Source organism: Salvelinus fontinalis, chromosome 36 (assembly GCF_029448725.1).
Source record: "Salvelinus fontinalis isolate EN_2023a chromosome 36, ASM2944872v1, whole genome shotgun sequence".
In the NCBI taxonomy this organism is placed as follows: domain Eukaryota; kingdom Metazoa; phylum Chordata; class Actinopteri; order Salmoniformes; family Salmonidae; genus Salvelinus; species Salvelinus fontinalis.
In genome coordinates, this window is record NC_074700.1 from 1233263 (window position 1) to 1305351 (window position 72089).

Consider the following 72089-nt stretch of genomic DNA (forward strand, 5'->3'; position numbering starts at 1 on the left):
ATGTCTTGCACCATACGGGACTGTTCGGTTGTTCGTTTCGTTTCGATGTAGTCTGTTCCTGTCCGTGAGTTTTACGTTTTAGTTAAGTAAGTTCATGTTCAGGTTTTTCCGTCTACGTCGTTTTCTAGTTTTGTAATTTTGAAGGTGTTTTGTTTTTCGTGTTGCCATCGTCGTTTATAATAAAGATATGGCTTATTTCCCGAATGCTGCGTATTGGTCTGATGATCCTTCTCTCCTCTCCTCGTCCGAGGAAGAGGAGAACGACAGACCTTACACCAGGTTGAAATAAAAAAACTGTGAAGATTGTGTGTTCCTCTTAACCTGTTGGGGATGGGGGCGCTGTTTAGACTATTTATGCTAATGTGGCTAATTTTTTAAACGGCTTCCCACAAAATCCTTGATCGTACAATATGCATATTATTATTATTATTGGATAGAAAACAGTCTATAGTTTCTATAGGAGTTGAAATTTTGTCTCTAAGTGGAACAGAGCCCATTCTACAGCAATTTCCCTGACATGGAGTCAGATTTGAGAAACGTTGGCCACTTTTCTGAAGTCATTTAAACGGGCACTGTCGTTGCTATGACTATACGGACACTTCTTACGTCTTCCCCTGGATGCCTTTACGTGATGACGATTCCAACGGGCTCGATTGCTCGTTCACAGGCCCTACAAATGAAAAAAACCTTTAGCTAGCAAGTCTTTTCTTGCTGCGTAACGCGCGTGGAAGACACCGACCCTCTCCTGTTCCAAGCGTTAGTTTAGCCTGTTATATTTCTCCGGTCATCTTTTCACTCGTTATAGGAGTTACAAACATCACAAAGTAGTTAATTTAAAGCGTTTTATAGCAATTTATATCCGTTTAGTGCGATTTTGGGACATTTATTTTTGCAACGATGTGAAAAGTTGGTCACGCTTTTCAGTTCATCCCGAACGTAGTTGACATTTCCACATGGCAAGAGGACAGCTTTCCACCAAAAGACGATTTCTCCCAAGAAAGGATCCTTTGCCCAAGATACTGATGGAAGAACAGCTCAAGGTAGGACATTTTTATTATGATAAATCGTGTTTCTGTCGAAACATTTTAGTGGCTTAGGATGCCATGTTTTTTGACGTAGCTTCGCTTGGCGCAAACTGTATTGAAAAGTAAGGATAAATTAAAAAATGTAATAACGCAATTGTATTAAGAATTAAATTGTCTATCAATCCCTGTCCACCCTATATTTTTTAGTCACGTTTATGAGTATTTATGTATAAGAGTAGATCACTGTCTAAGTGGCGCAAGGACGTTTTCTTTACCAGCTTGTCTACATTTCACATTGTCTAACCATGATTTTGGTGGCTAAATATAAACATTTTCGATCAAACTGTATATGCATGTTGTAATGTGATGTTACAGGAGTGTCATCGGAAGAATTCTGAGAAGGTTAGTGAAAAAATTAATATCTTTTGGCGATGTTGACTTTTATCGCTCACTTTGGCTAGAATCAATGCTGGGCTGCTAATTGCTATGTGCTAAGCTAATATAACGATTTATTGTGTTTTCGCTGTAAGACACTTAGAAAATCTGAAATATTGTCTGTATTCACAGGATCTGTGTCTTTCGATTCGTGTATGCTGTGTATTTTTACGAAATGTTTGATGATTAGTAGTTAGGTAAACACGTTGCTCATTGTAATTATTCTAGTCCATTTGTGATGGTGGGTGCAATTGTAAACTATGCCATATACCTGAAATATGCACTTTTTTCTAACAAAACCTATCCCATACCATAAATATGTTATCAGACTGTCATCTAATGAGTTTTTTTGTTGGTTAGGGGCTATAAATATCTTAGTTTAGCCGAATTGGTGATGGCTACTGGTGTTGGTGGACAAATAAAAGATGGTGGAATATGCTAATGTGTTTTTTAGGTAATAGATGTACATCTTTACATATTGTGTCTTCCCTGTAAAACATTTTAAAAATCGGAAATGTTGACTGGATTCATAAGATCTGTGTCTTTCATTAGCTGTATTGGACTTTAATGTGTGAAAGTTAAATATTTTAAAAAAATATTTTTTTTGAATTTCGCGGCACTGGTTTTTCAGTGGGGGGGGGGGGGGAGTGCCGCTAGCGCCACGCTGATCCTAGACAGGTTAATTTGAATTCATTGGAAGCAAAACCATAACTGGGAAAAAATGCACAAAACAATGTTCACAAATCAGGGAGTATAACCTCTCTCACTCTCTCTCTCTCTCTCTCTCAGGAATATGATCTAAGGAGGCAATTTGCTACATTGAAATCAGAATTCATTTTTCGGATGGCTCTCGCTCACTCGCTCGCTTGCGATTTTGTGGTGCTAATTACGCTTATTGCTTTTTAATTTGTTCCATCCCCTACAACTTCATTTCAAACAATGCTCGACCATCAGAACAATGAATTGGTACTTAGTTTTTCTGATTGCAGCTTGTCTTCATCCGGGCCAAAACAATAACCTCCTCGTCACAGAAGGTCCTCAGTGAGGTCCCATGCGGGCTGCAAGTTGGGGAACCCTGCCATAGGAGGAGACTTTGATGAGCCCATTTTAGTTGCAGGTAGAACCCTTTTGGTTCCATGTAGAATATTTTTCAACAGAGGGTTCTACATGGAACCCAAAAGGGTTCTAACTGGAACCAAAAAGGGTTATGCTATGGGGACAGCCGAAGAACCCTTTTGTAACCCTTTTTTCTAAGAGTGTACTGTATTTTGCGAAACATGCAGCACTGCAATATTCTCCTAAACTAAAGATGAGCATGCTGAGGAATGAGAATTGATTTATGAATGGACGCGAGAGCCATATCAAGACACGTATGGGTTCATTTGATTGGAGATTGTTTCTTCTCAGCAGGTTATCATCTAATCTCCAATATGCACACAGCTTTTATTCTACACTTTATAAATACATGATTTAAGTCGATGCATCACATATAGTAGCGAGAGAGACAGCATGTTGAATGAAATGGAAATACGTATTTCATACTGCCTAAATACCATCGCCGAAGGCCACAGTGCAACCCCACAGCAACAAGAATCATGTTTGAAGCTCTTTTAGTCGGCTTTTCATATTTTCTTCCAGTTGCTAACCCCACACAAACGGAAGAGGCTCCCCTCTCTCAATAGCCTATTTAATGTGTAGGTGGTAGGAGTAGGAGGACAATTCACAGCCAGGCACTGTGTGCTAGTGTGTAAGAGAGTGGGGCTGCGTTCGCTAGCCTTAGTGAGCGAATGAGATAGGCAGGTTTATAGCATTGCTGTCTTCTGTGTACGTTATCCCTATTGTTGAAAAAGTCCGGGATCACTCCAGCAATATATCCTCCCAGTGATTTGGAGGTTGTTAAATGAGTGGGGGACATGGACAAACCACTTTGGATGTAGTGTAGCATTGAACTAAGTCACACAGGTCTTCAGCGTGCTCTTTAGCACCCATAATAAGATCATAAATGTTTCTCTATTTCACATTATTATTCTATCTGGATCATAATGGGATCCATAATCTTATGAATACATACATTAATTATGGATTCATGCAAATATGAGAGGTTGTAAATGTAATATACAGAAATTGTGTGTGAGTCAATGTTCGTACTCCCACAGAAATTGACAAAATCACCATAAAAATCTGTCATTTTAAGCTAGATATTTCTCAATCTACAACCTCCGCCGATGTTGCTCTTCCACATCTGTGGTGAAAGGTGAAAGTGATGGAGCGATGTTTGTCAGACCATGAGACATCCCGAAAATCGGTCTTCATGTAGTAAACAAAAAAGTGTTATTCTTCAGTAGTCAAAGCTGCCTTGATGACAGCTTTGCACACTCTTGGCATTCTCTCAACCAGCTTCATGATATACTCACCTGGAATGCATTTCAATTAACAGGTTTATCTTTTTAAAAGTTATTTTGTGGAATATATTTCCTTGATGCGTTTGAGCCAATCAGTTGTGTTGTGACAAGGTAGGGGTGGTATACAGAAGATAGCCCTATTTTGTAAAAGACCAAGTCCATATTATGGCAAGAATAGCTCAAATAAGCAAAGATAAATGACAGTCCATCATTACTTTTAGACATGAAGGTCAGTCAATCCGGAACATTTCAAGAACTTTGAAAGTTTCTTCAAGTGCAGTCGCAAAAATCACCAAGCGCTACGATGAAACTGGCTCTCATGAGTAACGCTACGGGAAAGGAAGACCCAGAGTTACCTCTGCTGCAGAGGATAAGTTCATTAGAGTTAACTGCACCTCAGATTGCAGCCCAAATAAATTCTTCACAGAGTTCAAGTAACAGACACATCTCAACATCAACTGTTCATAGGAGACTTCGTGAATCTGGCCTTCATGGTCGAATTGCTGCAAAGAAACCACTACTAAAAGACACCAACAAGAAGAAAAGACTTGATTGGGCCAAGAAACACGAGTAATGGATGAGTCCAAAGGTCATAACAAGAACATTTCCCAGGACATAGACTTATCTGATATTGGCAGAAAGCTGAAATGATTGTTAACCTGTCTAGGCTGAGGGTGCCGCTAGCTGCACTCCCCCCCACCCCCACTGAAAAGGCAGAGCCGCGAAATTCAAAAAAAATATTTTTTTTAAATATTTAACTTTCACACATTAAAGTCCAATACAGCTAATGAAAGACACAGATCTTGTGAATCCAGCCAACATGTCCGATTTTTTAAATGTTTTACAGGGAAGACACAATATGTAAAGATGTACATCTATTACCTAAAAACACATTAGCATAATCCACCATCTTTTATTTGTCCACCAACACCAGTAGCTATCACCAATTCGGCTAAACTAAGATATTTATAGCCCCTAACCAATAAAAAAACTCATCAGATGACAGTCTGATAACATATTTATGGTATGGGATAGGTTTTGTTAGAAAAATGTGCATATTTCAGGTAGATGTCATAGGTTACAATTGCACCCACCGTCACAAATGGACTAGAATAACTACATAGAGCAACGTGTTTACCTACTTACTAATCATCAAACATTTCGTAAAAATACACAGCATACACTAATCGAAAGACACAGATCCTGTGAATACAGACAATATTTCAGATTTTCTAAGTGTCTTACAGCGAAAACACAATAAATCGTTATATTAGCATAGCACAGGTGCAAACATTACCCCAGCATTAATTCTAGCCAAAGTGAGCGATAACGTCAACATCGCCAAAATATATTATTTTTTTCACTAACCTTCTCAGAATTCTTCAGATGACACCCCTGTAACATCACATTACAACATGCATATACAGTTTGTTCGAAAATGTGCATATTTAGCCACCAAAATCATGGTTAGACAATGGGGAAAGTAGCCCAGCTGGTGAGAAAATGTCCGTGCGCCATATTAGACAGTGATCTACTCTTATACATAAATACTCATAAACGTGACTAAAAAATATAGGGTGGACATCGATTGATAGACAATTTAATTCTTAATACAATCGCGGAATTACATTTTTTTAATTATCCTTACTTTTCAATACAGTTTGCGCCAAGCGAAGCTACGTCAAAAAACATGGCGTCCTAAGCCACTAACATTTTTCGACAGAAACACGATTTATCATAATAAAAATGTCCTACTTTGAGCTGTTCTTCCATCAGTATCTTGGGCAAAGGATCCTTTCTTGGGTCTAATCGTCTTTTGGTGGAAAGCTGTCCTCTTGCCATGTGGAAATGCCAACTGCGTTCAGCACGAACTGGAAGCGTGCCCGGCGATTCACAGCGTTTCAGAAATAAATGTCCCAAAATCGCACTAAACGGATATAAATTGCTATAAAACCCTTTAAATCAACTACCATATGATGTTTTTAACTCCTATAACGAGTCTTAACATGACCGGAGAAAGATTACTCCCAAAACTAATGCTTGGAACAGGTGCGGGTCGGTGTCCTCCACGCGCATAACGCAGCTCCAAAAGACTTACTAGCTACAGGGTTTTTTAATTTATAGTGCCTGTGAACGCGCAATCGACCCCATTCAAATCGTCATCACGTAAAGGCATCCAGGGGAAGACGTAAGCAGTGTCCGTATACTCATAGCAATAACAGTGGCCTTTTAACTGACTCCAGATCAGGGGCCAACATTTCTGAAATCTGACTCCATGTCAGGGAAATTGCTGTAGAATGGGTTCTGTTCCACTTAGAGACAAAATTTCAACTCCTATAGAAACCATAGACTGTTTTCTATCCAATAATAATAATAATATCCATATTGTACGATCAAGGATTTTGTGGGAAGCCGTTTCAAAAATTACACGATTAGCATAAATAGTGACAACAGCGCCCCCAGCCTCAACAGGTTAATCTAACTGCACTGTCCAATTTGCAGAAGCTATTACAGTGAAATAATACCATGCTATTGTTTGAGGAGAGTGCACAGTAATGAACTTTAAAAGTGATTTATAAACCAATTAGGCACATTTGGGCAGTCTGATACAACATTTTGAACAGAAATACAATTGTTCATTGGATCAGTCTAAAACTTTACACACACACTGCTGCCATCTAGTGACCAAAACCTAAATTGCGCCTGGGCTGGACTAATACATGATGGCCTTTCTCTTACATGTCAAAGATGATGATACAAAAAAGACAAACGCATGGATTTTTCTTTGTATTATCTTTTACCAGCTCTAATGTGTTATATTCTCCTACATTCACTTCACATTTCCACAAACTTCAGTGTTTCCTTTGAAATGGTAATCTGTAGAAACTATGAGAGTACAAAGGTTCAGGACATTTGTGAAACACTGTATCACAGTTTTAAAATACTTTATATGGCTAATAGAAATCAAAACTGGGTGTTGTTCAGAGATAGATGTTAGGGGTTGAGGGGAGTTGAAGGGTGTGATTAAAAATAACAAATAAAAAAGATAATTCATGTAAATGTGTACTGTGTCTGTAAATTGTACTGTATATACAGTAGTATGTACAGTATAAGCTGGAAGTAGAAACCTTAGTATTGTTGTCCATTAGTTTGCTCCATTAAGGGGAAGGATGATAGGGTTAGGGGAAAACAATGAAGAAGAAAAGGAAATAGAAAATATCTATTGGGGGATTGTAAATTATGCAGACAATTGTAACGGTCGTCGTAATCCTCCTCCTCGGACGAGGAGGAGAGGCGAGAAGGATCAGACCAATATGCGGAGTGGTTTGTGTCCATGATATTTATTAACAAAATAAACGGAACACTTAACGAAACAAAATGACAAAAGAGAAACGAACCGACAAACAGTCCCGTGTGGCACGAATACAGACACGAGATACAACCACCCACAAACACACACGTGAACCCCGGCTGCCTAAGTATGATTCTCAGTCAGGGACAACGATTTACAGCTGCCTCTGATTGAGAATCATACCCGGCCGAACACAAACAACCCGACATAGAAAAATAACACATGGACAACCCACCCCAACTCACGCCCCGACCAACTAAATGAATACAAGAAAAAGGAAAAACAGGTCAGGAACTTGACAACAATTACATTGATGGAAGCCACAATCTATCTGCAATATTAAAGCTGAAATATGCCGTTAATTATTTAGGTCACAAGGGTCACCACATTTGTGAAGGGGGAGTACATGGGTTGCCTTTCAAACCTTGGGGATGGTACCAGATAAAATTGTCAGGTATAAAATATGGGTTAACGATTCAGAAATAACGGGGGCAGAGCTCTGCAGCAAAAATGGATCAAGCACATCATCTCCAGTGGACATGTTGCTATGTGAACACTGACCGCACATTACCATAGCAACATTGAAACAGAGGTTAATTTAGTTGTATGCACAATACATATCACCCCATACACCATGTGACTCCCTTGGTTGTTAGGTTGATTATATTCATTATGATGACTACTGAAGCATTCAAATGACTTCTCACACATTTAAAACCTCTTAATGTTAAGTCCCCTATGAACTTTTGTTATAATTGAATGGTTTTATCAAGGCGTATAAAGGTTATTCACTTATAAATCAACTTCTGTTAGGCCAAATTGCTTCTCGATTGTTCTGTCTGACAGCTGCGCTTTCCTTGTTTCAATTTAGTTTTCCTCAGATGACTCTGGGGTATCGGGTTACATATCCTCAGCCATTGGAGGCTCGGGAGTCCCGCCTTAACGCTCATTCACTGACATTTACTATAAATTAGATTGAATACACGCATTTACTTCCACAATTTATCCCGATATGTCTTTCTGGCCTAACATTATGATGTCACTGATGGAACGTTTTTCCTGTCTTCCTTCATCAGTCTGACACCTCAACTGCCTTAGAAAAGGATGACAATGAGCTGTGGAGAGCCAGGGATATAAAACTGCTAAATGAGATGCTTAGTGGTTAATTTAAACAGTATACAGTATATGCTGGTGAGAAACCACCCAAAACTTCTCTAAGTCCTCTTAAGGGTCGAATGGGTAGGTGTCCGGGTCAATCTTCAGTTAACATGGCGATGTCATTTGGATTGTGCTACATTGATTCAATCCACAATGAAAAGGTGGAGCATGATTAGTCACTTATTTGTTGCATGTGTGGACATGACTTGCTTTTATGTGCATTTTGTGTTAGGTATGTGAGCTTCAGGTTTTTATAAATGTTCAGTGACACAAAAGTAACCTTCCTACCTTACACAGATGTAATGGTTTTCTGAATAATAAAGGAATGTTTTTTTCAGATCATAAAACCCTGAAAAAAACGCAATACCAATACTAGCTGGCTAGCTAACAGTAGTAGCTAGCCAGTTAGCACTGTTGACTTATTATGGGCTTGTGATCTACGATATGTAGACAGGTAAACATCCCACAATTAACACAGCATGTATTTATTCACATATCAAGATAAAATATTGGCGTCAGATAACATATGAGATGTGAATAGACAATATTTCATTTCAAAGTCTGAGTGTATTTTCTCTCGCTTCAGCTCAAATAAAAGCCACCTTTGTTTTGGAAATTTAGTTTTTTATGTGGTTGCGTCAAATTTCATTGCATACTTTCCGTTGAAGCTTGCATCGATGTTTGCATCAAAAATATGTACAGTGCCTTGCAAAAGTATTCATCCCCCTTGGCATTTTTCCTATTTTGTTGCATTACAAACTGTAATTTAAATAGATAACGGAAAAGTGGTGCGTGCATATGTATCCCTCTTTGCTATGAAGTCCCTAAATAAGATCTGGTGCAACCAATTACCTTCAGAAGTCACATAATTAGTTAAATAAAGTCCACCTGTGTGCAATCTAAGTGTCACATGATCTCAGTATATATACACCTGTTCTGAAAGGCCACAGAGTCTGCAACACCACTAAGCAAGGGGCACCACCAAGCAAGCGGCACCATGAAGACCAAGGAGCTCTCCAAACAGGTCAGGGACAAAGTTGTGGAGAAGTAAAGATCAGGCTGGGTTATAAAGAAATATCCAAAACTTTGAACATCCCACAGACCACCATTAAATCCATTATTAAAAATTGAAAGAATATGGCAGCACAAAAAAACCTGCCAAGAGAGGGCCGCCCACCAAAACTCTAGGACCAGGTAAGGAATGCATTAATCAGAGAGGCAACAAAGAAACCAAAGATAACCCTGAAAGAGCTGCAAAGCTCCACAGCGGAGATTGGAGTATCTGTCCATAGAACCACTTTAAGCCGTACACTCCACAGAGCTGGGCTTTATTGAAGAGTGGCCAGAAAAAAAGCCATTGCTGAAAGAAGAAAATAAGCAAACATGTTTGGTGTTCGCCAAAAGGCATATGGGAGACGCCCCAAATATATGGAAGAAGGTAAAATGGTCAGATGAGACAAAAATGTTGCTTTTTGGCCATCAAGGAAAAAGCTATGTCTCTCATCCCCACAGTGAAGCATGGTGGTGGCAGGTTCACGCCGTGGGGATATTTTTAAAACGCACAGACCTCAATCTAATTGAGAATATGTGGTATGACTTAAAGTTTGCTGTACACCAGCATAACCCATCCTACTTGAAGGTGTTGGAGCAGTGTTGCATTGAAGAATGGGCAAAAATCCCATTGGCTAGATGTGCCAAGCTCATAGAGACATACCTCAAGAGACTTCCAGCTGTAATTGCTGAAAAGTTGTCTCTACAAAGTTTTTCTTTTGGGGGGGTTAATAATTATGCACGCTCAAGTTTAATGTTTTTTCTGTCTTATTTATTGTTTGTTTCACAACAAAAAATATTTTGCATCTTCAAAGTGGTAGGCATGTTGTGTAAATCAAATGATACAAACTCCCCCAAAATTTTAATTCCGGTTTGTAAGAAAACAATAATGGAAAAATGCCAAGGGGGTTGAATACTTTTGCAAGGCACTGTAGATCAGGCTCCTTTCCAAATTTTATTTGAATAGACAATATTCACTGATCGTTTTTCTTCTCCTTTTTTGACATTTTTGTTCTAATAGAGTTGGTGACTGTGTTTTTTAGGCCTATAAAATAAGCACTGAATATGCAAAGTGAGCAAGAGATTTGAAACCATAGGTCACTTCAAGTAAAAAACTTTAGGGTTCAGCCACCCTTCAAAGTTGTTCAATGTTGTGTAATTCCAGATTGTAAGGGAAGTCCCCCCCCAATTGTACAAAATAACATGGCAAGTTATTGGCACCGAGCGCAGCATATACACGATGGACAAGTACACTAGTTCTGGCCCGCTTTCATCCAAAGCTGATGGCAAATGCCATGCTGCAAATGAGCTGTGTAACACTCCAAAATTCCTATAGTGGGCGAGTGTGTCCCATCTAAATTTTTCATAGGCTTTATGTAACGCAAGTCAAAACCCAAGAGTCAAATTTTGAGATTTTGAAAGTTTTGGCAAAAACTTATCACCCCCTTAAAAAAGTGCTTTCTGGACCGTTTTTTGAAATTCTTTCGAGTTTTTTGTCAATTACACATGTGTAAGAACTATATGAAAATACTTTTGTCAAATTTTATTAACATAATTTTTTTAGATTTTTTTTTTTGAACTTAAGGTATATGTTTTGTACATTTGGAATGTGATTTCATAGGAAGTCAAAAGTCAAAAGTCAAAAATGTCAAAAATTTGGAAAAAACGTATCACCCCCTTTAAAAAAGTGCTTTCTGGACCGTTTTTCGAAATTCTTTCGAGTTTTATGGCAATTACACATGTGTAAGAACTGTATGAAAATACATTAGTCACATTTTATTATCATAATTTTTTGTAAATGTTTATTTGAACTTAAGCAATATGGTTTGTGCATTTGGAATATGATTTCATAGGAAGTCAAAAGTCAAAAGTCAAAAATGTCAAAAATTTGGAAAAAACGTATCACCCCCTTTAAAAAAGTGCTTTCTGGACCGTTTTTCGAAATTCTTTCGATTTTTAGGTCAATTACACACGTATAAGAACTGTATGAAAATACATTAGTCACATTTTATTATCATAATTTTTTTGTAAATGTTTATTTGAACATAAGGAATATGTTTTGTGCATTTGGAATATGATTTCATAGGAAGTCAAAAGTCGAAAGTCAAAAATGTGAATAAATTAGAAAAAACTTATCAAACCCTTTAAAAAAGTGCTTTTTTGGATTTCATAGTCAAAAATAACATTTTGTTTTTAAAAGGCCAAAATGAAGCATTTAAAACGGTTTTGAAAAATGACACCTGGTACCCAAAACATGAAACATAGAATATTTTTTGACTTTTTTTGGAAACCTCCTTAAATCACTCAGGCCGGACCCCCATTGACTCGAGAAGAAAAAAAAAAAAAAAAAATTCCAGAAGAAAAAACAGAATATTTTCTGACTTTTTTTGAAAACCTCCATAAATCACTCAGGCCAGCACCCATTGATTTTTGCCCGTAAATAGTGCTCCCAGAGCGGGTATGGAATTCTGGATGCCCCCTAAAAGCAATTTCAACCATGGCACCTGGTAACCCAAAAAATGAAACAGAATATTTTTTGACTTTTTTTGGAAACCTCCTTAAATCACTCAGGCCGGACCCCCATTGACACGAGAAGAAAAAACAAAACAAAAATTTCCAGAAGATAAAACATAGAATATTTTCTGACTTTTTTTGAAAACCTCCATAAATCACTCAGGCCAGCACCCATTGATTTTTGCCCGTAAATAGTGCTCCCAGAGCGGGTATGGAATTCTGGATGCCCCCTAAAAGCAATTTCAACCATGGCACCTGGTAACCCAAAAAATGAAACAGAATATTTTTTGACTTTTTTTGGAAACCTCCTTAAATCACTCAGGCCGGACCCCCATTGACACGAGAAGAAAAAACAAAACAAAAATTTCCAGAAGAAAAAACATAGAATATTTTCTGACTTTTTTTGAAAACCTCCATAAATCACTCAGGCCAGCACACATTGATTTTTGCCCGTAAATAGTGCTCCCAGAGCGGGTATGGAATTCTGGATGTCCCCTAAAAGCAATTTCAACCATGGCACCTGGTAACCCAAAAAATGAAACAGAATATTTTTGGACTTTTTTTGGAAACCTCCTTAAATCACTCAGGCCGGACCCCCATTGACACGAGAAGAAAAAACAAAACAAAAATTTCCAGAAGAAAAAACATAGAATATTTTCTGACTTTTTTTGAAAACCTCCATAAATCACTCAGGCCAGCACACATTGATTTTTGCCCGTAAATAGTGCTCCCAGAGCGGGTATGGAAGTCTGGATGCCCCCTAAAAGCATTTAAGGCTCTGTGTGTCTTTAAGCACCATATCCTTGCTGTGTGTGTGTGAGCTTTTCTTTGACATCTGTTTAGAGAAATGACTGATTTACAGTTCATGAAGGTTGCCTAATCACACACTTAAAGTTTTGGAAAGATCTGACTTTTTTAAGCCTTTGAAACAGCACCTGTGACCCCATTTTAAGGCACTTCCGGTTGGCACAGGAAGCTTAGAATCAACACAGGTAGACCTCATAGTGGCTTGATGGATTGACATTGAAGACAGGTTCATAAGACATTCATAACCCACATAGGGTTTATTTAAAGAATGCACGTTACATTTGCATATGATTCAACAGTGAAAAACATCACATCATATTGCAAACATAACACAGTGTTATATTTGCAATATGATGTATTGAATCATATTGCAAACATAACAGTGTGTTACATTTGCAATATGATGTGTTGAATCATATTGCAAACATAACACACACTGTTACATTTGCAATATGATGTGTTGATTCATATTGCAAATGTAACGCGCATTCTTTAAATACTTTAGAAATACAAAATTGAACATCCTGATGACCTCAGGATGGCCGGCCAGTGTTAGTGGTTCCTCTCCATCGCTCGTTGCGTGAAAATTTCATCATGTCGATTTTGCTGATGGTACCCCCGCGTTGAAACATATTGCAATTGTACAAAAGTCAACTAGCAAGTCGGTGTCCATCAGTCAATTGGATATTTTCAGACACCAAACTGATACCATCTGACACCAAACTCACTTTTTCCAACTCCTTTAGAAGCCAACTATAACATATTTCAGAGCAGGCCCAAAATTCACAGCGCCTTCCATTTAAACCATAATAAACCAAATAATACGTAGTTATGTTCTAGCTGCGGGTCCAATTTTCACATTATGTTTAGCCCTATGTGAGGCGACCTCGAATCCCAAGTTTCGGCTCGATAGTTCATTCGGTGCCCGAGCAAAACCCTAATTGGTGCTGAAAATCCACTGTTTTCATTGCCTTGCTACGGGGTCCTTGAATGAGCAATCAAACAGGCTCGTTGGAGTTTGTATCTATGGGCCGAGCCGGTTTCAATGCACCTAGTCTTGAGACTCTGGGACTTTTCTAAATGTCGTCCATTTCGTTGAGCTGAAATGAATTGAAAACATAGCAAATACACGAGGCTGTTTATCGGTCCGAGAACCTTCTAGAGCCACATAAATCACCGTGCACAATCGACCTGAGGTCTAGAACAGGTTTGTAAATTTTCAGAACTCTAGGTCTGACGGTTCTTTAAAAGTTCAAACAAAAGTAACTACTACATGCACTGTCTGCCTCTTAGCCCCTCAGTGTGTCCCTCCATCATTTCTGTTGATTTTGTATTTTTTTTTTTTTTGAAATCTGATGGGATGAATGACTGATTTACAGTTCAGGAGGGTTGTCTATTCACATATATGAAGTTTTGGAAAGATTTGACCTTTTTAACCCTTCAAAACAGCCCATTTGACACCAATTATGGCACTTCCGGTTGGCACAGGAAGTTGAAAATAAACACATATACTCACTGGAGTATGCTGTTTGAGAATCCTGAATTTTAAGTCTATATGTTAAAATTTGACTGATTTACATAGGGCTGAATGCACTATTTCTCTCAAACTGCAGGTTGGCTATTGCAAACACTTTTAGGGTGTTTTAACCACTTCCGGTTGCTCCAGGAAGCTTAGAATCGACACAGGTAGACCTCATGGTGGTCTGATGGACTGACATCAAAGACAGGTTCATAAGACAATCATAACCCACATAGGCTTTAGGTTGAATTTAGAGGTGCAGTCAATGTATTCCAATGGGGAGACATTTCATTGTAAACTATTTCATGTAAACACCTTCTTTTAACTGTGAAGGGTTAATGCCACAAGGTCAAGGTTAGGCTTGCACAGATCGGGAGGACCTTAGGATTGTTCCTGAGGTGAAATTGTGCATCTAACATTAACGGTTCTCTCTCTGTCTCCCAAAAGCAAATGAAATTGACATTGAGGTCAAAAGGTCATTTGTGTCCGTTCTCTTGTAACGGTCGCTGCGCTCAGACCGAGCGAGCTACGGTCAAGCGGGGCGTCTCGTTGAACTCGGCACGGCCTGGAGATAATAGTAATGCCATTGCAGGCTTTATGTGTCGTTAAGCACCGTACTTTTTCACTCCATCATTGCTTGTGTGTGTGTTTGTGTGTGAGAGAGAGCTTTCCTTTGACATCTGCTTAGAGAAATGACTGATTTACTGTTCATGAGGGTTGTCTAATTACACAAATGAAGTTTTGAAAAGTTCTGACCTTTTTAACCCTTCGAAACAGAACCATGACTCCATTTTAAGGCACTTCCGGTTGGCACAGGAAGCTATAGTTAAACACATATCTTGACTGGGGTATGCTGTTACAGAATCCTGAATTTGAAGTCTATACGTTAAGAATTGACTGATCTACATAGGGTTGAATGCAGTGATTTTTCAAAATTGCAAGTCATGTATATCAGGACATCTTTTAGGCTGATTTAACCACTTCCGGTTGCTCCAGGAAGCTTAGAATCGACACAGGTAGACCTCATGGTGGTCTGATGGACTGACATCAAAGACAGGTTCATAAGACATTCATAACCAACATAGGCTTCAGGTTGAATTTAGAGGAGCACTCAATGTATTCCTATGGGGCGAAATGTCATTGTAAACGGTTTGATGTAAACGCCTTCTTTTAACTGTGAAGGGTTAATGCCACAAGGTCAAGGTTAGGCTTGCACAGATCGGGAGGACCTTAGGATTGTTCCTGAGGTGAAATTGTGCTTCTAACCTTAACGGTTCTCTCTCTGTGTCCCAAAAGCAAATGAAATTGACATTAAGGTCAAAAGGTCATTTGTGTCCGTTCTCTTGTAACGGTCGCTGCGCTCAGACCGAGCGAGCTACGGTCAAGCGGGGCGTCTCGTTGAACTCGGCACGGCCTGGAGATAATAGTAATGCCATTGCAGGCTTTGTGTGTCGTTAAGCACCGTACTTTTTCACTCCATCACTGCTTTGTGTGTGTTTTTGTGTGTGAGAGAGCTTTCCTTTGACATCTGCTTAGAGAAATTACTGATTTACAGTTCATGTGGGTTGTCTAATCACACAATTGAAGTTTTGAAAAGTTCTGACCTTTTTAACCCTTCGAAACAGAACCATGACTCCATTTTAAGGCACTTCCGGTTGGCACAGGAAGCTATAGTTAAACACATATCTTGACTGGGGTATGCTGTTAAAGAATCCTGAGTTTTAAGTCTATACGTTAAGAATTGACTGATCTACATAGGGTTGAATGCAGTGATTTTTCAAAATTGCAAGTCATGTATATCAGGATATCTTTTAGGCTGATTTAACCACTTCCGGTTGCTCCAGGAAGCTTAGAATCAACACAGGTAGACCTCATAGTGGCCTGATGGACTGACATCAAAGACAGGTTCATAAGACATTCATAACCCACTTAGGCTTCAGGTTGAATTTAGAGGTGCAGTCAATGTATTCCAATGGGGAGACATTTCATTGTAAACTATTTCATGTAAACACCTTCTTTTAACTGTGAAGGGTTAATGCCACAAGGTCAAGGTTAGGCTTGCACAGATCGGGAGGACCTTAGGATTGTTCCTGAGGTGAAATTGTGTTTCTAACCTTAACGGTTCTCTCTCTGTCTCCCAAAAGCAAATGAAATTGACATTGAGGTCAAAAGGTCATTCGTGTCCGTTCTCTTGTAACGGTCGCTGCGCTCAGACCGAGCGAGCTACGGTCAAGCGGGGCGTCTCGTTGAACTCGGCACGGCCTGGAGATAATAGTAATGCCATTGCAGGCTTTGTGTGTCGTTAAGCACCGTACTTTTTCACTCCATCATTGCTTGTGTGTGTGTTTGTGTGTGAGAGAGAGCTTTCCTTTGACATCTGCTGGGAGAAATGACTGATTTACAGTTCATGAGGGTTGTCTAATCACACAAATGAAGTTTTGAAAAGTTCTGACCTTTTTAACCCTTCGAAACAGCACCCATGACACCATTTTAAGGCACTTCCGGTTGGCACAGGAAGCTATAGGTAAACACATATCTTGATTGGGTTATGCTGTTACAGAATCCTGAGTTTTAAGTCTATACGTTAAGATTTGACTCATCTACATAGGGTTGAATGCAGTGTTTTTCAAAATTGCAAGTCATGTATATCAGGATATCTTTTAGGCTGATTTAACCACTTCCGGTTGCTCCAGGAAGCTTAGAATCGACACAGGTAGACCTCATAGTGGCCTGATGGACTGACATCAAAGACAGGTTCATAAGACATTCATAGCCCACTTAGGCTTCAGGTTGAATTTAGAGGTGCAGTCAATGTGTTGCTATGGGATGACAACGACATGCTAGTTGACTTGCTAGGCGACTTTTGTACAATTTCAATATGTTTCAACGCGGGGGTACCATCACCAAAATCGACATGATGAAATTTCACCTAACGAGCGATGGAGAGGAACCACTGTCACTGCCCGGCCATCCTGAGGTCATCAGGACGTTGACTTTTGTATGTCCAAGGTATTTAAAGAATGCACGTTACATTTGCAATATGATTCAACATCACATCATATTGCAAATGTAACAGGCATTTGCAATATGAAAAACATCACATCATATTGCAAATGTAACGTGCATTCTCTTAAATACTTTAGAAATGCAAAAGTCAACGTTCTGATGACCTCAGGATGGCCGGGCAGTGATAGTGGTTCCTCTCCATCGCTCGTTTTGTGAAATTTCATCATGTCGCTTTTTCCTCATGGTACCTCCCCGTTGAAACATATTGCAATTGTACAAAAGTCAACGAGCAAGTCAGTGTCCATCAGTCAAATAGATATTTTCAGACACCAAACTGATACCATCTGACTCCAAACTCACTTTTTCCAACTCCTTTCGATGCCAACTATAACATATTTCAGAGCAGGCCCAAAATTCACAGCGCTTTCTCTTTAAACCATAATAAAACAAATAATACATAGTTATGTTCTAGCTGCGGGTCCAATGTTCACATTATGTTTAGCCCTATGTGAGGCGACCTCGAATCCCAAGTTTCGGCTCGATAGGTCATTCGGTGTCCGAGCAAAACGCTAATTGGTGCTGAAAATCCACTGTTTTCATTGCCTTGCTACGGGGTCCTTGAATGAGCAATCAAACAGGCTCGTTGGGGTCTGTCTCTATGGGCCGAGCCGGTTTCAACGCACCTAGTCTTGAGACTCTGGGACTTTTCTAAAGGTCGTCCGTTTCGTTGAGGTCAAATGAATTGAAAACATGGCAAATACACGAGGCTTTTTATCGATCCGAGAACCTTCTAGAGTCATATAATTCACTGTGCACAATCGACCTGAGGTCTAGAACAGGTTTGTAAATTTTTAGAACTCTAGGTCTGACGGTTCTTTAAAAGTTGGAACAAAAGTAACTACTGCAGGCACTGTCTGCCTCTTAGCCCCTCAGAGTGTCCCTCCATCATTTCTGTGTGGGTGTGAATTTTTTTTTTTTTGAGATCTGATGGGATGAATGACTGATTTACAGTTCAGGAAGGTTGTCTATTCACATATATGAAGTTTTGGAAAGATTTGACATTTTTAACCCTTTGAAACAGCCCATTTGACACCAATTATGGCACTTCCGGTTGGCACAGGAAGCTGAAAAAACCCACATATCATCACTGGAGTATGTTGTTACAGAATCCTGAGTTTTAAGTCTGTATGTTAAAAATTGACTGATTTACATAGGGTTGAATGCACTATTTCTCTCATACTGCATGTTGGGTATGGCAAACACTTTTAGGGTGATTTAACCACTTCCGGTTGCTCCAGGAAGCTTAGAATCGACACAGGTAGACCTCATGGTGGCCTGATGGACTGACATCAAAGACAGGTCCATAAGACAATCATAACCCACATAGGCTTTAGGTTGAATTTAGAGGTGCAGTCAATGTATTCCAATGGGGAGACATTTCATTGATGTAAACACCTTCTTTTAACTGTGAAGGGTTAATGCCACAAGGTCAGGGTTAGGCTTGCACAGATCGGGAGGACCTTAAGAACACTCCTGAGGTGAAATTGTGTTTCTAGCCTTAACGGTTCTCTCTCTGTGTCCCAAAAGCAAATGAAATTGACATTGAGGTCAAAAGGTCATTCGTGTCCGTTCTCTTGTAACGGTCGCTGCGCTCAGACCGAGCGAGCTACGGTCAAGCGGGGCATCTCGTTGAACTCGGCACGGCCTAGAGATAATAGTCATGCCATTTTGGGCTTTGTGTGTCTTTAAGCACCGTACTTTTTCACTCCATCCTTCCTTTTTGTGTGTGTGTTTTTGAGTGAGAGAGCTTTTCTTTGACATCTGTTTGGAAAAATGACTGATTACAGTACATGAGGGTTGTCTAATCACACAAGTGAAGTTTTGAAAAGATCTGACCTTTATTACCCTTCAAACCTGACCCTATGGCACCATTTAAGGTACTTCCAGTTGACATAGGAAGCTGAACGTGAACACATACCCTCCTTGGGGTAGGCTCTTATATAATATTGAGTTTTAAGTCCTTATGTTAAGAGCGGACTTATTTAAAGAGGGTTAAAGGAGTGTGTGTTATTTCATAAAATCATATAAAATCACAGGATTCTCGCAGAGCTTCGAGACCCACTTTAAAAATGTACGTCTGAACACAGTGCAACTGGATCTGTGATTTTTTTGAAAAAAAAAATCCTCTTTGTGAACATCACCAAACGGTCAATGTACGATTTCTCTTAAATTACAATAGATAAATGGCTGGTTCTTTTTTTCCTGACACCGTATGCTTATGTACTTTGACATGAAGCGGTCAAATTAGCACCCCACTTGCGTTTTAACCCTTTAATCTCAGAAAAATAGCCATAACTCAAAAAGCGCCGAGGTCTCGACGCCATCTTGTTCGGGGCCAACTGCCCATTACTCCAAACCTACGCTCGCCGAGTTTCGTCTTCGAAATATTTTCAGTTTAGGAGAAAAGGCCGCGCTCGTTTGCCTAGTGCTCGTGCGCCTGCAATATGATTTATTTTCCCTCTTGTGGGAATTTTCGAGAATGCAGAAAAAAGTCAAAAATTTGTCATTTTTATAAAACGGAAACCGAAATTCCGAAACGTTTTTTTGAGTGACTTCCTGAAAGAGCTCTCCGCCGCCCACGGCCCGACGCCGTCCGCGATTTTCTGCGACGCAATAAGACGTCAGGTAAGGGACCGTACATTTGCAATGGGACTTTCTTCACTAACCATACGGCTCCCGTCTCAGAGTTCCCTTAAGGTATGTAAGGCAACAAAATAGGAAAAATGCCAAGGTGGTGAATACTTTCGCAAGCCACTGTAAAATCAGAGTACGCATTCGAGAAGTGCCCTCTGTGCTCCGTTTCTATACTTTGATTTAGACTCATACTGTTCTTTAGACCTCCTGTGCTCCAATTTCCGTGCTCGGAGCACCTGTAGTATGAATTTTGAGAAACAACCAATGTGCACACACAAAAGCCACATCCTGCTTGTTCATTGAATAAATGGGTTCAGGAACAAGTGAGCAAAAAGTGACGAACGATGCCATCGAAGCCATAGCATACGCTAGAAGGTAACTACAAGAACACACTTGAAAGAAGGACACCTCCACAACTTTTCTACGGAGAAGACATTTGTGCTGAACAGTCAATAGACAGTGTCTTTGAAGGGAAGGGAAAGTACAATGAAAGGAAAGGGAACAAAGCTCCTTTCTACTATAGCTGGTAGCGAGGTCTAAACAATGACAGCATGTCCTTGAGTTATAAATATATAATACACCTCAGGTGGCACCGGGAGACTGCATTTTTTGATTGGCTTTCATTATAAATCATTCATTAGCACTCGCATCAATGATTAATATTCTAAGAAGCCTGAATCCTATATGTAAATAATGGCACACGTCGGAAGGTTAACATTGTAAACCTGCGCCGACAGCAATTTTTGAACTTTTGATTGTGGGCTTAGGTTACCCACTCCCCATGCTCGCTTTTCTTTCTTTTTTTTCTCTTCTCTCGCTCTCTCTCTCTCTCCTCCTTATACAAATGTTTAATTTAAACATTTCTTAAACGAAGCTGCCTGACAGGTGCTGAATTATGCAATGCTAAGAAAGAACACTAAGAATGTTCTGTAATGTTCAAATTTGTAGAGTTTGTTTTTCATTCAGGAGTATTGATTTTGTTCCACACCAGATTTGGTTTTTAGCCTCCATGCATGATGAATCTGGTATGTGTTCATAATGACATGAGCACAATGGCCTGGTGGAAGCTACAAGCCAATTTATTACACAAAAACCCCACTCAGCAAAAATCCATGTAGAATACACCTTGCTCTATTGATTCTTTTGGATTCGTTATACAACTGCTAAGGTCCTGTTATGTAGTCAAACACATTCTGGCACTAACAGCAAGGTTTTTTGTATTACAGATCAGTTCGCCTATTCTAATCCAGTCAAACAAGACATACAGTGGCAAGAAAAAGTATGTGAACCCTTTGGAATTGCCTTGATTTCTACATAAATTGGTTATAAAATCTGATCTGATCTTCATCTAAGTCAAGGTCATAGACAAACGCAGTCTGCTTAAACTAATAACACACAAACAATTATACATGTTCATGTCTTTATTGAACACACTGTGTAAACATGCACAGTTCAGGGTGAAAAAAGTATGTGAACCCTTGGATTCAATAACTGGTTGACCCTCTTTTGGCCAGTCAGGAGGAATTTAGGACCATTCCTCTTTACAAACCTTTTTCAGTTCAGCAATATTCTTGGGATGTCTGGTGTGAAACACGCTCAAGGTCATGCCACAGCATCTCAATCGGATTAAGGTCAGGACTCTGACTGGTTCACTCCAGAAAGCGTATTTTTTATTCTGTCCTGTTGCATCACCCAACTTCTGTTGAGCTTCAATTGGCAGACAGCCTTACATTCTTCTGCGAAATGTCTTGATAAACTTGGGAATTTATTTTTCCGTTGATGATAGCGAGCTGTCCAGGACCTGAGGCAGCAAAGCAGCCCCATACCATGATGCTTGCTCCACCATACTTTACAGTTGGGATACGATTTGATGTTGCTGTGCCTTTTTTTCTCAACACATAGTGTTGTCTGTTCCTTCCAAACAACTGAACTTTAGATTCATCTGTCCACAGAATATTTTGCCAGTAGCGGTGTGGAACATCCAGGTACTCTTTTGCGAACTGCAGACGTCCACCAATGTTTTTTTGGACAGCAGTGGCTTCTTCCGTGGTGTCCTCCCATGAACACCATTCTTGTTTAGTGTTCCAGAGATTTCTGTAAGTCTTTAGCTCACACTCTAGGATTCTTCTTAACCTCATTTTGCATTATGCGCTGTGCTCTTGCAGTCATCTTTGCAGGACGGCCACTCCTAGGGAGAGTAGCAACAGTGCTGAACTTTCTCCATTTCTCCATGGCGCAGCGGTCTAAGGCACTGCATTTCAGTGCTAGCGGCATTACTTCAGACCCTGGTTCGGTTCCAGGCTGTATCACAACCGGCTGTGATTTGGAGTCCCATAGGGAGGCGCACAATTGGCCCAGCGTAGTCCGGGTTAGTGTTTGGCCGGGATAGGCCGTCATTGTAAATAATAATTTGTTCTTAACTGACGTGCCTAGTAAAATAAAGGTTAAATAAAAATGTGGACTGATGAACATCAAGGCTTTTAGAGACACTCTTGTAACCCTTTCCAGCTATATACAAGCCAACAATTCTTAATCTTAGGTATTCTGTGATCTCTTTTGTTCAAGGCATGGTTCACATCAGGCAATGCTTCATGTGAATAGCAAACTCAAATTTTGTGAGTTTTTTTTATAGGGCAAGGCAACTCTAACCAACATCTCCAATCTCGTATCATTGATTAAACTCCAGGTTAGCTGAGTCCTGTCTCCAATTAGCTTTTGGAGAAGCTTTTCCAACCTACAATGTGAATGTTTACATGATGTATTCAATATAGACAAGAAAAATACAATAATTAGCATGTTATTTGTCATGTTTTGTCATTTGATTATCATGTCTTGTCCCTGTGCTTCCCTTCCATTTGTCTCCCTCTGCTGGTCTTAGTAGGTTCTTTCCCTCTTTCTATCCCTCTCTCTTCCCCTCCCTCTCTTCCTCTCTCGCTCTTTCTCTATCGTTCCGTTCCTGCTCCCAGCTGTTCCTCATTCTCCTAACTACCTCATTTAATCTTTCACACCTGTCCCCTATTTTGCCCTCTGATTAGAGTTCCTATTTCTCCCTCTGTTTTCCGCTTCTGTCCTTGTCGGATCTTTGTTTGATGTTTGCTGTTCTGTGTCCTGGTTCCGCCCTGTCGTGTTTTTGCCTTCAACAGATGCTGCGTGTGAGCAGGTGTCATCTAAGATATATCCTGGAGTACCGTTTTGTTTAAGACTGGAATAAAGACTCTGTTTTTGTTAAGTCGCTTTTGGGTCCTCATTCACCAGCATAACAGAAAGATCCGACCAATATGGACCCAGCGGCTACGGATTCTCGCAACACTGCCATCGAGATCCAGGGAGCAATGCTCGGCAGACACGAGCAGGAATTGTCTGCTGCTCGTCATGCCGTTGAGACCCTGGCCGCTCAGGTTTCCAACCTCTCAGGACAGTTTCAGAGTCTTCGTCTCGTGCCACCTGTTACTTCCTGGTCTTCCGAGTCTTCGGAACCTAGGGTTAATAACCCACCATGTTACTCTGGGCAACCCACTGAGTGCCGCTCCTTTCTCACCCAGTGTGATATTGTGTTTTCTCTCCAGCCCAACACATACTCACGAGAGAGAGCTCGGATCGCCTACGTCATATCACTCCTTACTGGTCGGGCTCGGGAGTGGGGCACAGCTATCTGGGAGGCAAGGGCTGAGTGTACTAACGAATATCAGAACTTTAAAGAGGAGATGATACGGGTTTTTGATCGTTCAGTTTTTGGGAAGGAGGCTTCCAGGGTCCTGGCTTCCCTATGTCAAGGTGATCGATCCATAACGGATTACTCTATAGAGTTTCGCACTCTTGCTGCATCCAGTGACTGGAACGAGCCGGCGTTGCTCGCTCGTTTTCTGGAGGGACTTCACGCTGAGGTTAAGGATGAGATTCTCTCCCGGGAGGTTCCTTCCAGCGTGGACTCTTTGATTGCACTCGCCATCCGCATAGAACGACGGGTAGATCTTCGTCACCGAGCTCGTGGAAGAGAGCTCGCGTTAACGGTGTTTCCCCTCTCCGCATCTCAACCATCTTCTCCCATCAGCTCAGAGACTGAGCCCATGCAGCTGGGAGGTATTCGCATCTCGACTAAGGAGAGGGAACGGAGAATCACCAACCGCCTTTGTCTCTATTGCGGTTCTGCTGGACATTTTGTTATTTCATGTCCAGTAAAAGCCAGAGCTCATCAGTAAGCGGAGGGCTACTGGTGAGCGCTACTACTCAGGTCTCTCCATCAAGATCCTGTACTACCTTGTCGGTCCATCTACGCTGGACCGGTTCGGCTGCTTCCTGCAGTGCCTTGATAGACTCTGGGGCTGAGGGTTGTTTTATGGACGAAGCATGGGCTCGGAAACATGACATTCCTCTCAGACAGTTAGGGAGGCCCACGCCCATGTTCGCCTTAGATGGTAGTTCTCTCCCCAGTATCAGATGTGAGACACTACCTTTAACCCTCACAGTATCTGGTAACCACAGTGAGACCATTTCCTTTTTGATTTTTCGTTCACCTTTTACACCTGTTGTTTTGGGTCATCCCTGGCTAGTATGTCATAATCCTTCTATTAATTGGTCTAGTAATTCTATCCTATCCTGGAACGTTTCTTGTCATGTGAAGTGTTTAATGTCTGCTATCCCTCCTGTTTCTTGTGTCCCCTCTACTCAGGAGGAACCTGGGGATTTGACAGGAGTGCCGGAGGAATATCATGATCTACGCACGGTCTTCAGTCGGTCCAGAGCCAACTCTCTTCCTCCTCACCGGTTGTATGATTGTTGTATTGATCTCTTTCCGGGGACCACTCCCCCTCGGGGTAGACTATACTCTCTGTCGGCTCCCGAACGTAAGGCTCTCGAGGATTATTTGTCTGTTTCTCTCGACGCCGGTACCGTGGTGCCTTCTTCCTCTCCCGCCGGAGCGGGGTTTTTCTTTGTTAAGAAGAAGGACGGTACTCTGCGCCCCTGCGTGGATTATCGAGGGCTGAATGACATAACGGTTAAGAATCGTTATCCGCTTCCCCTTATGTCGTCAGCCTTTGAGATGCTGCAGGGAGCCAGGTTCTTTACTAAGTTGGACCTTCGTAACGCTTACCATCTCGTACGCATCAGAGAGGGGGACGAGTGGAAAACGGCGTTTAACACTCCGTTAGGGCATTTTGAATACCGGGTTCTGCCGTTCGGTCTCTCTAATGCTCCAGCTGTCTTTCAGGCATTAGTTAATGATGTACTGAGAGACATGCTGAACATCTTTGTTTTCGTTTACCTTGACGATATCCTGATTTTTTTTCATCGTCACTCGAGATTCATGTTCAGCACGTTCGACGTGTACTCCAGCGCCTTTTAGAGAATTGTCTCTACGTGAAGGCTGAGAAGTGCGCCTTTCATGTCTCCTCTGTCACTTTTCTTGGTTCTGTTATTTCCGCTGAAGGCATTCAGATGGATCCCGCTAAGGTCCAGGCTGTCAGCGATTGGCCCGTTCCTAAGTCACGTGTCGAGTTGCAGCGTTTTCTCGGTTTCGCTAATTTCTATCGGCGTTTCATTCGTAATTTCGGTCAAGTGGCTGCCCCTCTCACAGCTCTGACTTCTGTCAAGTCTTGCTTTAAGTGGTCCGGTTCCGCCCAGGGAGCTTTTGATCTCCTCAAGAAGCGTTTTACATCCGCTCCTATCCTTGTTACTCCTGACGTCACTAAACAATTTATTGTCGAGGTTGACGCTTCAGAGGTGGGCGTGGGAGCCATTCTGTCCCAGCGCTTCCAGTCTGATGATAAGGTTCATCCTTGCGCTTACTTTTCTCATCGCCTGTCGCCATCGGAACGCAACTATGATGTGGGTAACCGCGAACTGCTCGCTATCCGCTTAGCCATAGGCGAATGGCGACAGTGGTTGGAGGGGGCGACCGTTCCTTTTGTCGTTTGGACTGACCATAAGAACCTTGAGTACATCCGTTCTGCCAAACGACTTAATGCACGTCAAGCTCGTTGGGCGTTGTTTTTCGCTCGTTTTGAGTTCGTGATTTCCTATCGCCCGGGAAATAAGAACACCAAGCCTGATGCCTTATCCCGTCTCTTTAGTTCTTCTGTGGTTTCTACCGACCCCGAGGGGATTCTCCCTGAAGGGCGTGTTGTCGGGTTGACTGTCTGGGGAATTGAGAGACAGGTAAAGCAAGCGCTCACTCACACTGCGTCGCCGCGCGCTTGTCCTAGTAACCTTCTGTTTGTTCCTGTCTCTACTCGTCTGGCTGTTCTTCAGTGGGCTCATTCTGCCAAGTTAGCTGGCCACCCCGGTGTTCGGGGTACGCTTGCTTCTATTCGCCAGCGGTTTTGGTGGCCTACTCAGGAGCGGGACACGCGCCGTTTCGTGGCTGCTTGTTCGGACTGCGCGCAGACTAAGTCAGGTAACTCTCCTCCTGCCGGTCGTCTCAGACCGCTTCCCATTCCTTCTCGACCATGGTCTCACATCGCCTTAGACTTTATTACCGGTCTGCCTTCGTCTGCGGGGAAGACTGTGATTCTTACGGTTATCGATAGGTTCTCTAAGGCGGCACATTTCATTCCCCTCGCTAAGCTTCCTTCCGCTAAGGAGACGGCACAAATCATCATTGAGAATGTGTTCAGAATTCATGGCCTCCCGTTAGACGCCGTTTCAGACAGAGGTCCGCAATTCACGTCACAGTTTTGGAGGGAGTTCTGTCGTTTGATCGGTGCTTCCGTCAGTCTCTCTTCCGGGTTTCATCCCCAGTCTAACGGTCAAGCAGAAAGGGCCAATCAGTCGATTGGTCGCATTTTACGCAGCCTTTCGTTTCGAAACCCTGCGTCTTGGGCAGAACAGCTCCCCTGGGCTGAGTACGCTCACAACTCGCTTCCTTCGTCTGCTACCGGGCTATCTCCGTTTCAGAGTAGTCTTGGTTACCAGCCTCCTCTGTTCTCGTCCCAGCTCGCCGAGTCCAGCGTTCCCTCCGCTCAGGCTTTTGTCCAACGTTGTGAGCGCACTTGGAGGAGGGTCAGGTCTGCACTTTGCCGTTACAGGGCGCAGACTGTGAGAGCCGCCAATAAACGTAGGATTAAGAGTCCTAGGTATTGTCGCGGTCAGAGAGTGTGGCTTTCCACTCGTAACCTTCCCCTTACGACAGCTTCTCGCAAGTTGACTCCGCGGTTCATTGGTCCGTTCCGTGTCTCTCAGGTCGTCAATCCTGTCGCTGTGCGACTGCTTCTTCCGCGACATCTTCGTCGCGTCCACCCTGTCTTCCATGTCTCTTGTGTCAAGCCTTTTCTTCGCGCTCCCGTTCGTCTTCCCTCCCCCCCTCCCGTCCTTGTCGAGGGCGCACCTATTTACAAGGTACGGAAGATCATGGACATGCGTACTCGGGGACGTGGTCACCAGTACTTAGTGGATTGGGAGGGTTACGGTCCTGAGGAGAGGAGTTGGGTTCCATCTCGGGACGTTCTGGACCGTTCGTTGATTGATGATTTCCTCCGTTGCCGCCAGGGTTCCTCCTCGAGTGCGCCAGGAGGCGCTCGGTGAGTGGGGGGGTACTGTCATGTTTTGTCATTTGATTATCATGTCTTGTCCCTGTGCTTCCCTTCCATTTGTCTCCCTCTGCTGGTCTTAGTAGGTTCTTTCCCTCTTTCTATCCCTCTCTCTTCCCCTCCCTCTCTTCCTCTCTCGCTCTTTCTCTATCGTTCCGTTCCTGCTCCCAGCTGTTCCTCATTCTCCTAACTACCTCATTTAATCTTTCACACCTGTCCCCTATTTTGCCCTCTGATTAGAGTTCCTATTTCTCCCTCTGTTTTCCGCTTCTGTCCTTGTCGGATCTTTGTTTGATGTTTGCTGTTCTGTGTCCTGGTTCCGCCCTGTCGTGTTTTTGCCTTCAACAGATGCTGCGTGTGAGCAGGTGTCATCTAAGATATATCCTGGAGTACCGTTTTGTTTAAGACTGGAATAAAGACTCTGTTTTTGTTAAGTCGCTTTTGGGTCCTCATTCACCAGCATAACAGTTATTAGTTTAAGCACACAGTTTGTCTATTGTTGTGACTTAGATGAAGATCAGATCAAATTTTAGGAGCAAGTTCTGCAGAAATCCAGGTAATACTTTTTCTTGCCATTTTAAATATCTCCTCAAAGAAAACCACAGTGAGCTCTTGATTATACTGTTTGTTGACCCCAGTAATTGCACTTGACTGCCTGACTTTACCAGGAGACCAGTGTGGGGATGACAGTTAAATTCCAGCAAGGCAGAGGAAGGTCAGAGGTCGTCGACAAACCTATGTTTAGCATCCATCAGCTCGTGGAGTGAGGCACAGAGGCACTGATGTTAACTCAATCACAGCTCATTAATGAAATCAAAGGCTGCTGTCACATGACCATACAGCTTCTCCCTGTAGTCTACCCATCTGCCCCGGTGGCTCACAGACAAAGAGCTTGGAACATAGAGGAGAAAGGGCAGGTGGGGGCTATATAAAAACCCTGTGTTAACCACGTTTTTGCTTAGGGAACACGTTTATATTATAAAGACAAAGTAAAAATTGAGAGAGGTAAAATACCCTGTGAGTGGTTGATTGTGTAATCTTTTAGTGCTTCACCAATGTTGATTGAGTCAGACTTTGGTCTTATTTGAAGATGTGTAAGTATGTGACTGCAGAGTTGACTTGGACATCTTGAGTGCTGCTGAGGCTGCACCTGAGGTGTTTAGTGCTTTGTCAGTGAACACAGTGTTTCTTCGAGTCAGGGTCATGTGTGTAGTCTCTCTTGGTCACCTACAACTGCTCTATAAGCACTGTGTCACTTACTGCAACATCAGTCCCTTCGAGAACCTAAACCTTTGAACTTGAAAACACTTTCGGGCTAAACTGAATTATTGGTGATAAATGTTTTCTGTTCACTGTTGTTTGTCTTTCCAAGCCGGCTTTATCTCCCATTCCATCTCCTCTTATGTCTCCCAGCTACACAACAACTTTCATTGCTGTACAGGGTTGGCACTCCAGCGTCCAATAAAAGTGCTTCAGCAGGCAATAATACAAGTGAGAGCTTCGGCAATGAGGACCACGGACTGGCACTTTTGTCATGTTAATGTGTAGGATGCTTCGCAAATAATATTTACTATACGGGGCACCTATGAAATTGCATTCTCATAAAATGTACTTTTACATTTTTTTTAATATATATTTTTTCACCTTTATTTAAACCGGTAAGCTAGTTGAGAACAAGTTCTCAATTACAACTGCAACCTGGCCAAGATAAAGCAAAGCAGTGCGACAGAAACAACAACACAGAGTTACACATGGAATTAACAAGCATACAGGTAGTCATTTAAACTCCTCTGGCAGGATTATATGAAGCAGGAGGAGGAGGGTGAGCTGGGGGAGGACGACAGGAGGGAGAAAGAGGTTTGTGTGGTGCCCAATATGATGTTCACAGAGGGAGAGGTAATGGATCTTCTGTGATATAACACCAGCTCTCCCCATTTGAGTTTTGTTTTATTTTACTAAATTACATTTTGCCAGAGCAGTGGTGTTATTAAAGAGGGGTTTGTTTTTAAAGAGTTTGAAATGTATTTTTTATCTGGGTAATTTAATACTGACGACTTTAGCAAAAAAAAATAAGTTGTGTTAATGTGTTTTTTGGTGTGTGTGTTTATTGTATGTGTGTATAGCTGTGTGGGCTCCTAGGCTTAGTGTCACGTTCCTGACCTTATTTCCTTTGTTTAGTCTTTGTTTAGTTGGTCAGGACGTGAGCTGGGTGGGTATATTCATTGTTATGTGTGTCATTGGTTTAGGGTTGTCTAATTGGCCTGATATGGTTCTCAATCAGAGGCAGGTGTTTTACGTTGTCTCTGATTGGGAACCATATTAAGGTAGGCTGTTCTCACTCTTTGTTTGTGGGTGATTGTTCCTGGTCGTGCGTTATTTGTGTTTTAGATATTCTCAAGTTCAGGACTGTAGCGTCGTAGGGTTTCGTTTGGTTTATTGTTTTGTTCGTCTTAAAAAAAGTATTCAAATAAATATGGATACACTCCACGCTGCGATTTGGCCCTCCTCTCCTTCAACCAACGACGAGAGTCGCTACAGAATCACCCACCACAAAAAGACCAAGCAGCGTGGTAACGGGCAGCAACAGCAGCAGCAGCGGCCAAAATACAGTACATGCTGTATAGGGCCATCTGGCTGGGGAATTCAAGTCAGATAGCGACAGCTGATTTCGTCATAAGCTTGTGGAAGGCAGTGGGGCCCGGAAATCAATTTCCCTGATTTTTTTCAAGGACTTTCTCATTGCTCATACATTTATTCCACTCCATTCACCAGCCAGGAATTTCCTACAACTACATGTACATGGCTCAACCCTAAAAGGTTTGTACTTGAAATGATCTGTGGTTTCAAAACTCTTGCTCGCTTTGCATATGCAGTGCTTATTTTATAAAAAAAAAAAATACTGTCACCAACTCTATTAGAACATAAATGGCAAAAAATGAGAAGAAAATGACTTGTACATTAAAAGAAAACGATCGGTGAATATTCAAATGAAATTTGGAAAGGAGCCTGAACTACAGTGCCTGGCAAAAGTATTCACCCTCCTTGGCATTTTTCCATTTTTGTTGCCTTACAACCTGGAATTAAAATGGATTTTTGGGAGGTAATGTATCATTTGATTTATACAACATGCCTACCACTTTGAAGATGCAAAATATGTTTTATTGTGATACAAACAAGAAATAAGACAGAAAAAAAATAAAAGAAAAAGAGGAGAAAAAAAAACATAAATCTTGAGGGTGCATAACTATCAACCTCTCTGGGGTAGGGGGCAGTATTTTGACATCCAGATGAAAAGCGTGCCCAAAGTAAACTGCCTGTTACTCAGGGCCAGAAGCTAGGATATGCATATAATTGGTAGATTTAGATAGAAAACACTATAATCTCTAAAACTGTTAATAGTATGTCTGTGAGTATGACAGAACTGATATGGCGAAACCCAGAGGACAAACCATCCCCCCCAAAAGAAATTCAGCTTACCAATATTTTCAATGGATAGTACTATAATTATGAGCCCAAGTCCTCCCAGATTGCAGTTCCTAGGGCTTCCACTAGATGTCAACAGTCTTTAGAAAGAGTTTTAGGCTGGTTTTTGGAAAAATGACCCAGAAATTGTAGTTTTTCTAAGTGACTCCCATTTTGGCTGTAATGTTTCCAAGCGTGTAGAGGAAAGTGCATTCTTTCTTATTTATCTTGTTTGGATTATATATGTGAGTAAAACAGAACTCATTTGGCAGCAAACTTCCATACAGGAAGTGAAAAATCTGAAAACAAGGCACTGTTTCAGGGCCTACCTATTCAACTGGCTTTTATTTATCGTTCTGTATGCACTTCATACGCCTTCCACTAGATGTCAACAGGCAGTGGAAGGTGGAATGGGGTGTCTAGCTTGATCTGAGGCCGAACAAGAGCTTTTGGAGTGACAGGTCCGGTATTTTATTTGTCTTCGCCGGCACGCGAGGGACCTCGACATTGTCTTCTGAAAAGTGTTCGGTATACACTGCGAATATCTCCGGCTCTGATTTTATTTGATACATATGATAATAACATCATAAAGTAGGTTTTTTCAACCGAGTTTTATCAGTTTATTCAACGTTTATTGGGACTTTTGGAGTTTTCCGTTCTTTGCTCCAAGAGAGGATGGGAATGTTAGCAACCTTGGCTAGCATTGTGGCGCAAATCCGACAGAAGAAATGGACATTCTAAAACCAAACAACGATTTATTCTGGACCAAGGACTCCTTGTACAACATTCTGATGGAAGCTCAGCAAAAGTAAGAAAACATTTATGATGTTATTTCGTATTTCTGTGTAAAATATTGACTCCTATTCTCCGCCGTGTTGGTGAGCGCTGTCTCACAATAACGCAAGCTGTATGTTATGGTTAAGTTATTTTTATAAATCTAACATAGCGGTTGCATTAAGAACCAGTGTATCTTTCATTTGCCATACAACAAGTATTTTTATGTAAAGTTTATGATGAGTTCTTTGGTCAGATTAGGTGAGTGTCCAAAATATCTCCGGAGTTTCTGGTGAATTGTTGCTACGTGTTCACAATGTATAACCAGGATTTGCAGCTATAAATATGCACATTTTCAAACAAAACATAAATGTATTGTATAACATGATGTTATAAGACTGTCATCTGAAGAAGTTGTCCAAAGGTTAGTGATTCATTTTATATATTTTGCTGGTTTATGTGAAAGCTACATTTGCGGTGAATAAATGCCATTGTGTGTTTGGCTATTGTGGTAAGCTAATATAATTCTATATTGTGTTTTCTGTAAAACACTTAAAAAAATCGGAAATATTGGCTGGATTCACAAGATGTTTATCTTTCATTTGCTGTACACCATGTATTTTTCATAAATGTTTTATGACGAGTATTTATGTATTTCACGTTGCTCTCTGTAATTATTCTGGCTGCTTTGGTGCTATTTTTGATGGTGGCTGCAATGTAAAACTATGATTTATACCTCAAATATGCACATTTTCGAACAAAACATAAATGTATTGTATAACATGTTATAAGACTGTCATCTGATGAAGTTGTTTCTTGATTAGTGACTAATTTTATCTCTATTTTGTCGGTTTTGTGAAAGCTACCTATGCGGTGGAAACATGGTGAAAATATGCGGTTGTGTGTTTAGCTATTGTGGTTAGCTAATAGAAATACATAGTGTTTTTGCTGTAAAACATTTTAAAAATCGGAAATGATGGCTGGATTCAGAAGATGTTGATCTTTCATTTGCTGTATTGGACTTGTGATTTCATGAAAATTAAATTATATGATATCCCTGTCCCGTTAAGCTAGGCTATGCTAGTCAGCTTTTTTGATGAGGAGGATCCCGGATCCGGCAGGGTGATGAAGTAGAGGATAACTAATTATGTGACTTCTATAGCTCTCTTTTCTGCCATAGCAACCATAGCTAAGTTCTGCACTGCCTTAAAACCCCTTGTGGAGCTCAAAAGTTAGTTATTACTGTTAAAACTCAAATGAGTGATTTTGTCAATGCAGTACACTATTTTTATAGCAGTGTTTTTTTTTATGTTACTTCGTTGTAATATTGTTTTATTGCTATATCCTTATATTGTATTCTAATTAATAATTCCTATTTATTCTGTACTTTCAGAAACCACAAACACTATTTGCCAATGTCATAACTGGAGCTGGATATCTTTCGAGCTGAAGATTGAGGCCATCTTTTGTATGCTAGTGTACACTCCTTAACAGTTGTACTGGATGAAAACACAGCAAGAAAACACACAGGCCAATATGTAATAGTCGTCTATTTTATGGCAGTATTGGTGGTGGTTGGTTGAACAACAACAACAAAAACATATTTTACTAGAGGAAAAAAAACGGAGTGTGCGTAACCCATATTTAATATTCATGCAGTGACTGAACAACAACTGCATTTCCACCCCCCCACCTCTAAAGGCATAGTATCATGGCAGGTCACCTGTCAAGTCACCTGTCAGGTCAGTCAGTCACTAATTGCTGCAGATGTGCTCAATAGTGCTTGAGCATATGATACTCCTCAAAGCACGGTGAAACACATAGAGGTTTATCACAAGCTAAACACATGTATTTTGTCAATTTCCTCTGCTAACTTCTCCTGGTGCCAGACAGGCAGACTTTACAGTGCCTCCGTGTATGACTACCTTGAGCAGCAGTTTGAGGGACTTTGCAGGGAAAATGCCGTGCAGTGAGGCATAGGGGATTGTCCACAGCAGGATGACCCCCAGTGGATGGGCATCGGAGTGTGGTGCTCCTCCAGCAGTTCTCTCATGAGGTTCTCTCTGTACTTTTGGTAGGTAATTACTTGACCTATGAGTGATTGGGGAGGATGAGAGAAGGGAGAGGATGATGAGGTAGTGGGTAGGTGGGTGAGATATTGTCACTATAATTGCATAATGGATTTGTATGTGCACTGTATGTCCAATTACAAAAATACCTTGTTCAGCAGTCATCTCACCTGTTATTTTGGCGGTGAACTATGTGGCCATGTAGGGCAGCGTCGATCAGATGGAGAAATATCTTCTTATACCACTTGGTCGTTTTCCGAGTGCATTCCACAAAGCTGTTTATCATGCCCGCCTTATCCACTACCCCCATTTTGAGATTATAGTCAAGCACACAGTCTAGTTAGATTTTTCTCTCTCCTGTCATGTGGTCCACCTTCCCTGTGAGCTCTGGTGCGCAGCCTTGGCACCACTCCCCCAGGCTGGAATACTACTCCAGCCCGGACCCTCCAGAGTGCAGGCACAGGTTGAACCGGGCTGTGGGTGAGCACTGGAGATCTAGTGCCTACTACGCGCACCACTCCCTTATGCTCCACTCCCACATTTGCCTGGTACGAGGATACCCTGGACCGAAACTGCGTACCGGAGACCAGACACGCTGAGCAGGCACAATACGCCCTGGCTGGATGCCCACACTCACATGACACTTTCGGGGGGCTGCCCTATAGCGCACCGGGCTATGGGCACGCACTGGCGACACCGTGAGCTTAACCGCATAACACGGTGCCTGACCAGTAACGTGCTGCTTATGATAAGCACGAGAAGTGCGCTCAGGTCTGCTACCTGGTTTAGCCACACTTCTCTTTAGGCCCCCCCCAAAAAATTCTGAGGCTGCCTGTCGCACTGCCGTGCTGCCTCCTCATATCGCCGCCGCTCAGCTTTCGCTTCCTCCAGCTCAGCTTTGGGGCGGCGATATTCCCCAGCCTGTGCCCAGGGTCCTTCAACGTTCAAAATCTCCTCCCAAGTCCAGGAGTCCTGAGATTTCTGCCGCTGCTTTCTCCCACGCTGCTTGGTCCTTGGTTGGTGGGTGATTCTGTAACGCTCGTCCTCCTCGTCTGAAGAGGAGCAAGGATCGGACCAATATGCAGCGTGGGTTGAATCCATCATCATTTTAATAATAATAACGAAGACGAAAATACACTTGAACAAACTACAAAATATTAAACGACGTTAACAGACCTGAACATGAGAACACATAAAACAATGAACGCACGAACTGGAACAAACAAACGAACGAACGAACAAACGAAACGAAACAGTACCGTGAGGTGAACAAACACAGTCACAGCAAAACAATCACTCACAAACAAACCGTGTGAACAGCCTACCTTAATATGGTTCTCAATCAGAGGAAACGTAAAACACCTGCCCCTGATTGAGAACCATATCAGGCTAATTGAACATGAACCCAACATAGAAACACATAACATAGAATGCCCACCCAGCTCACGTCCTGACCAACTAAACAAAGACAAAACAAAGGAAATAAGGTCAGGAACGTGACATAGGAACTGCAATTTGAGTCCTAAGTCAATGGATACTGTCATGGCATTGAATAGAAAACTACAAAACAAAAAAAACTACTTCCTGAATGAATTTCTCAGGTTTTTGCCTGCCAATTCAGTTCTGTTATACTCACAGACACTATTTTAACAGTGTCTGTGAGTATAACAATTTAATGCTCAAATTAAATTGCCAGCTACTCATCTCCAGAAGATAAGATATGCATATTATTAGTATATTTTGATAGAAAACACACTGAAGTTTCTAAAATTGTTTCAATCATGTCTGTGAGCATAACATAACTTATTTAGCAGGCGAAACCCCGAGGACAAACAATGTAAATGTTTTTTTGAGGTCACTCTCTTTTCAATGAGTTTTCATTGGGAAACCAGATTTCTAAGGGACCTTCTTACAGTTCCTACCGCTTCCACTGGATGTCAACAGTCTTTAGAAATTGGTTGAGGTTATTCCTTTGTGTAATGAATAAGTATCTTGTAGGAGGGTCACTCGAAGTGTCCTGTTTGTTAAAAGCGCGTGACCAGAAAGCTAGCTACAGTTGGTTTTAATCCTGTATTGAACACAGATCATCCCGTCTTCAATTTTATCGATTATTTACGTAAAAAAATACCTAAAGTTGTATTACAAAAGTAGTTTGAAATTTTTTGGCAAAGTTTACAGGTAACCTTTGAGATATTTTGTAGTCACGTTTCACAATTTGTAACCGGTGTTTTTCTGGATCAAACACGCCAAATAAATGGACATTTTGGATATATATCGACGGAATTAATCAAACAAAAGGACCATTTGTGATGTTTATGGGATATATTGGAGTGCCAACAACAGAAGCTCGTCAAAGGTAAGGCATGAATTATATTTTTATTTCTGCATTTTGTGTCGCGCCTGCAGGGTTGAAATATGCTTCTCTCACTTTGTTTACAATGGTGATATCCTCAGATAATAGCATTGTTTCTCTTTCGCCGAAAAGCCTATTTGAATTCTGACATGTTGGCTGGATTCACAGCCAGTGTAGCTTTAATTTGGTGTCTTTCATCTGTGATTTAATGAAAGTTTGATTTGTATAGTAATTTTTATAGTAATTAATTTGAATATGGAGCTCTGCATTTTCTCTGGCTTTTGGCCAAGTGAGTCAGTAGGTTCCCTCCTAAACTCTGATTTTTGTATAAAAATATGAACTTTACCGAACAAAACATAAATGTATTGTGTAACGGGAAGTCCTATGAGTGTCATCTGATAAAGATCATTAATTAAGGTTAGGGATTCATTTTATCTCTTTCAGCTTTTTGTTACTCCTCTCTTTGGCTGGAAAAATGGCAGTCTTTTTCTGTGACTTGGCATCTAACCTAACATAATCGTTTGTGATTTCGTCGTAAGACCTTTTTGAAATCGGACACTTTGGCTGGATTTACAACAAGTGTATCTTTAAAATGGTGTAAAATACTTGTATGTTTGAGGAATTTAAATTTAGGGATTTCTGGTGTTTTGAATTTGGCGCCCTGCATTTTCACTGGCTGTTGACGAGGTGGGACGCTATCGTCCCACATACCCTAGTGAGGTTTGATTTAGATGTGTGTTTTTTTTTATTTGGTTTTAGTGGGTTTTTCACGGGTTAGAAAGGATGCTGTACACAAAGGAAGTTTCTATTGTCAGAGTTTTAGTTGCACACATGTAAATTCTCTTGATAAGACATGTACTGAAAAATCCAATGTAAACCTGATACACAAAATGTTTGAAATATATTTAAATAATATTTGAGGTATATTAAAAGAAACACACTTAATAGGGCTGACTGACCTCTGTTTTGACTTTGACTGGTGAGACGTGATCATCCTCACTGGGCTATGTAAACACTAATAATTTGAAGAAGTTTGTAATTTATCAATAGTCCTATGTGTGATTCGGACCACGAGAAGGACAGAGAGAGAGCCCTTCCCCTGAATGAGGGACACCTGTCTCTAGTCTACTTTAGCATTAACTTAAGCCAAGGGATACAATTATTTCCTTATGGAGTTATCAAGAGTTGTAATTCTAATTTGATTCAGGGAATAAAAGTTTGGTTCTCTGATAAATGTATGAAAATGTCACATGTTTCTCTGGTTATGACTTCAGTGCTTCTCAATAAGATTTTGAATGACAGCAAACTTCAGATATTGTTTCAAATCCTCTGTCTGGAAGAAAAAAGTTATCTCTGAAGTTCTGTCACACATGATATACAGACAGAGCTTACCATTTTGGAGCCTGCATCACAGCATGCCTGTTTGCAAAGCCTCCCTTTCTCCCCTTTTTGATTCTGCTCTCTGCTTTTCTGTCTACCTTCTCATTAATATTTCTGTGTATGTCTCGCTCTACCCCATATCTTGTTCTTTTTCCACTTCCCATCAACACCCCACTTTTCCACTATCTTTTCCTTTGTTTTTTTCCCTCTTGGTTCTCCCCTCCCTTTCTCTCCTTTCTATCTCTTAATTGTATGTGTTTCTCGCTCTCCCGTCCTTGCTCTGTCCATCTTCTCTTTTTCACTCTGCTCTTTCTCTTTTCCACTCACCCTCTTTCTCCCTCTTTTGTCTTCTCGAAACTCTCCTCTCTCTCTCTCCCCTACTCTCTCTCTCTCATCTGCTATTTCACGCATCACCCCTCCATATTCCCCTGCAGCTCAACACTCCCCCTGCCTACTGCTGCAGCCGCAGCCCGGCGCTAGCTATTCAAATAGCCCACGCTAGATTAAGGCAGGGTGGACCAGCCATGGCTGTTTAGGCTCTCAATCATAGGACCAACTTGCCAAAGCAGAGCACTCCAATATCATCATCTCAATAGCTTCACAGAAAACAACAAAGTGACTATTGGATTATGGAATAGAAGTCACAAGGTGATTGAGGAGTATAGTGAGGCAGTTTAACCTAATGAGTCCAACCGTAACGTCGACGCGTTTTGGACTTCTAACCCCTTTTAAACATTTTGTTTTTGAGCTGCAGACTTCTGTATTGTTACTTAGATTGTAATTTACTCAAGTAAAAGTAGCCCTCGTAAGAAACTAGAGCAGCAGCTAATATACAGTGCATTCAGAAAGTATTCAGACCCCTTGTCTTCTTCCACATTTTGTTACATTACAGCCTTATTGTAAAATGTATCAAATTGCATTTTTTTTCTCCTCAATCTACACACAATACCCCATAATGACAAAGCAAAACCATGTTTTTAGAAATGTATGCAAATGTATTAAAACAAAAAATCTTAAATATTACATTTACATAAGTATTCCGACACTTTCCTCAGTACTTTGTTGGAGCACTTTTGGCAGTGATTACAGCCTCCAGTTTTCTTGGCTATGACGCTACAAGCTTGGTACACCTGTTTTTGTGCAGATCCTCTCAAGCTCTGTCAGGTTGGATGAGGAGCATTGCTACACAGCTATTTTCAGGTCTCTCCAGAGATGTTTGCTTGGGGTCAAGACCGGGCTCTGGCTAGGCCATTCAAGGACATTCAAAGACTTGTCCCAAAGCCACTCCTGCGTTGTCTTGGCTGTGTGCTTAGGGTCATTATCCTGTTGGAAGGTGAACCTTTGCCCCAGTCAGAGGTCCTGAGCGCTCTGGAGCAGGTTTTCATCAAGGATCTCTCTCTACTTTGCTCCGTTCATCTTTCCCTCGATCCTGACTAGTCTCCCAGTCCCTGCCGCTGAAAAACATCCCCACAGGATCATGCTGCCATCACCATGCTTCACCATAGGGATGGTGCCAGGTTTCCTCCAGACGTGGCGCTTGGCATTCAGGCCAAAGAGTTCAATCTTGGTTTCATCAAACCAGCTAATCTTGTTTCTATCAGGTATCCTATTGAAATATTGAGTGTCATAGTCTGGTTTCTACACCAGAAGTGAATGGTTATCTGTAGGAGGAATGCATATGGTGGATGTAATTAAGCTTGGAATGTATTGAATAAAGGAAAGGCAATCACATTGTTGCAGTCACCGGTAAGGGTGGAGAGATGTGGGTTAGGGATGAATGGGGGCCGAGGTCAGGTTAGGTCACATTAAGGGAGAAGGACCAGTTTATTGCCCGCATCACATAACTTCCTGTCTAGCAATAAACATGTAATGGTTAGGAGGATGATCCACCCAAATTGGGATATGCTACCACTGGTGGAAACATGTCTTTGTCTTATGCAGCTGTATAACCCAGTGGGTGAATAAACTTTGTTTGAGCTTTACTATTCGTCTGTGTTTTTTACTCAAACAGTACTTAGGCCTTCTATTCACCTTTTTTGTTGGGTGTATTTCTGTCGTTAGGTGTTCTCATGTTTTACTAAGGTCAATGAAAAAAGTTAACAAAAACAGAATAGCATGACATCAGAGAGCAAAAAGTGTCTCTATCAAAAATGCGAAAGTTTTTCATGTTAAAAACCTAATGTTTTGCAGTCAAAAAGTGTTGGTATTCCTTGGATTCCTTTGATGTCCATGTGGCGGTTGCCGATTGACTATGCGTGGCTCGCTCTTTAAATATGTATTTATGGAGAGGTAGCGATATCAATAGAGTCCTTAAAGCCTTAATGCTTGGTTTTCCTAGTGCAAGACAGGCTACTGAATCATTTAGTGTGTTTTGAGAGATACTTTTGAGCAGCATTGACTTTCTTCTTATTATTCTATTATGTCGACTTGGTATTGAAGCCAGTCGTTGGGTTTGGTTTCCATGGAGACATCACTCCTTCTGGTTAGTGCTGGAACGATACACAGTGGATGAATAATAATAAGATAAGTGCGAAAAGCTACTCAGTGCTGAAATACCCAGAAGAACACAAATATATTTGGAATTGTGGAATTTGTCTACATTAGGAGTACATGTATGACTTGGGGAAGTTTGTCCAAATTAGATTTTAAATGTAATGGTTTTAATTTGTGCTCTAGGCAGGCAGTAGAGGCTCCTCAGAGCCGGAAGGGGAGAACTGTCCTCCTCAGTGAATTTCATAAACATTGAAAAAGTGATCCTTTTAAGATATACCTATACCAAATATATTTACATGTCACCAAATAATTGATTAAAAGACACTGTTTTGCAGTGGAGGTCTACAGTAGCCTCAACAGCACTCTGTAGGGTAGCACCATGGTGTAGCCGGAGGACAGCTAGCTTCCATCCTAATCTTGGTACATTGACATCAATACAAATCCTAGGAGGCTCATGGTTCTCACCCCCTTCCCTTCCATAGACTTACACAGTAATTATGACAACTTCAGTAGGACGTCCTTCAACCTATCAGGGCTCTTGCAGCATGAACTGACATACTGTATCAAGGAATCTAGTACTGAAAGCAAAAGCTACAGCTAGCTAGCACTGCAGTGCATAAAATGTGTTGAGAAGTTGACTCAAAGAAAAAACATAGTTGAACAGTTTTCAACAAATCAATTTCTTCAAAAAAGGAGAAGCAAGATAGAGAGAAATATTTCATAATTTTCTTTCACTTTCAGTTTCACTTACTTAGCTAGCAAATGCAACTGGCTAGTTTAGTTACTCAAACTTCGGCTAATACCGAGTGATGCTATGTTAGCTAGTTGGCCGGCTATGACTATCCAACACAACCCTGGAACTCTTCCTAGTCAAGGTCAGCTTTTGGTTTTATTAATTGATTGCCACCGGGGCTGTAACATTACGGCACAATTGCAGCGTGTTCACTAACACATTAGTTCTATTAGCTATGTTGACGAGGACGTTCATTTAGCTAATATGGGGACACCAATGTAGGCTGTGTGTAGCGGTTATGACATGGTTTGGCTTGGAAAGGTTTTTTCACCTGGTCAGATCCAGTTGATGTGTTGTTCATTGAAGTCCACAAACGAAGGGAAAAGGTGAGAGGAGGTGAGTGCATAGAGGCTAGAAAGAATATATGTGTGATCAGCGGTGTATTCATTCTGCCAATTCTGTTGAAAAACCTTCTTCAACGGAAGCAAACGAAACTGAGATAAAACATACCTGAATTTGTCCCTCCCAAAAATCTTTTGAAACTGTTGGACTAATGATTACACCCTAGATAAGCTAGATACATGCAAGAATATGCATGCCGGTAGTGAATATGTCACTGTCTGCCCATGTGTCATTGTCTGTCATTTCAAAAATGTCTCTCGACCTGTGTGCACCTACGATGTAAACTTTCATTCATAGGCCAGTTTGTAACAACCTCATGATGGGTATAGGGAAATTTGAGTATCATGTAGTAGCCTAAATCTGTCAATTTTACATTGAACTGGGTGAATGGAATATGAATTACAGTCATCCAACATGCTGTAATAGAAGGCCATGATCATTCAAAAAATAGTACTGCCTCATTATAAATGTCACTGACCACCACTGAGGCAGGGTAAAGTTATTATTTTGCTGTCATTGGTTCTGTCTTATGGATATTATGAGAAATGTATGATTTTGCAAATAAAAAATTAATTATCAAAAGCTTTGAAACTAAAGTAAAAAATTGTCCTTTGGTGGTGAATGTTTAATTCTGATATGAGATTGTGAGAGATGGTTGTGCAAGACACCATTGAGGTTGATCTACATTTGGCATAAACTTAATCTTGATGTCATTTGAAAATATATTTTGTCCTCTAAAACAAGTAATACATTTCATTATGCAAGATGTAAATATTGAAATGTATAACTCATTTTAGAGCACACAAGGAGGGTTTAAACACACACCTACTGCACACCCCCCCCCCCCCCCCACTCCCCAACCCAGTATGCACACACACACACACACACACACACACACACATTTCCTCTACTGATATACCCTGAGTAATTTTCAGGCTGTTTATGATTTCTGTTTATCAGCAGCACTCCAACCATTCATTACAACAGCTCCTTCAGTCCCTTACAGGGCCCGTGAGACTGCTAATCACACACGACACCACTTTATGGGTTTAATTCAAACCTATTAACCAACAAATGTGTGTGTGTGTGTGGGGGGGGATGCTGTCTGATGAGTTCAGTAGACCCCCTTCCCAAAAATCTTTGAATTATTTATTTGTTTCTTAACTTTCAATCCACTCCGGTCACCCGAGCTCTGAGCTTTATGAGAGGAGTTGGTTGGTGATTAATTTCTTCTCCAGATAAGATAATGTGATTATTCTGGGGCTGTAAATGTGTTTTTATAGTCACAATACTCTAGACAAATGAATAGTTGGTTTTGAATTAAGTAATAAAATAAAAAATATTTAGGCCACAGCAGACTATATTTTGGGGAAATTAAGGCATAGATACATATTTTACAACCAAACTCGGCCGAATTTGATATGCACCAGATGCAGTCTTGTAGTGTAGAACTGACCGAATGTGTGCATGTGGATCCATAATCATTCTAGCTAACCCGTGCTTGAATCACCAATGTTTGTTTTTTGTCTCCATTTTCAGATGTCATTGAGAAGCATTTCTGAACATCGCAGGCTTCATGGCTCTTTAGTGGTGGTAAGACTAAATATTCTTACATTTAATTCTAATGTCGACCGCCTGTCTGTCCAGTGAAGTTTTTTTTCGTTTTATTCATTGTGTCATGTTGAAAGCATTTCCTTCCTTTTGACATGGGGACCATCTTTCAGTGAAATTGGACGTGTAGAGTCTGCGCAGTAGTAGTATCGAGCAGGTACTTGGTGCTGTGTTTGCGACACTTTTGTTTCAGGATTTTAAAAGGTGAGTGCTAAATATTCTGCCACTAAATCTGTCGAGTTTTTTCTCTCTCAGAATAACAAGTTGGTAAAAAGTCTGCTCCAGTTCAGCTTAGAATCTTGGCAAATCTGGATCGTGCACTGTTTATAAGAGGTCAGTGTGACATTTACATTACCCTAAAGTGGTCACACACGTGACCCGTTTCAGGAAACTAGGCATATGTCGCAAGTCACAACTTCACAAGGAGAGCCATTTGAACATATATATATTTTTTATCAGAATGCGTTTTTTTGTTTGTTGCAGAAATGCCTTCTTGAACATGTGAACTTTCATTTGCCTTAATAACAATATTATGTAAATATGAACCTCTCTAGGGGGTGTGGGACGCTACCGTCCCACCTGGCCAACATCCGGCCAAATTCAAAAACTAAATAGTCATAATAAAAATTCAAAAAACATACCGGTGTTATAAATCAGCTTAGATGAATTTATTGTTAATCCAACCGTTGTGTCAGATTTCAAAAAGGCTTTACTTCGAAAGCGTACCATGCGTTTATCTTGTATCTGTATTGCTAGTACTCTATGGGTTGGGATTATTGTTAATTGTTTAGCTAGATAGCTAACGTTAACGTTGCATGTCTGAAGAAAAGACCAAGTTAAAGCTTGCTGTTGGCTAACGAACGTTACCTTAGGTTCGATTGCTGGTTAGCTACGTGTATGAACAGTGGCTAACGTTAGTGATGTTTTCTCAGAATGCCATTTCACATTGCTAGTTATAGCCTAATGTTAGCTAGCTAACATAGGACAGTAGGACACTAACCCTAACGACAGCTTATCAGAAGTAGCTACGTTAGCACAATGTGTAACCACTGATTTCAGCTCTAAATATGCACATTTTCGAACAAAACATAAGTGTATGTATAACCTGATGTTATAGGACTGTCATCTGATGAAGAATATCAAGGTTAGTCAAAAATTATATATCTTTTACTGGTTTGTTACGATCGCTAACTTTTACTGCTGGGAAATGGCTTGTATTTTTGGCTATTGTGGTAAGCTAATATAACGCTATATTGTGTTTTCGCTGTAAAACACTTAATAAATCGGAAATATTGGCTGGAATCACAAGATGCCTGTCTTTCATTTGCTGTACACTATGTATTTTTCAGAAATGTTTTATGATGAGTAATTAGGTATTTGACGTTGGTGTCTGTAATTATTCTGGCTGCTTTCGGTGCAATTTCTGATTGTAGCTGCAATGTATACTATAATTTATACCTGAAATATGCAGATTTTTCGAACAAAACATAGATTTATTGTATAACATGTTATAAGACTGTCATCTGATGAAGTTGTTTCTTGGTTAGTTTGGTTGGTTCTTGGTTAGTTAGGTTGGCTTTGTGCACGCTACCTGTGCTGTGAAAAATGTCTGTCCTTTTTTGTATTTGGTGGTGAGCTAACATAAATATACGTGCTTTTTTTCGCTGTAAAACATTTTAAAAATCGGACATGTTGGCTGGATTCACAAGATGTGTACCTTTCATTTTCTGTATTGGACTTGTTAACCTGTCTAGGATCAGCGTGGCGCTAGCGGCACCCCCCCCCCCCCCCCACTGAAAAACCAGTGCCGCGAAATTCAAAAAAAATATTTTTTTAAAATATTTAACTTTCACACATTAAAGTCCAATACAGCTAATGAAAGACACAGATCTTGTGAATCCAGTCAACATTTCCGATTTTTAAAATGTTTTACAGGGAAGACACAATATGTAAAGATGTACATCTATTATCTAAAAACACATTAGCATAATCCACCATCTTTTATTTGTCCACCAACACCAGTAGCCATCACCAATTCGGCTAAACTAAGATATTTATAGCCCCTAACCAACAAAAAAACTCATTAGATGACAGTCTGATAACATATTTATGGTATGGGATAGGTTTTGTTAGAAAAAAGTGCATATTTCAGGTAGATGGCATAGTTTACAATTGCACCCACCATCACAAATGGACTAGAATAATTACAATGAGCAACGTGTTTACCTAACTACTAATCATCAAACATTTCGTAAAAATACACAGCATACACGAATCGAAAGACACAGATCCTGTGAATACAGACAATATTTCAGATTTTCTAAGTGTCTTACAGCGAAAACACAATAAATCGTTATATTAGCTTAGCACATAGCAATTAGCAGCCCAGCATTGATTCTAGCCAAAGTGAGCGATAAAAGTCAACATCGCCAAAAGATATTAATTTTTTCACTAACCTTCTCAGAATTCTTCCGATGACACTCCTGTAACATCACATTACAACATGCATATACAGTTTGATCGAAAATGTTTATATTTAGCCACCAAAATCATGGTTAGACAATGTGAAATGTAGCTCAGCTGGTCAGAAAATGTCCTTGCGCCACTTAGACAGTGATCTACTCTTATACATAAATACTCATAAACGTGACTAAAAAATATAGGGTGGACAGGGATTGATAGACAATTTAATTCTTAATACAATTGCGTTATTACATTTTTTAATTTATCCTTACTTTTCAATACAGTTTGCGCCAAGCGAAGCTACGTCAAAAAACATGGCGTCCTAAGCCACTAAAATGTTTCGACAGAAACACGATTTATCATAATAAAAATGTCCTACCTTGAGCTGTTCTTCCATCAGTATCTTGGGCAAAGGATCCTTTCTTGGGAGAAATCGTCTTTTGGTGGAAAGCTGTCCTCTTGCCATGTGGAAATGTCAACTGCGTTCGGGATGAACTGAAAAGCGTGCCCAACTTTTCACATCGTTGCAAAAATAAATGTCCCAAAATCGCACTAAACGGATATAAATTGCTATAAAACGCTTTAAATTAACTACTTTATGATGTTTGTAACTCCTATAACGAGTGAAAAGATGACCGGAGAAATATAACAGGCTAAACTAACGCTTGGAACAGGAGAGGGTCGGTGTCTTCCACGCGCGTTACGCAGCAAGAAAAGACTTGCTAGCTAAAGGTTTTTTTCATTTGTAGGGCCTGTGAACGCGCAATCGACCCCGTTGGAATCGTCATCACGTAAAGGCATCCAGGGGAAGACGTAAGAAGTGTCCGTATAGTCATAGCAACGACAGTGCCCTTTTAACTGACTTCAGAAAAGTGGCCAACATTTCTCAAATCTGACTCCATGTCAGGGAAATTGCTGTAGAATGGGCTCTGTTCCACTTAGAGACAAAATTTCAACTCCTATAGAAACTATAGACTGTTTTCTATCCAATAATAATAATAATATGCATATTGTACGATCAAGGATTTTGTGGGAAGCCGTTTAAAAAATTAGCCAAATTAGCATAAATAGTCTAAACAGCGCCCCCATCCCCAACAGGTTTTAATGTGTGAAAGTTAAATATTTCAAAAATATATATTTTGAATTTCGCACCTTGCACTTGAAGTGGCTGTTGTCATATTGTGGCCGGCCTCGGGCTTGCAGCCAGAAATAGTTAAACGATAAGTCAAAAACCAGCACCTGAACGCCAAGCCTTTCAACTCACAACTAAAATTGTGAGATGGAATTTCCAGCTCCGGCGATTTGAAATTAAAGTCCCCTAAACAGCAGATGGAGTGAAGAACAAAAAGTCGAGCGAAAGAAAGAAAAAAGAACAGGGAAGGTAGGAAAGACAGAGGTGGCTGGATGTCAAAGTGGCAGTTACATTGTAAATAAGAACTCCCCACAGGGCAGTTAACTCCTGGCAGCTTTTGTCTGGCCTTTAATGTGTCACAGGGCGGAAAGAGACAGATTAGAACAGCAAACCCCACAACCTCTGAAATATGGCCTTTCTCCATAGCTTTGTCTGCACCATTGCACTGATTTTTCTGCACCACTTGATCATATGTGTCATATGTGTAGGATATCCATAGCTCATAACTTGTGATATGTTATATAGGTGTTAGAAACAGCACGTGTTCTACACTGAGTGTACAAAACATTGGGAACACCTTGCTAATATTGAGTTGAACCCCCTTTTTCCTTCAAGACAGTCTCATTTCGTAAAGGGCATGGACTCTACAAGGTGTCAAATGTGTTTCACAGGGATGCTGGCTCATGTGCTTCCCACAGTTGTGTCAAGTTGACTGGATGTCCTTTGGGAGGTGGACATTCTTGATACACACAGGAAACTGTTGAGCACCCAGCAGCGTTGAAATCCTTGACACACTCAAACCGGTGCGCCTAGTACCTACTTCGGTACCCCGTTCAAAGGCACTTCTATTTTTTGTCTTGACCATTCACTCTCTGAGTGGCACACATACACAATCCATGTTTCAATTGTCTGAAGGCTTAAAAATCCTTATTTAACCTGTCTTCGTCTGAATAATCTACACTGGTTGAAGAGGCTTTAACAAGTAATATCAATAAGCTTTCACCTGGATTTACCTGGTCAGTGTATGACATGAAAAGATGTTTTGTGCACTCAGTGTATGTCATATAGGTGTTATATTTAAGCAATAAGCAATAAGTCACACAGGGGTGTAGTATATGGCCAATATACCCTGGCTAAGGGTTGTTCTTAAGCACCACACAATGCGGAGTGTCTGGACACAGCCCTTAGTCGTGGTATTTGGCCATATATCTCCACCTCTAAACAGTAGCCTGGCATGCTAACATATGTTTGTGGGGATATGAGTTAAGTCATTTAAACGTACCTTAAATTGGAACATTCCCTGTGACACCAAGCAAACTCTACATAATTAATCAAAACTCACCCTGAAGGGAGGAACGTATTCAACTTCATTAATCTGCACACAGCAGAGGTTGAGAAGAAACTAATTAGTATTATATTGAAGAAACAGGTTAACAAGAGAGACAAGGAGTGTCACATTACAGATCAATATAAGGTATGTTAAGGCATTGTTAAAGGTGCTTCCATTTTCTTGAGGTGAAATTTGATTTTCTATTTATTATCATCAGTATTGCTGTACATACCCATTAGACATAAGATCTAACTTGAAGCAAATACACGAGCAACCATAGGTAATTTTAAAGAAATAGTACAAAATGAATAAAAACTCCTATGTTTTATTGGAAAGGAAACATTATAATGTGTAATAAACATAATACAACTCACATTTAAAATCAGGTGTCATTAATAATGAGCGCTTGTGTTTGAAGGAGCTTCTTCATTAGACCGAATGTGATGTGATTTCCCTTTGATGTCACTTCACACAGCAAAACAGGATTGGGAGTGAACGGCTAATGAAGCTCGGAAAACGACCGTCGAGTTCAGTGAATGTCAGCGCTTTCTTTAACATTAAAAGTTAACAAGGAGACCCTAAGTCCCTTTAATGTGTCTAACGCACCAGAGAGCAAGTTCCTACCGGAAGCATTTTGATACTTCGTGAAATAAACTCAAGACGCAAGTTACAAAATTTTCAAATTGTGGTGGAAACGTGACCTTCTGTGACGAGAGAGAACGTGAGTAGCGTTCACATTTCTGGTTTTAGTTCCTCTGAAAATAAAAGGTTCCCTCATGCTCTTCCCACTGTTTGCTTCATAAATTAGTCAGGTATGACGTCACAGTAGAAATTAACCTGTATAACTTAACCATAATACTGTATATTCACTTATGACTGAGAACTACAAAAAAACAAATTGTACTTCTCCCAATTTTCACGAATTTTACTTTCTAACGACGATACAAATATCAAAATGTATCTTGGACATCCAGTTCTGTCTGCGTCTTCCTACCTTTAAAAGGGGCCCAGATCACAAACTAATAGTGAACAACATGTTCCAAAAGGGACTCTCATCAGCAAAGACACGGGTAGCTACCTGCGTCTATGTATCGATGGCTCAATGCTAAATAGCATAGCTAGTGAGTGAATGCTCCTATAGAAAGAGAGAACAATTCATGTTCAGATTCTGGCTGTGATGTGTCTAATTGCTCCAAGCTTTCCAACTTAGTCGGTGTTCTTCCTCAGTGGATGGTGAAGCCCGGTCCCCATGGTTGTCGAGCCGGTTGTCGTGCTGAGGAGAAGCTTCTATTCTATCGTATGTACCTGCTTTTGTAATTTCAAGGGCCGTTATTATTAAACATACTGCAAGAGCAGTAGACCTAGACCTAATGCTTTTCACTAGACTTCTAAGCCTGATCTGGCGATTCATGTACGTACACACTGTAGGTCAGTGTTGACTATGTTTGAGGAGAACATGAATCCTTCTTTCTGGCAGTCTTGTATGTAAACTCTTTTTCTGTCTCTTTAGCTTGGTCCTACAGTGTATTTTGATTCATTGTGATGTGTACAGTGCTGAAGAGGTGTATTCTGGTACATTCAGGAAATGTATGTCCAGTTTTGAGTTATGTTTGAGAAACCCAAAAAATACTTTGTTTCTCTTTATTGATCTGACCTTCAGCTTAACGGAACACACATGGAAGTCTGACACTCAAAACAGTTTAGTAAAAAAAATATTGATAATTTCACCAGTACGCAATACAAGTGATATATTCACTTCTTTGGGCTGCAAGCCCGAAGCAGGGCACAATATGACAACAGCCACTTCAAATGCAGGGCGTAAAATTCAAAATATATTTTTTTTAAATATTTAAATTTCACACATTAACAAGTCCAATACAGCATATGAAAGATAAACATCTTGTGAATCCAGCCAACATGTCCGATTTGTAAAATGTTTTACAGCGAAAACACAACATATATTTATGTTAGCTCACCACCAAATACAAAAAAGGACAGACATTTTTCACACCACAGGTAGCATGCACAAAGCCAACCTAACTAACCAAGAACCAACCAAACTAACCAAGAAACAACTTCATCAGATGACAGTCTTATAACACGTTATACAATAACTCTATGTTTTTTTCGAAAAAAGTGCATATTTGAGGTATAAATCAGTTTTACATTGCAGCTACCATCACAGCTACCGTCACAAATAGGACCGAAGCAGCCAGAGTAATTACAGACACCAACGTTAAATACCTAAATACTCATCATAAAACATTTCTGAAAAATCGATGGTGTATAGCAAATTAAAGACAAACATCTTGTGAATCCAGACAATATTTCCGATTTCTTAAGTGTTTTACAGCGAAAACACAATATAGCATTATATTAGCTTACTACAATAGCCTACCACAATTCTGCATTCATTCATCAAGGCACGTTAGCGATAGCATTAGGCATGTTAGCGATAGCAGATAAACCAGCAAAAGATATATAATTTTTGACTAACCTTGATAAGCTTCATCAGATGACAGTCCTATAACATCAGGTTATACATACACTTATGTTATGTTTGAAAATGTGCATATTTAGAGCTGAAATCAGTGGTTATACATTGTGCTAACGTAGCATCTTTTTCCCAGAATCTGCGGATATTTTTATGGCACTCAACTATTCTGACCAAATAACTATACATAAACGTTACTAAAAAATACATGTTGTATACGAAATGATAGATACACTAGTTCTTAATGCAATCGCCGTGTTAGAATTCTAAAAATAACTTCATTACGACATCCAGCTTAGGTATAGCGAGAGAGTACCCAAAATCTGGGCGCAAACGACTATTTCACATGTTCGACAGATATATGAAATGGCATCATAAAATGGGTCCTACTTTTGATGATCTTTCATCAGAATGTTGTACAAGGGGTCCTTTGTCGGGAACAATCTTGTTTGGATTTAGAATGTCCTCTTCTCCTGTCAATTAGCACGGAAAGCTAGCAAAGTAGCGCAAAGCTCTCCTTCCTGAACAAAGGAACATAACGCAACACGCCTAACGTCCCGAGTAAATTTCAATAATCTAATAAAACTATATTGAAAAAACATACTTTACAATGATATTGTCACATGTATCAAATAAAATCAAAGCCGGAGATATTAGTCGACCATAACGACAGCTTTACAGAAGGCAAAACCAAGTCCCTTCACGCGCTCTCCAGAAAACAGGAAACTGGTGACACGTCATGCCGAGAGCTTTTATTCGACCCCAGATCAAGTTATACACTCCATTTCTACTCTCACTGCCTGTCGACATCTAGTGGAAGACGTATGAAGTGCATGTATTCTAATAAATATCAAGGACCTTTCTATATCTAGACCTTTATATATCTAGACCTTTCGATTTCAGATTTTCCACTTCCTATCGAGGAAGTTTGCTGCAAAATGAGTTCTGCTTTACTCACAGATATAATTCAAACGGTTTTAGAAACTAGAGAGTGTTTTCTATCCAATAGTAATAATAATATGCATATTGTACGAGCAAGAATGGAGTACGAGGCCGTTTGAAATGGGCACCTTTTATCCGGCTACTCAATACTGCCCCTGCAGCCCAAACAGGTTAACAGCTTCGTTTTTTGGCTCCTTAGGGCTCAGAGACAACAATAGGGTTTTCTTGCCTAGAGTACTTAGCACCTCTGAACATAATCTGCGAACCGAATGTGCACCAATTTTACATGTAGAATTGCTAAAACATAGCGAGCTAAAATGATTGGCAGGTGACCATTAGATCCACATTCGGTGTGATGTGCTCACGTCTATACTCTGCTACTGTTCTCATTGATCTAGAACATTCTGTTGAAATGATGTTAAATTGTATCTAAATGGATAATTTAAGGAAAGACCTAATGGCAATCCACGAAGACCTCAATCTTAACTTGGAAACAGATCCACATTTTCTCAAACAATATATGAAAATGAAAGCACTCTTCTTTCTTTCTTCTTTCATTATATGAAAAAGAAAAATGAACATATAGTAGTGACAAAAAATCTGCTATGACTTACATCTGTTGATGATTCCCAAACTTCACTAACTTTAGCTCCCAAAATTTACTATCGGCTCCAAACTTTACTCCAACTGTTTCATAAGACAGGAGTGACAGAAAGTAGAGAATAGTAGAAATAAAAAGAGGAGGGATGGGGTAGGAAGACATCTGTGGCAGTGATAAGATTGATTCGAAATTAATGTAGAGGGCTGGAGCGTTTGACATAACCCTCTTTGTGAGGAATGTGTTCATTAAAACTAATGAGTCGATCACCCAGTCCCAGAAATTTGAACCCAATTGACATTGATGAACATGCCAACGGGCATCTGAGGATATGGCTGTCCGTGTGTGTGTGTGTGTCTGTGTGTGTGTGTGCATGCATGTGTGTGGGTGTGTTCTACCCGCCTCGCTTCAAGTTGGCCTGATCTCTCTGACACCTTATTATTTGAGGCGATTAATATCGATAGAGTAAGTACTTTTTGGTAACATTTTTTGTTTCTTAAAAATGTTGACAAGGAAGATTAACAGCGAAAGCAAGTCAAGATGGCGTCGAGAGAGGGCATATTGCAGTTTTCTACATGTTGTTGTTTTTTTCTGTTCTTTTTCTTAAATGTTCTTAATCAGTTTGTTTTTACTACACACACCCGGATATACATTTTTGAATCCGAATTGCAGGGTACTCACCGTCCACCCGACTTACCCACATTCCTGAGAGAGCAGAACAATGGACTAGCTTCTTTGGCGAGGAGCCAAGCTGCTTGGGAGTCCTACTGGAGAGTATGAAACGAAGACGCTGATGGAGAGGCATAAGTGGTAGATTAAGACTCCATTCCCGAGCATACTACTCGCCAATGTCCAATCATTAATGAACCAACTTTTTTTTTAAATCAATTATTTAGTCATATGTTATTTAAAAGAAAATGTAGTCCTTTTTCTCCCCAATTTCATGGTATCCAATTGGTAGTTGCAGTCTTGTCTCATCGCTGCATCTCCTGTACGGACTGGGAAGAGGCGAGGTATAGATCCGTGCGTACTAAGAAACACAACCCAACCAAGATGCACTGTTTCTTGACACAATGCCATCTTAAACTTCTTATGGCTGAGATCCCGCTAACGGGATCGACCTGACAACAGCCAGTGAAAGTGCAGGGCGCCAAATACAAACAACAGATATCTCAGAATTAAAATTCCTCAAACATACAAATATTTTACACCATTTTAAAGATAAACTTGTGGTAAATCCAGCCACAGTGTCCGATTTCAAAAATGCTTTACAACAAAAGCACACCAAACGATTATGTTAGGTCAGTACCTAGTCACAGAAAAACAGCAATTTCTCCAGCCAAAGAGAGGAGTCACAAAAAGCAGAAATAGAGATAAAATGAATCACTAACCTTTGATGAGAATACACTCATAGGACTTCATGTTACACAATACATGTATGTTTTGTTCGATAAAGTTCATATTTATATCCTAAAAAACATTGATAAAAGATACAAGTATTATACATGGAACTTTAGATAAACTTCTCCTTAACCTCTCTTGGGCACGTGAGACGATAGCGTCCCACCTCTACAGCAGCCAGTAAAACTGCTGGGCGCCAAATTCAAAAACAGAAATACTCATTAAAAACATTCAGAAGACAAAACATATTTTACATAGGTTTAAAGATTAACTGCTTGTGAATCCAACCACGGTGTCAGATTTTAAAAATGCTTTACGGCGAAAGCATACATTACGATTACGAGAACATAGCCACTAGACAAATCATTACAAACAGTAGCCAGCCAGGTAGAACAGTTACACAATTTAGAAATAGAGATAAAATGAATCCCTTACCTTTGATGATCTACATATGGTTGCATTCAGCAGACATTCATTTACGCAATAAATGTTCTTTTTGTTCGATAAAGTCTCTTTATACCCAAAAACCTCAGTTTTGTTTGCGCGTTTTCTTCAGTAATCCACAGGCTCAAACAAAGTAAAAACGGAAAGACAAAAAAAATCCAAATTGTATCCGTAAAGTTCATAGAAACATGTCAAACGATGTTTATATTCAACCCTGAGGTTGTTTTTAGCCTAAATAATCAATAATATTTCAACCGGACAATAACGTCGTCAATATAAAATGTAAACAAGAAACGCACTCTCTCGGTCTTGCGCAGGAAAAAGCTCTGTGACACGGCAGGGTCCACTCATTCAGACTGCTCTTACTTCTTCATTTTTCAGAATACAAGCCTGAAACATTTTCTGAAGACTGTTGACATCTAGTGGAAGGCATAGAAACTGCATTTTGAGTCCTAAGTCAATGGATACTGTATTGGCATTGAATAGAAAACTACAAACCCCCCCCAAAAAAAACTTCATATTTGTACTGTTTAACCTTCGTAAGGCTTCCGGCCCAGATGGCATCTCCAGCCGTGCTGTCACGTTCCTGACCTATTTCTGTTAGTTTGTTGTATGTGTTAGTTGGTCAGGACGTGAGTTTGGGTGGGCATTCTATGTTGTCTGTTTCTATGTTGGTTTAGGGTTGCCTGGTATGGCTCTCAATTAGAGGCAGGTGTTTGGCGTTTCCTCTAATTGAGAGTCATATTTAGGTAGGTTGTTTCACAGTGTTCGCTGTGGGTGGTTGTCTCCTGTGTCACTGTTTGTCGCACCATACGGGACTGTTCAGTTTGTTTTTGTACATCGTCATTTTGTGTAGTCTATTTTCCCTGTTCGTGCGTTCTTCGTGTTTTATTGTAAGTTCGTATGTCTAGGTTTGTCTACACATTCGTTTTGTTATTTTGTTAGTGAATTCAAGTCTAGTTCGTTTTCTGTCTTAGTTGTTTTGTCGTGTCTTTATTAACCTCTACAGAGTACCTAACCCGGATCCGGGAGCACCCCCCACACCCCCCACACTGATTAGCATCGCTAGCATAGCGTCACAATTAAATAGTAGCATCTAAATATCATTAAATCACAAGTCCAAGACACCCAATGAAAGACACAGATCTTGTGAATAAAACAGCCATTTCAGATATTTTAAATGTTTTACAGGGAAGACACAATATGTAAATCTATTAGCTAAACACGTTAGCAAAATGACACCATTTTCTTACTCCAACAGTTTCTTACTCCATCAGGTGCTATCACCAATTCGGCTAAACTAAGATATTGATAGCCACTAACCAACAAACAAATTCTTTAGATGACAGTCTGATAACATATTTATGGTATAGCATAGTTTTTTTTTTTTAAATGTGCATTTTTCAGGTATAAATCACAGTTCTACATTGCAGCTGCAATCTGATATAGTGCTGATGCAGCTAGAACAATTACAGAGACCAACGTTATATAACTAATTACTTGTCTTAAAACATTTAAGAAAAAATACACAGCGTACAGACATTGAAAGCCCAACATCTGGTGAATCCAAACAATATTTCAGATTTTTTAAATGTTTTATAGCGAAAACAAAATGTATCGCTAAATTAGCATAACCAGGCCAGCCAGAACCAGCTGGACGCGCGCGACCAGTTCACATGCACGACAGATATATGAAATAACATCGTAAATTGGGTCTTACTATTGCTGGTCTTTCATCAGAATGTTGATCAAGGTGTCCTTAGTCCTGATGAGTCGTTCAATCCATTCACAATGGCAACCTCCCCTCTTCATTTAGCCTGGGTACTGGTCGACTGGCACGGTCCATGTCCAAAGTTAAAACCTGTTATGGCTGCACGCTGAATATTGAAAAAACTGGAAAATGTGTGCACATTTTCAAACGGCCTCCTAAGAAACTTTTTATTTTCCAATATGCATATATTTACTACTGTTGGATAGATAACAGTCTGTAGTTTCTAAAAAGGTTTGAATTGTTTCTCTAAGTCGAACAGAAATATTTTTACAGCCATTTTCCCAGCCGAATTGAGTTTTCCAAAATGCGATGTGTCTCTTTAAGACCTTCTCTATAAAAGGCCATTTGACTTGGGACGATAGAGACACGTCACAGGCGTTCCTCAGACTGTAATGCGGAAGTGAGAATTGAAAGGAGTCGAATATCTCGTCCCTGGACTGAATAACACAACTTCTTGTGAGACCTGCGCAGTTAAAAAAAAAATCCGGGCGCGAAGGATAATTTGGTCTCGGCTTTTGGAACAAGGTAGATAACGTTGAATATGATGCCTGACTACGATATTATTTGATACATGTCACAAAATCATCCTAAAGTATGTTTTTTCAATATACTTTAATTATATTATTGCAATTTATTCTGGACTTTAGATGTGAAACGACGGAAGAATTTTTTGAAGAAAAGCTTTCTAGCGCAGCAATGCTATCGTGCTAGCTAACCAAAGAGGGAAATAATTCGTTCTGGAACCCAACTAAAGACTCTACTGGACATTGGACCCCGTTACAACATTCTGATGGAGTACCAAGAAAGATAAGACCCAATTTGGGATGCTTTTTCATATATATGTCGAACTGTTGAATGCTAACTCTGCTAACTGTGCTAGGCTAGCGCTTGACTAGAATCAATGCTGCCTTATGCTAGCTTATGATGTTAGCTAATATAACGATATATTGTGTTTTCGCTGTAAAACACTTCAAAAATCGGAAATGTTGGCTTTATTCACACGATATCTGTCTTTCATTAGTTATCCACCATATGTTTTTCTGAAATGTTTTATGAGGTGTAATTAGTAGCCGACGTTGGTGTATGTATTTTCTCTGGCTACTCCCGGCTGGATTCAGACTCAAGCTATGTATTAGCATTTTCAAAATCTATTTTTTAAAAATATTTAACTTTTACACATTAACAAGTCCAATACAGCATTTGAAAGATAAACATCTTGTCAATCCAGCCAACATGTCCGATTTTTTAAATGTTTTACAGAGAAAACACCACATATATTTATGTTAGCTCACCACCAAATACAAAAGTGGACAGACACGTATGGATATGATTATGAAGTATGAATTATGATTCAAGTAGCATGCACAAGCCAACCGAAATAAACTAAAACCAACCTAAAGAGCCCAGAAAAAACTACCTCAGATGACAGTCATATAACATGTTACACAATAAATCTATGTTTTGTTCATAAAAAGTGCATATTTTAGCTACAAATCAGTTTTACATTGATGCTACCCAAAAATGCTAACACATAGCTAGAGTCTGAATCCAGACGGGAGTAGCCAGAGAAAATACATACACCAACGTCGGCTACTAATTACACCTCATAAAACATTTCAGAAAAACATATGGTGGATAGCTAATGAAAGACAGATATCGTGTGAATAAAGCCAACATTTCCGATTTTTGAAGTGTTTTACAGCGAAAACACAATATATCGTTATATTAGCTAACAACATAAGCTAGCATAAGTCAGCACTAGCATTGGTCAAGCGCTAGCCTAGCACAGTTAGCCCAGTTAGCACAGCACAGCTCAACAGATATATGAAAAAGCATCCCAAATTGGGTCTTATCTTTGTTGATATTCCATCAGAATGTTGTAACGGGGTCCAATGTCCAGTAGAGTCTTTAGTTGGGTTCCAGAACGAATTATTTCCCTCTTTGGTTAGCAAGCACAATAGCATTGCGGCGCTACTCAGCGTTTCTTCAAAAAATTCTTCCGTCGTATCAAATCTAAAGTCCAGAATAAATTGCAATAATATAATTAAAGTATATTGAAAAAACATACTTTAGGATGATTTTGTGACATGTATCAAATAATATCGTAGTCAGAGATCATATTCACCGTTATCTACCTTGTTCCAGAAGCCGAGACCAAATTCTGCTTCGCGCCCGGAATTTTTTTTTAACTGCGCAGGTCTCACAAGAAGGTGTGTTATTCAGTCCATGGACGAGATATTCGACTCCTTTCAATTCTCACTTCCGCATTACAGCCTGACGAAGGCGTGTGACGTGTTTCTATGGTCCCAAGTCAAAGGGCCTTTTATAGAGAAGGTCTTAAAGAGACACATCGCATTTTGGAAATCTCAATTCGGCTGGGAAAATGGCTGTAAAAATATTTCTGTTCGACTTAGAGAAACAATTCAAACCTTTTTAGAAACTATAGACTGTTATCTATCCAACAGTAGTAAATATATGCATATTGGAAAATAAAAAGTTTCTTAGGAGGCCGTTTGAAAATGTGCACACATTTTCCAGTTTTTTCAATATTCAGCTTGCAGCCCAAACAGGTTAAATCATGTCATTTCACAAAGCTGCGCCTTGGTTCAATCACTACTCCTCCTCTTCGGTTGAAGAGGAGGAGGACTACCGTTACACGTGCCCTCAGTGTCACACCCTGATCTGTTTTCACCTGTCCTTGTCATTGTCTCCACCCCCTCCAGGTGTCACTTGTTTTCCCCAGTGTATTTATCCCTGTGTTTCCTCTCTGTGCCAGTTCGTCTTGTATGCTCCAAGTCAACCAGCATTTCTTCCCACACTCCTGCCTTTGCTATTCTCCTATATTTTGGCCTCCCGGTTTTGACCCATGCCTGTTCTGGACTCTGTACCCGCCTGCCTGACCATTCTGCCTGCCTTCATCCCTGTGCCTTCCTGTCCCATCTTCTCTATTCTGCAGAGAGTAACTACAATGTAGGCAACCGAGAACTCCTGGTGGTCAAGATGGCGTTGGAAGAGTGGAGGTACTGGCTGGAAGGAGTATAACAGACATTCTTGGTCTGGACCGACCCTAAAAACCTGGAATATCTCTGTACAGCTAAGCACTTTAACTCTAGGCAGGCCCGGTGGGCTCTGTTGTTTACCAGATTCAACTTCACCATTTCCTAACGCCCAGAGTCCATGTGCAGCCTGACGCTCTCTCTTGCCTATACAGTTGCTCTGCCACACCCTCGGTCCCCGAAATCATTCTCTCTACCTCTTGCCTAGCAGCCACTGTGGATTGGGGTATTGAGACCCTGGTTCGCAAGGCACAATGCTCCCAGCCTGGACCTGAAGGGGGCCCGGCCAACCGGCTGTTTGTCCCTAACTCAGTCCGGTCCCTGGTCCATGAACGGGCTCATTTCTCCAGGCTAACCTGTCATCCTGGTTCCCACCATACCCTAGCCTTCCATCGACAATCTTTCTGGTGGCCCACAATGGTTTCTGACATCTCTGCCTTTGTCGCCACATGCACGGTGTGCATCCAGAACAAGACTCCACGGCAAGCTCCTTCTGGCCTTCTTCAGCCACTACCGGTCCCTCATCATCCCTGGTCCCATGTCTCTCTGGACATTGTCACTGGGCTTCCCCCGTCTGATGGCAAAACCGTCATTCTGATAATGGTGGATTGGTTTTCTAAGGCTGCTCATTACATCCCTCTCCCTAAACTACCCTCTGCCAAGGAAACGGCCCAGCTCATGGTGCAGCACGTCTTCCGGATCCATGGTCTCCCGGTGGATACGGTTTCCGAACGGGGTCATCACTTCTCATCTCAGTTTTGTAAGGCGTTCTGCACCCTTATTGGGGCATCTACCAGTCTATCCTCCGGATTCCATCCCCAATCGGCCAGTCGGAGTGAGCTATCAGGACCTGGAGACCACCTTAAGATACCTGGTCTCAACAAAGCCCACTACCTGGAGCCGTCAACTGGTTTGGGTGGAGTATGCCCGGAACACGCTTCCCTGTACTGCCGCCGGACTCTGCCCTTTCGAGTGTTCCATGGGGTATCAGCCTCCACTCTTCCCGGAACAAGAGCAGGAGGTCAGCGTACCCTCGGCCCAGATGTTTGTCCACCGCTGTAGACATACCTGGAGAAGGACCAGGGTGGCTATTCTCAAGACCACCTTCAGGTATCGTCGACAAGCGGACCGTCGCCAGACCCCAGGTCCCCGCCACTGCATTGGGCAGAGGGTATGGCTTTCCACTCATGATCTGCCCCTTCGGGTAGAGTCCTGCAAGCTGTCTCCCCATTTCATTGGTCCTTTTCCTATCTCCAGAGTCCTGAGTTCCACTACTACCCCCTGAGTTCCACTGCTACCCATCTTGTTACCCCGGACCCCCCTTATTCCCCCTACTTCCCATGTGTCTACGATTAAGCCTGTGTCTCACAGTCCTTTGTCTTCTATTTCCAGGCCCACCCCTCCCCCCGGGTCATCGATGGCCAGACAGCGTATACGGTGAGAAGCCTCTTGAGGGTTAAACCACGGGGCAGGGGTTTCCAGTACCTGGTGATGGCGAGGGTTATGGCCCGGAGGAGAGGTGCTGGGTCCCTGCTAAAGACATCCTGTACCTGGCCCTCATTGCCGATTTTCACCGCCGACACCCCGGTATGAGCCCAGTTAAGATGCCAGGTGGCGCCCCTGGGGGGTGATCTGTTTCACCTGTTCTTGTTATTGTCTCCACCCTCTCCAGATGTCGCTTGTTTTTCCCAGTGTATTTATCCCTGTGTTTCCTGTCTTGTATGCTCCAAGTCAACCTGCGTTTTTTCCCGTACTCCTGCCTTTGCTATTCTCCTTTTTCTTGTCCTCCCAGTTTTGACCATTGCCTGTTTTTGGATTCTGTACCCGTCTGCCGTACCATTCTGCCTGCCTTGACCTTGAGCCTGTCTGCCACTCTGTACCTACTGGACTCTGAACTGGTATTGACTTTTTGTCTGTCCACCACCATTCTCTTGCCTACTCCTTTTGCATTATTAAACATCTTAAACTCCAACCATCTGCCTCCTGTGTCTGCCTCTGGGTCTTGCCTTGTGTCATGATAATCAGAGCATGTGCAGACCAAATGGTTGTTGTTTTCTCTGACATGTTCAATTATTCCCTAGCTCAAGGCTCTATACCTACCTGCGTCAAGATGTCCACTATTATCCCTGTGCCCAAGAAAGGAAAATAAACTGATCTGAATGACTACCGACCAGTAGCACTCACTTCCGTCGTCATGAATTGCTTCGAGAGGCTAGTCAAAAACCATATAATCTACTCCCTCCTCGACACACTCGACCCTCTCCAATTCACGTGCCGCCCTGACTGAACCATGGATGACGCAATCGCCATTGCACTACACACTGCCCTTACCCATCTGGACAAAACGAATGCATATGTGAGGATGCTGTTCATCGACTACAGCTCGGCCTTCAATACCATAATGCCATACAAACTCATTGCAAAGGTCTAAGCCCTGGGTCTTAACTTCTACTGCCTCAGAAACCCGGATCCGGGAGCACCCCCCACCCCCCACACACTGTTTAGCATAGCTAGCATAGCTTCACAAGTAGATAGTAGCATCTAAATATCATTAAATCACAAGTCCAAGACACCAGATGAAAGATACAGATCTTGTGAATAAAGCCACCATTTCCGATTTTTAAAATGTTTTACAGGGAAGACACAATATGTAAAGATGTACATCTATTACCTAAAAACACATTAGCATAATCCACCATCTTTTATTTGTCCACCAACACCAGTAGCCATCACCAATTCGGCTAAACTAAGATATTTATAGCCCCTAACCAACAAAAAAACTCATTAGATGACAGTCTGATAACATATTTATGGTATGGGATAGGTTTTGTTAGAAAAATGTGCATATTTCAGGTAGCTGCCATAGGTTACAATTGCACCCACCGTCACAAATGGACTAGAATAATTACAATGAGCAACGTGTTTACCTAACTACTAATCATCAAACATTTCGTAAAAATACACAGCATACACTAATCGAAAGACACAGATCCTGTGAATACAGACAATATTTCAGATTTTCTAAGTGTCTTACAGCGAAAACACAATAAATCGTTATATTAGCGTAGCACATAGCACATAGCAGCCCAGCATTGATTCTAGCCAAAGTGAGCGATAAAAGTCAACATCGCCAAAAGATATTAATTTTTTCACTAACCTTCTCAGAATTCTTCCGATGACACTCCTGTAACATCATTTTACAATATACATATACAGTTTGTTCGAAAAGGTGCATATTTAGCCATACAAAACCGTGGTTACACAATGAAAATAGTAGCAAAACAAGCCTGAAAATGTCGGTCGCCATCTTTCAGAGTGATCTAGTTTAATTAATAGCTAATCATATACTTGACTAAAAAATACAGGGTTTACAGGAATCGAAAGACAAATTAGTTCTTAACTTCTTGAGAATACAGGGGGTGCTATTTCGCATTAGCATAATTGCCTCTACAGACTAAACTGCCTCTTATTCAATTATTGCTGTTACTATATGCATATAACCATATAGCATTGGATAGAAAACAAGCTGTGGTTTCTAAAACCGTTCCAATTGAGTCTCTGAGTCAAACACAGGTCATTTCACAGCACTTTCCCTGAGCCTGAAAAAGATTGCAAGATGTGTATGCTCGCTTCAAAGCTCTGCCTATATATGGTCACGCCACCTATGACCCGAATGACACTTCCTACTTCTTCCTATGGGTGTTTGGAAGACGTCAGAGGAGAAATTTTTTGTTTATCTTGTACTGACGTGAAATAAGACTTATTTCTTTAGCGTGACCGACAACTTCCGGTTTCTGAGATGCGCGTTTTCAGAGGTGGCATTGTCTTTTGTTATGCTGACGTTATGGATGAAAACTATCTCCGTGTCGAAGTTTGTTTGCTACATGTGACCATATCACCGTAATGTATGTTTTTTCAATATAGTTTAATCAGATTATTAGAATTTTTTCGGGAGTTTTGCCGTGTTCCGTTCTTTGAGTTTTTTAACTTTGGGAATTGACCGTGCCAGTCGACCAGTACCCAGGCTGAATGAAGAGGGGAGGTTGCCATTGTGAATGGATTGAACGACTCATCAGGACTAAGGACACCTTGATCAACATTCTGATGAAAGACCAGCAATAGTAAGACCCAATTTACGATGTTATTTCATATATCTGTCGTGCATGTGAACTGGTCGCGCGCGTCCAGCTGGTTTTGGCTGGCCTGGTTATGCTAATTAGCGATACATTTTGTTTTCGCTATAAAACATTTAAAAAATCTGAAATATTGTTTGGATTCACCAGATGTTGGGCTTTCAATGTCTGTACGCTGTGTATTTTTTCTGAAATGTTTTAAGACAAGTAATTAGTTATATAACGTTGGTCTCTGTAATTGTTCTAGCTGCATCAGCACTATATCAGATTGCAGCTGCAATGTAGAACTGTGATTTATACCTGAAAAATGCACATTTAAAAAAAAAAAACTATGCTATACCATAAATATGTTATCAGACTGTCATCTTATAAATTTGTTTGTTGGTTTGTGGCTATCAATATCTTAGTTTAGCCGAATTGGTGATAGCACCTGATGGAGTAAGAAACTGTTGGAGTAAGAAAATGGTGTCTTTTGCTAACGTGTTTAGCTAATAGATTTACATATTTTGTCTTCCCTGTAAAACATTTAAAAAATCTGAAATGGTGGTTTTATTCACAAGATCTGTGTCTTTCATTGGGTGTCTTGGACTTGTGATTTAATGATATTTAGATGCTACTATTTAATTGTGACGCTATGCTAGCGATGCTAATCAGTGTGTGGGGGGGGGGGGGTGCTCCCGGATCCGGGTTAGGTACTCTGTAGAGGTTAATGCAACCGCTGATTTACATTTTTAAAATTATCCTTACTTTTCAATACAGGGTTCGCCAAGTGAAGCTATACCAAACAAAATGGCGAAATGTGCGTTTAAAATATTTCGACAGAAACACGATTTATCATATTAAATATTGCTTACTTTGAGCTGTTCTTCCATCAGATTCTTGGGCAATGTATCCTTTCTATGTTATAAACGTCTTTTGGTCGATAGATGTCCTCTGTCCTTCGAAATGTCCACCACCAACGACCGACACCCCAAAACGTGTCCAAAGTTTCAGAGTGCACAACAAATAAATTCCTCAAAATCGCACTAAAACGATTATAAATTGCTATAAAACGTTTCAAATTAACTACATTATGATGTTTTTAACACCTAAAACGAGTAAAAACATGACCGGAGAAATATTGCTGGTTAGAAAACGATTTGGAACGAGGCAGGTCCGATGCCCTTCACGCTTCAGGCGCACGACGAGAAAGGGCGGTCTCTATACATTTTGGTCTTTTATACTGGCTGTGAATATCCCATCGATTCCATTGAAAGCGTGATGACGTACAGACACCCAGAGGAAGACGTAGGCAGTGTCGGTTTCTTCATAGCATTCACTGTCGCCTTAAAAACAGACCCCAGATCAGAGGTAAAAAAAATTGAAATCTGAACCCTGTCATGAAAAGTGCTGTAGAAATTGTTCTGTACAACTCAGAGACAAAATTTCAACTTCTATAGAAACTAGAAGGTGTTTTCTATCCAATAATAACAATAATATGCATATTGTACGATCAAGAATTTAGCACGAGGCAGTTTAATTTGGAGACACAAATATGCTAATGCGGAACAGCACCCCCTATAGTTCCAAGAGGTTAACTCCTTCCTATGCAGCTGGGTCCTGGACTTCCTGACGGGCCGACCCCACGTCAGTAAGGTATGCATCATTACCTCCTCGACATTGATCCTCAAAACGGGGGCCCCAAAAAGGTGGGTCCTCAGTCCCCTCCTTTATTATCTCTATACCCACGAATGTGGCCTCACACAGTTCCAACTCCATCATCAAGTTTGCTGACAACATGACAGTAGTAGGCCTGATCATCAACAACGATGAGACAGCCTACAGGGAGGAGGTAGGCACTCTGACGGTGTGGTTCCAGGTGAACAACCTCTCCCTCAACATTAGCAAAACAAAGGAGCTGATTGTAGACTTCAAGAGGAACCAGGCTGGACAAGCCCCCATCTTCATCAACGGGGCCATCATGGAGACAGTCAATAACTTCAAATTCTTTGGCGTACACATCTCAGAGAAGCTGAAAATGACTAACCCCACGGGACACCGTAGTGTCTAACCCCCAGGACACCGTAGTGAAGAAGGCACAACAGCAACTCTTCAACCTCAGATGCTGAAGAAATTTGGCTTGTCCCTGAGGGCACTCACAGTGTTCTACAAGAGCACCATCAAGAGATTACCTACAATGATTTGTGTAACTTCTAACTGGCTCCAGGACCATCCCAGCCGACTCTCCTGAGTGCTCAAAGAGAGAGAGAGTGCAGGTCACTTTGCGGGAGCGGGCTGGTGTTCCCGCAAATTCAAAGATACACCCATCCATAAATGGAATCGGTGTGGAATTGTTTTTCCACAGATTTTTTTTACCCGTTTCAACAGACATGCTACCTTGTCCCAGACCTGCTGTTTCGACTTTCTCTCCCCCTCTCTCCCGGACACACTTGTAAAAACACATTAACCTTTTCACATGTACCAACCCACCAGTGTGATCATTCTACAGTGGTCCCTGTAGCGTAAGATCAAACCGGTGTGATTAGAACACTTATTTAGAATGTCCAGTTTCGGTATGACACAACAATCAGCATTTGAGCTGGTCACACTTTTTTCAGAAAAACATTTTGCACAAACACAGTCCTTACAACGTTATGTCCAGAATGTGAGCAGTTTATTTTTGGATGCAATGTTCAGACATTCACAGAATTAGCTACAGCATAACACAATCATCCAAACAGGAAAAATGTAAGCTACATTTCGTTCTAGCGCTAACTGAGGAAAGATTGACATAACACAAGCGGTCATATTTTTATAACTCTCGGCTTACATAAACTACACTATGAATTAGCTAATAGCAATTACTATTTACAATGAATCACATCACGGGTGAGCTCACCATTGAACAAAAACACTGAGTAAAATACTTTCTATAAATCTAAAGTAATCCATAAAGTAAAGCATACCCAAATTCAACTGCCAGTTACTCATCCACAGGATATAAGATATGCAAATTATTAGTAGATTTGGAAAGTATGCCCTCTGAAGTTTCTAAAACTGTTTGAATCATGTCTGTGAGTATAACAGAACTTATTTAGCAGGCAAAACCCAGAGGACAAATCATTCAGAATTTTTGTTTGGAGGTCACTCTCTTTTCAATGTTATTTCATTGGGAAACCAGATTTCTAAGCAAATTGCTTGCAGTTCCTACGGCTTCCACTAGATGTCAACAGTCCTGAGAAATAGGTTGAGGTTATTCCTTTGTGTAATGACGAAGTACGGCTATCGTAAAGGAGGGTCACTTCAAGTAAATTGTTTGAGAGAGGCACATTACCAAAAAAGTTGCGTCAGTTGGTTTTCTTTTTGTATTGAACACAGACCATCCCGTCTTCAAATTGATAGATTATTAACGTTTAGAAATACCTAACGTTGTATTACAAAAGTAGTTTGAAATGTTTTGGTGAAGTTTACATGTAACTTTTGATGTATTTTGTAGTGACATTGCGCAAGTTGGAAGCTGTGTTTTTCTGGATGAAACGCTCCAAATAAATTGACATTTTGGATATATATCGACGGAACTAATCGAACAAAAGGACCATTTGTGATGTTTATGGGACATATTGGAGTGCCAACAAAAGAATTTTGTCAAAGGTAAGGCATGAATTATATTTTTATTTCTGCGTTTTGTGTCGTGCATGCAGTGTTGAAATATGCTACTCTCTTTGTTTACTGTTGTGCTATCATCAGATAATAGCATCTTATGCTTTCGCCGAAAAGCCTTTTTGAAATCTGACAGGTTGGCTGGATTCACAATGAGCGTAGCTTTCATTCGGTATCTTACATGTGTAATTTAATGAAAGTTAGATTTTAATATCATTTTATTTGAATATGGCGCTCTGTATTTTCCCTGGCTATTGGCCAGGTGGGACGATTGCGTCCCACCTACCCCAGAGAGGATAACAACCACTCCACAGAGAAAAGGGTCTTGAAGTGAAGGCAGTGAGCGAACTAGAAGACAAAACTATAGTGCTAAAGACAAGAAACCGACTGGCAATGACTGGGGTGAAAATTACACTCTCAAACACACACACACACACACACACACACACAAACTGCTTCTCTTCAACGATGTTAGTTCCTTGTGTGATCATTAGCAGACTGGACGCCACGCTATATGAGCACAGAGCTATCTGTGCCACCCGACTTTGCCGGTCCTTTGGAGTTACAATACGGGGAATTACAAGTGTCTGCAAGTTTGTGCCAAATGTGGTTAAAAGTTTAACGCTAATAGCTAGTGCCCTGTGACTTCAATATGGAGTGTGTTTGTACATTTGTTGTTCACAGGTTGATGTTTTCTTTGTCTGCTTTCTGATTTGTCTTTACCTAGTCCAGTGCTGGGCTGTGGATGATGTGATATTTTGAGGCTGGCTATAGCGCAACCAGTCTGGATGTATGTACAGTATGTGTGTGCATGCCTACGTGTGCATTGATGTGCGCGCGCGTTTGTGTGCTTGTGTCTGGAAGGCCTGCTCATGTTCACTGCATTCCACTGGAGCAGTTACCGGGACGGAAATGTTGGCTACATCACTTTAAGTGTAAGGTAAAGAGAAGCAGAGGCACAGTGTTTAGAAAACGGGGAGAGAGAGCATTCAAACACAGCTCTTTCAGGGGCTAACTGCTACATAACTTAGTCTGCAACTCTGGTCATAGAGTGAGAGACTAGGAAATACACTGTTTGAACAGAGACAAAATATAATAACATAATAAATATGGTTAATTACATATTGTCAATGTCCTCCTGTTGCCCTGGACAGTCTAGTTTTAACCTAGTGGTTGTTGACCGAACTGCGTGTCATTGACTGAATTTCCACTTATTTTGTAGATTTATACCCTGACTACACCGCTCGCGTCACGTGCGAGAGCGTTTCTTAATACATTTTGAAATCTATATTATTCAATCATTGGACCCACACTGCTCGCGCACACCAACGAGCATCTGCGTTGCCAAGGGCTAAAATAGAAGTAAGTTCTATTTGTGACCCAGATCGCTCTGCAAGTCCTGCCTCTCCCATCTCCTCATTGGTTTATAGAAGCAGGTACCCACGTGCTATCTCCTCATTGGTTATACCCACGTGGGTGACTGAAAGTCGAACGAGGTCAGTGGCGGTAATGCACCTAATTTAAGAAAGTTACCAATCGCAATATAAAGTCAAGAGAAGAAAAAGCCTAGAAGGAGGAGAGAGGACTAGAAGCAATTCGGGTGACCGTTTCATGTGTGGATTAATTGTCAGAGTAGAGGACCTTGGGCATTTCAGGTAAAATAACAACTCAATGTTTATATCCCAGGACAAATTAGCTTGCAACACCAAGCTAGCTAAATAGGACAAATTAGCTAGCAAGTGCAAGCTAGCTAGCTAAATTGGCATAAATGTCCCCAAATGAATGTAATTGGTTCAGAGTTTGTTTTGATATTTTAACCTACGTGTCGTAATCGCGTTTGGTGTGGTGGGACAAAATAAATGTATGCACGATGGCGCACGATTGCGCATGTGCGCAGCCGGTTTGGGTTCCGTGTTAGTCACTAAATGGTTAAAATATTGTCTACACTAGATAGTTTTCCATCCAATTGGCAACAGATTTTCATGCGAATATTCAAAAATATGCATAAAGAAAATACACCCACCAGTGGTGTTCCACCAAACAGACTTTGGTAAATGAAAATCAGTACGCAATGAAGTAGTGCACACAAAATGTACTTTTTCAAAAATAATCAAAAGTTCTATGTGTTTTGATTGCATATTCAACTCTACCTATAGTTTTGGCACAAAAACTGTTGCGTTAAATAGCAAATGTGCCTACTCTGGTCTTGGCACCTGTGATCTAGCCAAGAAGCTCCTGATACAGTGCGGGCAGGCTGTGCGGGTTGGCTATCTACATGATGAGATTATTATGGTTAAGAGCAAGAATATTTTTATTTGTCAAACGTCAGTCAGGCATCAATCATCAACTAACCAGAATAAGATTCTTATTGGAAAGCAAAATCAAGCTCTTCACTGTGCACTTTCACCACCCTGTGAAATTCATCATCATTTATTTAATCTGTAGCCTAATAAACTGCATGGTTTCCTGAGTCGTGGTGGGAGGACCACACACCATATCATCGCTTGACTCCAAATTTTCTTAGATATGATGGTTATTATAACAATATTTGCTCACAAATGCGTTTCCACCGCCATTTTCCTCCTAATTAATTTTAAACAAAAAAGATCACACCATGCCAACCGAACAAATGATCTTTCTGCTTTTATAAAATTGCACCGAAACTTCCAGTTTCCATCACAGCTGTCGTGATCTTTATATATATATTTTTTTGCTTGATTAAAAACGATGGATGGACACTTAATTACTGTCTGTTTTGAGTATTTTGGTGTTCAAAAACAGATGCAATTTCCTGTTGCTCTCTTTGGGAAATGAGGAAGGAAGATAAGGAGTGTGATACCTGATACACATTCTCAGATAACTTATGACCAACTCAGTCTAACTGAACAGTACTGTACAGTGAAGACACATCAGATCTAACATGGTAAATGGCTATCAGACATCACCAGGGACAAACACGTTGTCAGATGATTTCAACATTTATCAAAAGCCTTTCAAGATAAAGGCATTTCAAGTAGCCTGATTTTTTTTTCCCTATGATTTATCCTCTATTGTATTACAGAGTTTATCAAATGGAACGATAGAACAATGAACAATTTAACTACTGATCACTTGGGGATTATTAAAGCTCCACTGAAAAAACACGGGATGTTTTATGACATATGATTCTTCTTGCTCTGCGTCAAAGGAGCTTGATGTATCAGATACGGTGCTGTTACAGTGTGTGTGTGTGTGTGTGTGTGTGTGTGTGTGTGTGTGTGTGTGTGTGTGTGTGTGTGTGTGTGTGTGTGTGTGTGTGTGTGTGTGTGTGTGTGTGTGTGTGTGTGTGTGTGTGTCTGTGTGTGCCTGCTTGCACGCGCGCGTGTGTGTGTGATAATGAAAGGGTTAATCACTCAAAGTGCAAGTCGATCTCGAGACCTTTCCACTTCTCTCTCCTCCACCACTTTGTAGTTGAGAGTCTTTGTAGCTCGAACACAAGGTGCTCAAGTGTTCTTAAGGGCCTTAGAAGGTGGGATGAATGCAGAGTGTGTGGGAGGATAGAGGGATGCCTTGAGGTGAGGTGAGAAGGAGGAAGGACAGACGGAGCCACAAATACAAGTCAAGGAGAGTGCTTGGAGAGATAGAGAGAGAAAGTGGGTGTAACAGAGTGTCTAAAAGGTGTTCCAGTAGTTTAAATTTTTACCTTCATCTTCTCAAAACCTCCAAATCGAAATTTTTTGAATATTTACACCTTGCCCGTTTTAACACTCCATCCTCTTTGTTCTTGGTTAAAGAGTATTGCATCTTACTAATAATAGTGATACATAATAATACCAGCCCACATGCTTCAAGAGGGCTACCATTGTTCCTGTTCCCAAGAAAGCTAAGGTTACTGAGCTAAACGACTACCGCCCCGTAGCACTCACTTCCGTCATCATGAAGTGCTTGAGAGACTATATCACCTCCACCCTACCTGACACCCTAGACCCACTCCAATTTGCTTACCGCCCCAATAGGTCCACAGACAACGCAATTGAAACCGCACTGCCCTAACCCATCTGGACAAGAGGAATACCTATGGACAAGAGGAATACCCAACATACTGACTCAACTCCAACCGCTTTAATAATGGAAAAATTGATGTGAAAAATGTATCACTAGCCACTTTAAATAATGCCAGTTAATATAATGTTTGCATACCCTACATTACTAATCTCATATGTATATACTGTACTCTATACCATCTACTGCATCTGCCTATGCCGTTCTGTAACATCACTCATTCATATATCTTTATGTACATATTCTTCATCCCTTTACACTTGTGTGTATAAGGTAGTAGTTGTGGAATTGTTAGGTTAGATTACTCGTTGGTTATTACTGCATTGTCGGAAGTAGAAGCACAAGCATTTCGCTACACTCGCCTTAACATCCGCTAACCATGTGTATGTGACAAACACAATTTGATTTGATTTGATTTAATGATACATGGGCATAATGTTTGACAATCCATCTCAAATAATAATACTATTGAAACACTACCCTCCAAGCTGAGTGGTAAACTGTTTAAAAGGGAAATCTGCAGTTCAAACAACAACAACAAAGTGGGTACTCCACCACTGATTAAATAGCTGAGGGATTGGGCAGGAGAAATGTGACCATTCTGAAATTCATAGACAGAGCTATGGATGCCAAGACTGACCATCCATGATATCACATTTATAGTTTGGGAATATACAGTGTTTGCTTACAATTGCATTGTTTACAAACAAAGGGGTAAAATAAGCTTGTATTTTAAGTTCTGATGGGGTAAGACAGTTTATATTAGATTTTTCAAGAATAATTGGCTATGTATCATGACTTTAAAAGTCAAAAACAATTATGCAGCAATCCCAGATTGCCCCTTTAACTTCTCTAGGGTAGGGGGCAGCATTCGGAATTTTGGATCAAATGCATGCCCAAATTAAACTGCCTGCATCTCGGGCCAAGAATATATGATATGCATATAACTGGTAGATTTGGATAGAAAACACTCTAAAGTTTCCAAAACTGTTAAAATAGTGTCTGTGAGTATAACAGAAATGATTTGGCAGGGGAATACATTCAGGAAGTAGTTTTTGTTTTGGTGTTGTAGTTTTCTATTCAATGCCAATTCAGTATCCATTGACTTAGGAGTCAACTTGCAGTTTCTATGCCTTCCACTAGATGTCAACAGTCTTCAGAAATTGTTTCAGGCTTTTGTTCTGAAAAATTAAGAAAGAGCAGTCTGAAAGAGTGGACCCTGCCGTGTCACAGAGCTTTTTCCTGCGCAAGACCGAGAGAGTGCTTTTCTTGTTTACCTTTTAAATTTACGACGTTATTGTCCGGTTGAAATATTATAGATTATTTAGGCAAAAAACAACCTGAGTTTTGAATATAAACATCGTTTGACATGTTTTTATGAACTTGAAAAATGTACCCAAGTGGCCGAATTGGTACAGTGATACATTTTGAAGGAACTAACTATATACAAAATACATAAATGCTATTCTAACACACCCCCAAAAAATAAATAAATATATGAAAAAAATATACAAATAAATAAATAATAATAAACAAACAAATAACAAGGGTGACTTCATGCTCAATGTCATGTAGCTCGCTCATTTTTGAAGTTATCTGTCTAAAACTTTGCTCAGCAATTGTTGCCATCTTTTATGTTCTTCATTCAAATCATCCACAGCATCCTATTCATCCTATTTACACATTTTCTATTTACAATATTGTATATTTTATAAATAAATAAATAGATAAATATTGTGAAGACCCTCAGCCCTCAGTTCTGGTGCCATGGCCCATAGCAGTCTCTTTCTGCTGTAAAGCAGAGGCTTACTGAACAGGTGGTGCAGGTGATGGGGCATTTCCTGTGACAAAGGGCACAACGTCACCTCCCCACTGTGCCC

General features: G+C 40.7%; 1 protein-coding gene across 1 annotated transcript; it reads left to right on the forward strand.

The window, feature by feature from the left end:
• The first annotated feature begins 22762 nt into the window (after positions 1-22762).
• Positions 22763-60194, forward strand: lrfn4b (leucine rich repeat and fibronectin type III domain containing 4b). The gene is given in 5 exon segments (XM_055901034.1): positions 22763-25243; positions 25246-26495; positions 58552-59380; positions 59789-59833; positions 60189-60194. Coding segments are annotated over 5 exon segments (3243 nt in total). The 5' UTR covers positions 22763-24130.
• Positions 60195-72089: the final 11895 nt, after the last annotated feature.